At 37.0% G+C, this 72089-nt stretch overlaps 4 protein-coding genes across 7 annotated transcripts; 2 read left to right on the forward strand and 2 right to left on the reverse strand.

Moving 5' to 3' along the window:
- Nucleotides 1–12640: 12640 nt before the first annotated feature.
- On the forward strand, nucleotides 12641–15244 carry LOC107776761 (uncharacterized). Its single transcript, XM_016596677.2, has 3 exons — nucleotides 12641–12896; nucleotides 14541–14644; nucleotides 14765–15244. Exons 1-3 carry the CDS (start codon nucleotides 12845–12847, stop codon nucleotides 15038–15040), a joined length of 432 nt encoding a protein of 143 aa, XP_016452163.1. The 5' UTR covers nucleotides 12641–12844; the 3' UTR covers nucleotides 15041–15244.
- A 1063-nt stretch (nucleotides 15245–16307) lies between these two features.
- LOC107776762 (cysteine synthase 2) lies at nucleotides 16308–22155 on the reverse strand. Its single transcript, XM_075234713.1, has 6 exons — nucleotides 21831–22155; nucleotides 20651–20725; nucleotides 18570–18713; nucleotides 17396–17785; nucleotides 17083–17318; nucleotides 16308–16786 (listed from the first exon to the last, which is right to left on the reverse strand). Exons 1-6 carry the CDS (start codon nucleotides 22032–22034, stop codon nucleotides 16564–16566), a joined length of 1272 nt encoding a protein of 423 aa, XP_075090814.1. The 5' UTR covers nucleotides 22035–22155; the 3' UTR covers nucleotides 16308–16563.
- A 13295-nt stretch (nucleotides 22156–35450) lies between these two features.
- Nucleotides 35451–39636, reverse strand: LOC107776764 (two-pore potassium channel 1). 3 transcript variants are annotated; one of them, XM_016596680.2, is made up of 5 exons: nucleotides 39327–39636; nucleotides 39108–39222; nucleotides 38185–38325; nucleotides 36317–37245; nucleotides 35451–35967 (listed from the first exon to the last, which is right to left on the reverse strand). In XM_016596680.2, the coding sequence occupies exons 4-5, from the start codon at nucleotides 37213–37215 to the stop codon at nucleotides 35805–35807; spliced, it is 1062 nt and encodes a 353-aa protein (XP_016452166.2). In that variant the 5' UTR covers nucleotides 37216–37245; nucleotides 38185–38325; nucleotides 39108–39222; nucleotides 39327–39636; the 3' UTR covers nucleotides 35451–35804. The 3 variants fall into 3 exon arrangements, with proteins under 3 accessions (XP_016452166.2, XP_016452165.2, XP_016452168.2); XM_016596679.2 differs by lacking the exon at nucleotides 38185–38325; XM_016596682.2 differs by lacking the exon at nucleotides 38185–38325 and having other exon boundaries at nucleotides 36317–37261.
- Nucleotides 39637–56194: 16558 nt separating this feature from the next.
- LOC107776765 (meiotic recombination protein SPO11-1-like) lies at nucleotides 56195–66117 on the forward strand. 2 transcript variants are annotated; one of them, XM_016596683.2, is made up of 18 exons: nucleotides 56195–56361; nucleotides 56496–56595; nucleotides 58756–58829; nucleotides 59190–59291; nucleotides 59614–59687; nucleotides 60283–60299; nucleotides 60861–60930; nucleotides 61004–61040; nucleotides 61253–61300; nucleotides 61396–61454; nucleotides 61520–61551; nucleotides 61650–61755; nucleotides 62076–62196; nucleotides 62280–62343; nucleotides 62440–62556; nucleotides 64324–64399; nucleotides 65044–65443; nucleotides 65890–66117. In XM_016596683.2, exons 1-16 carry the CDS (start codon nucleotides 56307–56309, stop codon nucleotides 64334–64336), a joined length of 1089 nt encoding a protein of 362 aa, XP_016452169.1. In that variant the 5' UTR covers nucleotides 56195–56306; the 3' UTR covers nucleotides 64337–64399; nucleotides 65044–65443; nucleotides 65890–66117. The 2 variants fall into 2 exon arrangements, with proteins under 2 accessions (XP_016452169.1, XP_016452170.1); XM_016596684.2 differs by lacking the exons at nucleotides 64324–64399; nucleotides 65044–65443; nucleotides 65890–66117 and having other exon boundaries at nucleotides 56197–56361; nucleotides 62440–62869.
- Nucleotides 66118–72089: the final 5972 nt, after the last annotated feature.

Consider the following 72089-nt stretch of genomic DNA (forward strand, 5'->3'; position numbering starts at 1 on the left):
GTCATATATTCGTATTGAATTTTCGTTTTTTTTTTTAAAGATGAGTTTTAACTTTGAAAAAGAGTGGTAAATCCACTTTTTCAAGTAAAAAAAAAATCTATTTTACTCATAAAAACTGTAATATTTTTTCAAGTGAAATTCATATCCAAACAAAATTTCAAATTCTAAATATCTTTTTTCAGCCTAACTCCAAAAACTAAATTTTTCAAAAATTATATTTTTTTATCCAAGTGCCTACAAAGTATATGAACTCGAAGTTAGAAAAGAATTGTTGGAAGTTTTAAGTTGTGTGTTAACATGAACTTCACTAAGAGTTTTTAAGTTGTTTGTAAATATTTTTTCCTTTTTTTCAAAAAAATACTTTTCAAAGCAATATTTGGTTATACAATTAACTCAATTTTTGAATATGAGTTTCAAATTTGATTTTCAAATAAATAATGTTTCAATCTCATAAATTTATAATATTTTTTTAAGTGAAATGCATGTTCAAATACAATTTTAGTTTTTAAATATTCTTTTTAATTTAATTGCAAAAACTATTTTTTTCCAAATATGATACTTTTTTATGTCCAAACGCGTACTACTAATAAGTGGGGATTTTGACTATTTATTAGCACCTTTTAACTTTTGTTTTAGTCCAAAAGTATTGAATTGTGCTCTCGGAACTAATGAAATTATACAAAATTCAGGAATGCTGAAAGTTGGACTCCCAAGATGAAATCTGACTAAAAAAGGAGTCGTCTAAGCAAAAGGCAATAAAGGGACATGGAAGCATAAAATGTGCGGTCCGCAGAAGAAATTGCGGACCGCAGAATTCCATCTGCGGCCGCAACCAAAGAGGAAAAAATCTGTAGACAATTGTGCAAATTGCGGATCGCACATGAATTGTGAGGCCGCAAAAGCTGGGCTAGGATTCAAGATCAGAGAGTATGAAAATTTCCTAGTCCAGGACTTCAGTGAATTGCGGACCGCACAATATTTGTGCGGATGCAGAAGATTGCCTTGCGGCCACAACCCTAACATTGCGGACCGCAGAAGAATGTCTTGCGGACGCAGTTCTGAATCTGCGGACCGTAAAAAAGTTGTTTCGCGGCCGCAGAACTCCTGCTCCTGTCAGATGAAGAAATCTGCGGACCGCACATGGAATTGTGCGGCCGCAGAACCTCCCGAGGGATATTTTTGTCCGAGATTTTCAGGCTTGTATAAATAGACGAGTTTCACAAAATTAGGTCAGGTTTGAACATTAGCAATTACTATAGCCGTTTTTCTTTGTCATTTTTTGGAAGTTTACTTCGCTTTGGTGTATTTTACAATAGATTTAATCATTTTAAACTTTTATTATGAGTTTAATTAGTCTTTCTTCTTCATTTTCTTCAAACCAAAGTATGAGTAGCTACATTTTTACTAGGGTTGTAACCCAACCCTAGTGTGTAAACCTTATGGGTATTTAAATTAGTGCTTGTTTATGATTGAGCGTTTATTATTTAGCTTAGTTCATGCTTTAATTTGAGAAATTAATGGTTGCAAACATTAGTTCATGCCTATTTGACTTGGTCTCTTCTTAAGAAAGAAAGACCTAGTCTAAGATTACTTGGCTAACAAGGAATTGGGTCAATTGAGAGATTGTTTTACCCAATTAAAGGGTTCAACCTAGAGATAGTCATTACCCGACTTGAGCTTTTATCAATTATTTTGTGTGATACTCATTTGGTCTTGAGAAAGCCAGATTGGATAAAACCACTATCTGACCGGGAGGTATTGAGTGGATAATTTAGAGTTAATAGCTATAATACACCACAGTCAACAGAACAAGTATTAAAGTCTTTATCTCATTAGGCAAACACCTAAGTAATGGTCATAGCCCTAGGCTTTTTAACAATTTGAAAAAAAACCCCAAAACAGTTATCTCTAGTCTTATTCTTTATTTTGCAATCAATAGAGTAAAATTAGAAATAGAAACCCAATCTTTTTGTGAAAGTGCAATCTAGATAGTTCAATCACGCGCATTGAAATATATATCCTTAACTCCCATCTTAGCTCCCTGTGAATTCGACCCTGACTCTTAGTTGGGCTTCTATAATTGCAACCTACCATTTCATACTTCTTTTGAGGTGTGCATTTGGACGCGGTCAACTACAACTCAGGACATTGGGCTTTTAACTGAAACATATTCAAGTGGCAAATAAGGTAGCCGAATCCCTACCACATCCCAACTCCTTCCTTCTTTCCTAATCTTCTTCTTTCACTGATTACCCCAACACCGTGAATCCGTCACCTTTTCCCCCAATTTCAACACATTCCTCAGGACCTACCAGATTCTCTAGCTATGCAATTAGACTTACCACCCCACATTCCACAAAACTCCTCCTTTCTCCAAACACTCATCACCACTTCACCAAATGATTTACTTCCCCCACCCCCACACACTCAATCTACTCCACTTGATATTGATTTGGACAATGAATCGGACAATTCACATGACTCAGAAGATTTTATTCCACTCTCTGCAAATGAAAAGGCTCGACTTTATTCCCTTTGGAAATTTTCTATTATCATCAAATTTTTTGGCAAGGCCACTGGGCATCAACTTATAAAAACTAAACTACAATCCCTTTGGCAACCAACTAAACCACTACATCTCATTGATCTAGGTTCTGCTTTTTTACTTTTTTAAATTCACCCAGAAAAATAATATGTTACATACTCTACACAACGGACCATGGTTTATACTGGGCCACTTTCTATCTGTGCGTCGATGGGAGCCTAAATTTATCGCATCAATTGCCCAACTTACTTACTCTGTTATTTGGGCCAGACTACCGGAATTGCCAACTGAATATTATGATCTAACAATTCTACATAAAGTTGGAAACAAATTGGGACAATTATTGAAGATAGATACATGCACTTCCTCCTCTGCAAGAGGAAGATATATCCGCATTTGTATCGAAGCTCCACTCGAAAAACCTTTAAAACCCCATATCTATATTGGTAATCATAAGCAAACAATTCTCTACGAGGGCTTAAATCTTCTTTGTATTCGATGTGGGCATTTCGGCCACAATGCAAGAGTCTGTCCCTATCATGTTCCAGGTAATACTCCCACTATTCATTCTATACCATCCACTTCAAACACAACCATTTCTCCGCCCAAATCCACTAACCACCCATCACTAATTCTCCTTGGCATACAGTGAAATTCCCTCAAAAAAGTAAAAACTCGCACCAAACATTTCAGCACAACAACAACTTTTGATATACAAACCCAACAAAAATCGATTGAACAATGCACCACCGGCGAGCACACAACCTCTTTCAATGCAGTGGAGACACCCATACGCAGCCCGGGTACGTTCTCTAACCCTCCTCATCCAATCATTGTCTCATCTAAACCCCCGATTTTTTAATTCCGACACTCTCTCTATTCTTCAAATTAACGAGGACTCAAAAGAAATAAATCAACACCATTAGCTATCTCTTAATCCTCCGCCTACTACAATTCCTTCTTTAATTAATAATAAATCTATGGATTCTACAATCCACAACCCTATACATCAAGCCCAAAACCTAGTTGTGTCGGCCCAACTTCAACTACCAGCCACCCCATCCACAAACTCGGCCTCTCCCACAGCTAGCAAGCCACCCCCATCTTTGATTACTGAGAGCCCATATCGAATCCCACAACATATAAAAACATTCCCACATGCAGACCGTATACACAACCAACATCTCTTAGCCACGCCTCTCTCTGCAATTCCAAATGATTTCATAACACCAGTGAAACCTTTTTTTATTGACTCACCTCTAGTAAATTCCATGCACCATTTATCACCTTCCCCTCATTCTTCTAGTCACCAACACGTCAATAACTCTGATGACTCACCCAGCCCACCCCCTACAGAGCCTACCTACACTGCTGATACACACAGCCACTCATCGAATCTTCCTTCATCAAATAATAATAATATTCTCACTACTCATTCCCTTCATAAAACCAATTCCCATACAACGTCCACCATCACTACATTTACATAAACACAATTCAACCTCTACTCCCTTGATACTTCTGAGAATATCACAAGCCATCTCCTATCCAATACTATCTCCCATTGACAATCTCCCCCCACTTACCCGCCATTGTATGTAACCCAAACGACCTCAGACCTTCCTCCACGATCATGGCTAGAACAAGGTCTCCAAGACAAAGCTATCCTCTTCTGTCTCGCAATCAACGAACATGAGATAATAATAGTACTCCAAAATCCATATTACCTAGCACATATAGTTTTGGAGGGAATGTGACTGGGGATGGATGCATTTGGACGCTCCCATTGGGCAATGAACTCCCCCCCCCCCACCTCACACACTTCTTCCATTATTGGAAATCCCTTACTACCACCCCCCAATCTTCGGCAAACCTTCACACCCTGGACCTTTTATCAAAACCTCACCATTATAGTAGACTTCTTGATACCAACACCCAGCCCAATGACCCCACTGTTATACCCACCCAGTCCCTTGAATCCTTCTGCATCATTACCTCTAGAACTAGACGTCGCGACATAATAACAAGACCTAGCAACAACTTTGTTAGAATCGAGAAAAATGAGAACCACCCAAGCAATACTAGACACACTCCAAAGCTTTGTTCTAAAGGAGCCATACGCAAAAAATAATCGACTCAAATGTCCAACAAACATGACCAAATGTTCCCTCACCATACACCCCACTCTAAATCCAGCAATAGGAAAATACTCGATAGTTCTCATCCCCACTCTCCTGCATGAGAACACTTACCCGTATAACATGCAACTGGCACTAATTCCATGTGCGACAAGCCATGCTCTCCCTGAAACTTCAGAGAAAACCATCCCAACTCAACCAGAGATGAACTTTATGCTTTGGAATTGTCGTGGAGCCCATAATAATGAGTTTCGTCATAATTTTCATTTACTACTAGACTATCATGGTTCGGCTTTAGTTGTATTATTTGGAACTCATATGCATGATCATACTGTGTTATTGATTTTCATTTCATTTACTTTTATGAAATACCGGCTACTGGTCAAGAGGGTGGTACTGTTATACTCTGGCACGATAATTTACTAGCCGTTGAAAACATTGCTATGACTGAACAAGAGGTACATGTCATGATCCAGGTATTTTCCAACCCTTAAAAGTGGTTTTTTATGCTATTTATGCCAGTCCACACCACCATACACGATAATTATTGTGGCAAAATCTTATGTATTTAGCCGATACGTATAAAGGCCCTTGGCTCGTTGGGGGAGATTTTAATGAAATCTCATGCTCTACAGAAAATTTAGCGTCCGACCAATAAATAACCCTCCTTCAAATTTGTTTGCTGACTGTTTAAACTATTGCCATTTAGTTGATCTTGGTTTTATAGGTTGTAAATACACTTGGACAAATAAGCGTCAATATTGTTGCAATGTATTAGAAAGGCTTGACGGGATACTTGCTACATATGATTGGCTAAATTTATTTCCTGAAGCATCTGTTCGCCACTTGCCTAGAACACATCCTCATCATAATCCTTTACTTCTATCCTTCCACTCCCAGCACACCCCAACCAATAAACCCTTTCGATTTAAAACTATCTGAACTTCTCACCCTGAGTTTATCCATATTTTTTTCCACAACTGGCATCGTCCATCTAATTTATTAGAAACTATTGACTCTTTTACAAAATATGTTAGTGAATGGAATAAAACTACCTTTGGTAAATTATTTCATAGAAAAAAATACACGTTAGCCCGTTTGGATGGCATTCAATCCGGTCTTAACTACCCTACCAGTAGATTTTTACAGAACCTCGAAACTAATCTCTTACAAGATTATAATGCTATTCTACGCCAAGAAGAAGAATTCTAGAAATTTAAATCCCGTATCCATTGGTTAGAAGAAGGTGATGCTAATACAAAAAGTTTTCACCTTTCTACTCTCCAACGCCGTAGGCGAAATTACATATCTGCCCTAAAATATAAAACTGGTAACCGGTGTTTCGATGCTTAACAAATTCAAACTACTATTTTTCACTATTATGACAGTATTTTCACTATTGACTTACCTCACCCCTCATTGAGTCTTTTTAGTAACTTTCATACTTGTTTTGCCCCCGATAAATATTCTGAACTACTTCAACCTTTGACTGACAAAGAAGTCCTCATTACATTGAAGTCTTTCAAGTCGTTCAAAGCCCAGGTCCCGATGGTTTACACTTCTATTTCTACCAATATTTATGGGTTGACATCGATCCAAAAGTATTAGCTTTTTGCAATAATGTTTTTACTGACTTTGAAATACATGCAGATATAAATAAAACTTATCTTTGGCTTATTCCTAAGGTACGACATGCCTCCATGATCACTCAATATCGACCCATCGGTTTATGCTCCACTATTTATAAAATCATTACTAAAATCATAGTTCATCGTATTAAGCCTAAACTTGTTAATATTATAAGCCCCACACAATCTAGCTTTCAACAAAATCGTTATGCAACGGACAATGCAATTATTGTCCGAAAAATCATCTCATACTTTAAACGCAAAACTGGCAAGACGGGCTATATGCTTCTTAAACTTGACCTTAAAAAACATTTGACCGACTAGAATGGTCTTTTATTCGACAAGCACTTCACTATTTAAATTTTCCGCCAAATATCATAAAGCTTATAATGTCATGTGTTAGCACATCCTCCATTTATATTCTAATAAACGATACTCATACACCATTTTTTAGCCCCTCAAGAGGAATAAGGCAATGTGACTCTCTCTCCCCCTGTTTATTTATCTTATGCATGGAATTACTCACTAGAAAAATTGACATGTCCGTTGACTATCAACTCTAGAAATCAATTTGAATCGCTTGAAATGGCCCAGCCATCTCACATTTTGTAACGACCCGACCGGTCGTTTTGGGAATTTATGCTCCTTTCTACTATTTGAAGTCTTGAATACCTTCATACGGTATATTATGACTTGTGTGAATTGTCAGTTTTGGTTTTCAGGTATTTCGGAGTTAGTTTGGAAGAATAAAATTCAAGGCTTTAAAGCATAGGTTAAAATAGTGACCGGATATCGACTTATATATAAACGACCCCGAAATAGAGTTTTGATGATTCCGATAGCTCCGTATGATGATTTTGTACTTCGGAACATGTCCGAAAAATTATTTGGAAGATCATAGCTAAATTAGGCTTGAAATGGCTAAAATAGAAATTTAAGTTTGAAAGTTTGACCGGGGAGTTGACTTTTTGATATTGGGGTCGAAATACGATTCTGGAAATTAGAATAGGTCCGTTATGTTATTTATGACTTGTGTACAAAATTTGAGGTCAGTCGGACTTGATTCGATAGGTTTCAGCATCGAATATAGAAGTTAGAATTTCTTAGTTTTATTAAGCTTGAATTGGGGTATGATTCGTAGTTTTAGCATTGTTTGATATGATTTGAGGCTTTAACTAAGTTCGTATGATGTTTTAGGACTTGTTGGTATATTTGGTTGAGGTCCCGAGGGGCTCGGGTGAGTTTCGGGGTGGTTTCAGACCATTTCTAGGCCATTTTTAATTGTTGGTTTCTATCTACAGATGTGTGCATTGCGATCGCGAACATTTGGTCGCGTTCGCGAAGAGCAAATAGCAGTTTGGGGCCTTGTAAAATGCGATCGCGGAAGCTCTTTCGCCATCGCGTAGAACAAAATCTCTTCTGCACTGACTCGAAGTTTAAAGCTTATATCTCGCAATCTATAAGGAATTTGGAGATTCAAAAATAAAAGTTGTATCCGTTGATGTCTAGTTCTCAGAAAGTCAAACCATTTGTCATTTGGAGTTTCGTACAAAAAGTTATGACTATTATACTAGAGGCTGTTTAGAAGAGTTGGGGAGTTTGTTCTTCACGATCGCGAGTGGTTTTCCGCGATCGCGAAGGGCAAATTTTGGACTGGAAATTTTTGTGCTTCGCGATCGCGAAGAGTAAATGCCTGGACAAATGCTATATTTTGAGGTTTCGGCTATTTTAATACATTTGGAGCTATGAAGCTCGGATTGAAGCGATTTTTGAGGCGATTTTCACCATATGGATTGAGGTAAGTGATTCTAACTCGGTTTTGATTAAATTATATGAATCTATTATTGTTTTTATCAACATATTAGTGCTTTGGGTTAAAAATAGTAGAAAATTTCATAGACTTTAATTTAAAGATTTGAGGGTCGAGTTGATGTCGGGATTTGATAAAATTGGTATGGTTGGACTCGTGGTTGAATGAGCGTTCATATTTTGTAACTTTTGTCGGGTTCCGAGACGTGGTCCCCACATGCGATTTTTGAGTTGATTTCAGGTTTTTATTAGAAAAAATAGTATTTTCTTATGGAATTAATTACAATAATTGATATTGACTTAATCAAATTAATTGTGGCTTCGAGCCATTTAGAAGTTGATACGCGCAAAATAGAATTTCTAGAGCAGTGTTTAGCTTGCTTGACATTGGATTCATCTTGTTCGAGGTAAGTAACTTTTCTAATCTTGGAGTTGAGGGTATGAATCCTGAATATACGTATTATGTGAATTGTTTGGAGGTGACGCACATGCTAGGTGACGGGCGTGTGGGAGTGCACTATAGAAATTATGACGTAATTGGTTCCGTGAAATTTTGTAGTCAAATAATCTTGGCATTTTCTATGTAGTTTTATGTGTTAAAGAAATTGAGTTGAGAATCATATTAAAAATTATGCTGAGGCTATGTGCCAGTATATTAAGACCCACAGAGGTCATATTGCTATCGAATTATTTATTTAAAATAAAATTTCATACTCAGTCGTGTTCATTCTTTTCATATCATCTCTCAGTCTCTGTTGCTATTTATTGATTCATCATATCATTATTTTGGGCTAGTTTCATGATATTGTGAGCTCGAGAGACTGGAGAGATTGATGACTGAGTGAGGCCGAGGGCCTGATTGTGAAAATAATTATGGGATCGGGATGCACACCGCATCATACCATATTGGCTTTACATACTTTATTATTATATGGATCGGGGCTGCCCGCCTGCAGCAGGCCTTATAGGCTTTATTATGGCACGTGAGTTGTCCGTGCAGATACAGATATTAATACTATAGCACGTGAGTTGTCCGTGCAGATTATAGCGCTTGGGCTGAAGGAGCCCCTCCGGAGTCTGTACACACCCCTAGTGAGTGCAGGTACCTACTTAGTGCGAGTGCCGAGTGCCGAGCGATTGGGATGACTGAGTGACTGTGAGGACTGAGCGACTGTGAGGACTGAGTGATTGGGAGGACTGAGTAAAATGATACTCTGAGAGTATATATATAATTTTATCACTGAGTTGCATCGCATTGACATGCACATTTGATATACAGACATAGGGATGCATTTTTCTCATGCTATACGGTATCACGTCATTCATGACTTCTCACACATATTGGCATATGGTCATAGTGATGCATTTTTCACTGGTTACCTGGAAAGAAAATAAAACATCTTATCATTGTTGAAATGATTTTTGGGAAAAATTATTGTTTTCAAACTTAAATTATTGTTTTCAAACTTACTTATATTTTTGGTAAATAATTTAGATTTTTACTGACACACCAAAAATGCAGAATTATTTTCAGAAATCATGATTAAGCAGAGCATTTTATCTCTGAGTTAATTCTTTGTTACTTGCTTTATGTTATTATGAACTGTTATTGGTTATTAGTGGTGGACCCGACCTCGGTACAAGCTCGTCACTGCTTTCAACCTAATGTTAGATATTTGATGCTGATGTTGCTGTGATCGACGAGAGCTGGATTTGAAGACGTACCTGCGTTCTAGTTATAATTGCCTCCTATTCATGGTAGCCCTTGATTTATAAAAATTTGTTTATGTACATTTCGAACAGATGGTGTATTTATTTCATACCAGCTTTATAATTTCTAATTTTAGAAGCTCGTAATTTGTATTACCAGTCATTGGGGAGTGAATTAGAGTGAGTTAAATATTAATTGAATCGGATTATTATTATTGGACATACCTAGCGGGCGAGGTTAGGTGCCATTACGGCTAGTTGGATTTTGGGTCATGACACATTTGTGTTTGCATATGATATTATTCTTACCGCTACAATATCGACAAAAAGTTGTCATACGATTATTGATGTCCTTAATGATTTTAATACTGCCTCGTGTCGCAACTTTGAGAAATCAAAATTCTTCTTTACTAAAATTCGAATGAAGCACGATAAGAATTTTATCCTAACTTCCTTCAATATGCGTGAAGGCACTACTTTGGCAAGTATCTAGAGTTTTCCATCTTCACTACACACATCTCCAAATGGGATTTTCAATTCCTCATCAACAAATTTAAATCTCGAATGACGGGCTGGAAAACAAAGTTCCCTACGACAGCAGGTCGCACCACATTATTTAACTCTACCCTTAATAGCCTACCCAATCATCTTATGCAATACATTCAATTACCTAAATCAGTTGTTAAACAGTTAGAACGTGACCAACACAACTTCCTATGGGGAACCACTCCTATAAAGAAAAAAATGCACCTCCAAAAATGAAGTAAAGTCACTACCCCTAAAACTCAGGGTGGTCTGGGAATTCAGTCGATCCAACTTAAAAATAAATCTCTTTTTTGCTAGCCAAGCATGGCGACTTCTACAAAATCCCTCAGCCCTTTGGGCACACACTCTTATGTCTAAATATTTGTGCTCCCGGGCAAATCCCTATTCGCATATTATTTGAAAAGATCTAACTACTGATTGGCTCCTTTGTCAACATGGTCTCAAATGGATAATATGTGACAGTAAGCGTATTAATTTTTGGACGGACATCTGGCTTGCAGCAAATATGCCACTACGTAACCTCATTTCAGGCCCACTCCCACTCCAATCTCTTTCTACAACTGTTAGCATCTATCTCCCATATCACCAATGAGACTTCTCAATATTACCGTTTGAATTACCTATCAACATCAGAGAACGCATCCGCGCAATCTATATACCCACTTTTACTCAACCCAACGATTCGATCGTTTGGTCCCTTACACCTCACGGGAAATTCACCACCAAATCACTTTACCATACACTTCTCTCTCCACCTACTGAACCTTATTTTAAATGGCTTTGGAAATTACCTCTTCCCCCTAAGATAAAACACTTTCTATGGCTATGTTGTCATAATAGACTACCCATCAACGCCTACTACAATCACCTTGGAATCACTCCAAATGACACCTGCACCATTTGTTCATCATGCCCTGAAACTATCCCTCATTTGCTTTTCCACTGTACCGATGCTATCCGTCTTTGGTCGGAATTTTTCATGCACAGCCACATCTCTAACCTTAATTATCAATCCTCTTCACCCATATTTTGGTTACAACGCTTTATAAACCACGCTACTACGCAAAATACTTTCTAAATTATAAACCACGCTACTACTACGCAAAATACTTTCTAACTCCCTAATTTTATTGTTATACCTTTCTGCCTCTGGCATATCTGGCTAAACAGAAACGCCTCCCTTTTTCGATCTCACAAAACACCTTTAACCTCGGCATATGTTCTTAAAAAGGCAGCTGAATACTATCATGTTGCCTTACCACATAATCAACCTCCTACCCGAATTCCTATGCACATCAAATGGCACCCTCCCCTAACAAACTTTTATAAATTAAATTGTGATGGGGTTGCTAAGTTAATCTCACATCAAGGGGGCTTCGACGAAGTAATTAGGGACTCACAGGGATCTTGGATCATTGGATATGCGGGCTCATGTTTCACTTCTTCCAGTATATACATTAAGTTTCTTGGACTCCATGGGCTTAAAATACCCTTTCTTCATGAACTTAAGCCCGTGGAAGTTAACATAGATGCTCATGCAGTACTTTCTCTCTTACAAAACAACTCCCATCCTTTATTTGCTAATCTACTTATGGATTGCAGGTACCTTATGCGACATCTGGATGATCCCATCATACTACATACGTACAGGGAGCAAAACAGGGTGGCTGATATACTCGCCAATTTTGGTTGCACCATGGACAACTTTGAAGACTTTCTTACTTACACAACTTCGCCCTCTACAGTACAAACGACTTTGGAAGAAGATCACTTAGGAATGCTTTTTGTTAGACACATTGTACCTACTACTGACTGTGTCATGCGTCAACCCGTCGCCTCTTTTTGTACAACCCATCTTAGGGAACTAGTTAGTTCTAGCTCCACCCCCCTCCACACGTTTTGTAACGACCTACCACGAGGTCGTCCCCGTAGTTCTTCTACTCTTTGAAGGCCAGTGTTGTCATGTGCCTAGTCTAAACTTAGCTCCTTGTACTATGTCATCGTAAACTTAATATAAATAGTTTCTTTTGGACCAAAACAAAAAAGGACATTGGGCTTTTCTTTTTTGTCCTGAACAGTGAACTTAGTCTCTAAAAACATCAATTTTGTAGAGCAGGAAGAAACGTTACAAACCCAACTATGTTTTCAGTGAACTCCTTTTTCCTTTGGCTTTGGGTCGAAGTCAAACACTGGAGATAAGGCTAACATTGTCATTTCGAGTTGATACTTTCTTTTATTTTTGAGTCGCCACGTGTTAAGGATAGTGGTTTTTAGCAAACAGTATTAGGGTTTCGGATTCTCCGTTTTACTTCGCTGACACTATACCTTCTTTTTCAAATCGAGAAAGATTCGATTTTGATGTGAATGATAGATTATTAAAGCTGCGTCTTTGCTTCATTTCTGAGAGAGAATCGAATCGAGCTTCGTCGTTGCAGTGTGAAATCGATGGTCATCGTCTGCACCAATAAATGGACCTTTCTTCAGTGCAATCCACTCCTTCCATCCAAGATGACGAGTGGGGTAAATTAAATTATTCATCTTTTTTCATTTTAATTCTGAACTTTTTTTTTCCAAATGATGGATCAGTGTTAATTGGATATATGTTTTTCATTTTAATCAGATTATTTAATTGATGTTAAGGAGGGTTCTTATATGTTGCTGAATACAGCATAGAGATGTGATTAATTTTTTCCGGTTAATTTCTTTGAAAGCGTTTTTAAAATTATTGTTAAGGTGTTAATTATTCTGACAGTTTACTTGAAGGTGGGTTTAACTTGTTCGAATCAATGTTTTGTGGATAATGATATGCCTTTAGCTTTGATTTGATGAATTGGCTACATGGATTAGCAAGCCCAGAATAATTATCCCATTTGGTTGGAATAAAACACAACCTTTTGTGTGTGTGTAATTAACCTAACAGTTATATTTGCTGTTTCATCAGTCTGTTTTTATTTTTCTTGAAACAAGTTGACATTTGTCATGCTGATGTGGAAAATAAGATAGTAGTAGAATTTTTGCTTTAATGATGAGGTCATAGACCGGAAATGTCATTTTTTATATGCAAAATTACTGATATATGATGGTAATTGAATTAGAAAAAATGTCAAGAGGGTTCAAACCTTTGGTACTTTTTTTTTCTTCATACTGTATTCTGAAGGGTTCAATGTTTGGTACTTACGTCTGGCTGACTAGAGGAGTGACCTGATTAATTTTTATCCACAATTCCTCATCCTACTTCTGTTTATTCATTGTATAGTTCACTAAAAGGTATATTTTTTGTTTTTTGATTATATTGGGGATAGGGGAAGGGAAACGACAAGATGAAAGGTCAGGTAGCCAACCAACTGAGCTACTAAGATCCCCCTAGAAAGGTAGATTTAACTGATATGCGTCTTTAAGATGCTTAGGTGTGTATTGATCCTTTCAAGAGTTTGGAATTTTATACTTTGTTGTGTTTGCTGCCAATTTTAGAAGGAATGTGGAATATGACTGAGGGCATGAATCACAGGTTCGACACCTGATTGTTGCACAAAGCCTAATATTTAAGCGTAGAGCGGTAGAAGAGAGAGCCATTATTTACCAAGTTTCGAAGATGAAATAGTGGACTTCTAGGTGATGAAAAAAGATTATTAGATGAACAGAAAAAAACATAAATTCATTCTCAAAAAAAGAAAAAGATAGCATAAATGATCTGGAGCTATGGCTGTACTTACTGTGCTAAAGCTTTTGTTGTGCAGGAGAAAGATGTCTATCTTTTTCATTGTAGATTACAACTTTTTGATTCATAAAAATTTGGTTTACAGGATGTATAGACCTTTGTCCTGGATTTAGTGTTTTTTCCCTTTGTGTAAATGCTTGATTGCCATCCCGGATTGTTTTTAGTACCTGTTTCTCTTTTGGTAAGACATTTCCATCAGTTTGCTACTTTGTGTGCACTCCTGTTTGAATATGTACGTGTCTGTGCATGGTTAAAATTTGAAGTACTTATTCTCAGCCATTTCGTTTCTTTGCTAATATATCCGGCTCCACATCTGGATTTAAGATTTTGTTTAGTTAAAATGTGCTGGAAGTTACACTTTTAGCATGTTTTGACTTCATAATGTACATCGAAGCTTTTAGATGTAATGTGAACTAACATATTGATTTGACGTTTTTGACCACCAGACACTGAAGGATATGTAATTCCAAGCTTGGAACTTGAAGATCCTGGCCAAAATAGTACTAGTAATTTTGTTGAAGTTGAAGAGTCAAAGACATCTTCCGCTGAGGTTAGCTCTTAGGATTTTTCGCTGTCCACTCAGAAGCAATTTTTGTATGTCAAAACTTTTCCAAGCTTGCTATCTCTTTCAAGTTTGAATTGATCTCCTTGCTTAATTATTTTTTCGCAGTCCAAGAAAGAGGAGAATATATACCTTGGACCTCACGGTGCTCCTCCTTCACAATCAAAGCAACAAGAGCTCAATCCGGCTAATAATCGCAGGCAGAAGTTAAGACAGAAACTGAAGGAAGCTGACAGGAGATACAGTGGAAGTGGTCGCGAGAATAAGGTCGAACACCTGAGAGAGCTTGTGGGTGGAAAAATGCCGACAGGATCAAAGGGCTCCCAGAGAGAGTGGCTTGACCCTCATTGCGATGAGAATATGTTTGAAAGGAGGCATCTTTAGCGGATCTGTTGTATAAAATACATCCATAAGTTTTCACATACTGAGGAAAATCCCTCCCCCTTTCAACACCTTCAGTAAGTTTTCCTTTCAGAGGGGAAAGAAAGCTTTGACAGAAGATTTATGTATTTTGAAATAATTCCCCTGTTCAACCTATGTTGGGGGGCTAATATCACCAGTCTTGTGGCTGTGCTCTTGTTTGATCTCTCTATCCGTCTCTTTCATCATATTTGGTTTATGAATGCATGATGGTAAACTTGTCTACATTATGCTCCAAAGTTTGTTGGAATAGAAATATTATTGGAGCGAGCGGATGTTGTGTGACTGGGTAAAAGCTTCTGTTTCTTTGCTTTGGTTTTAAATCAACGTGAAGGGATAAAATGTAAAGATTTCACCTTGGAACCTTGCAAACCTTGAAACAGAATAATGTGGGAACTTCTTATGGTTTATTTTTTGCTGCCAAGGACAGATCCTTGGTGTTGGATAGTAGCTGTTGTATTTTAACTCTTTATGGAAAAAGATTTATTACGAAACCCCGTGTTTTCCCCATGATTTAGTTGCTTCATTACTGCAGTGTTTGATATGTTAACTGCCTTGTCCGTCCTCCATTAATTCTTACACCATTGGCGAGAATCTAAAGAAAAAAAATTAGAGGGACTTGATTCAAGATAAAATTCTTTAATTGGGTCCATAAAGCTCTTACCAAATTAAATTGTTCGAATCTATTCAACAGTCCAAAAGTACCATCTTTTGTGGTCTTTGCAACTGGAAACACATGAAATTAAAATCAGTTATATCCACTGTCTTGTGACCTCCTAATTACTTTGGGTTTGTATGAACCAGAGATACTAAATAAGAAGCTAAAAAGTAAAATATCTTTTACAAAAACATTGCAAAAATAGGTTAAAACGATTGCTTACACCAGTTCGTGCACTTAATCATTAATCATAGGCTAAATGATTCCAGGAGAGCAATGCACCCAAGGGTGTGGCGTGAAAACACTCGGTGATTTTTTCTCATCTGTCCAAGCCTTAGTGGATAGAGTTACCTAATACCTGTTGTGAGGTTCACGCAAGTGGTTCCGGCACTACTTTTGTTAAAAAAAAAAAAAAAACCAGTAGAGCAGTTTCATTTGTTCCTTCAATTTATGAATCCGAACTTCAGCCTTTAGAGGGGACAGATGAGAATAGCAAAACTATTGTGATTGCAACTGCCTTAACTTAATTTCTGGATCATCGAATATGATCCATGCAAGTACACACACAGGCCTGTCTTTACTTCTTTGTCATATACAAACGAAGGGTATAGAGTTAAATTGTCAAAAACAATTCTCTAGCAGAGTATATACAACATTAGCTCGGCTTCTAAATAGTACTATATCTGACTCAAGGTTGCTCCCACATTTGAAATGAAAAACTTCATCCCTGATATGAAACTAAGTGCTGTCATTAAATTAAATAATTTTAGTCCCCCAACTTGTTTGGAACTAAGACGTAATTGTTTTTTACTCATGAACCAACTATAAATCAACTGAGACCAAGGAACTCCAAACCAGTTGCTGACGGTGTCAACCCATGTTCAGATAGGTATTGAGCATTGTAGAATTTACTCAGATGTCTCATACCACTGTCACACAAGATTGTCACAATTGTATGCCCTGGACCTAGTGCCTTGGCCACTCGGACAGCTCCAACACAATTCATAGCTGAAGAACTTCCAACAAATAGGCCATCATTTTTCAACAGATACCTGATGAGTCATATGACCAGTTAACTTCAACACACGTTCATGTAGATAATTCTTTGCAGAAAAAACTAATCAAATACTGAAAGAGCTGTTATTTAAGGTAAGCAAAATGGTGCTAGATTTTGGTAGATTCGGGCAAAATCTTATCATTTCGTTTGACGTGTTCACCTTTATTTGTCAGAGAAGCCTAAAAAGGGTTAGGTAACACTTTTTAACACACTAATCTGCAAATTAACATCTGTATAACTAGAAAATACTATAATGAGTAGTTGACCAAACTCCAAAGAGCAAGAACGAACCTGGACATTTCAACAGTTTCCATGTCTGTGCCTCGGAAAGCTCCATCAAGTTTTGCCAGCTTAAAATTTTCAGTTATTCTATTTATTCCAATTCCTTCTGTTATTGTATCAAATGGGTTTTTCAGTCTCCGTCCTTCAGCCTCCTCTCGCGTGTACATCACTCCTCTTGTTACTTTGTTGAATAAACCAGAGCCAGGAGGATCAATAAGAAAGCACCTGACATTAGAGTTTTTTTCCTGTTGATCATACAGGAGTTAAATAATACATCTCATAGCAGTGGAAAATGAAGAAACTTTAGAACTTAAGAACCAACCTTCAAAAACTGGGAAACACCAGCAATAGTGCCACCTGTACCTGCAGCAGCAATAAAAGCATCCAACTTGCCACCTGTCTGTTCCCAAATCTCTGGCCCAGTGCCCTCATAATGTGACCTGAAATTTGCAAGGTTTTCAAACTGATCCGCGAAGAATCCACCCTTGTAGTCAGGCGAGAACTTCATATTCTGCTTTTCCTCACTGATTGAGTGACCATTGATTTGACTAGAATCATTGCCATTGATTTGGTTTTCTTTTCTGCAGATTGATGCTAATTCACTTGCTTCCAGTGCCCTTCTTCTTGCAATATTAACAAAATGGTCTCGGTGTGTGATAGAAACTGGTCTGACCCTTTCAACAGCAGCTCCTAGTGCTTCCAGTATTTGTGACTGAAGAGTAGAGTAGATAAAATTTCAATCAGTAGCAATAGTCTATTTTCTTTAGAAAAAGCAACTTATGCTGTAATTAATATTCTCTTTTATGACTATCCTTCCATCAGAAGTTCCATAGCGATAGAAGAAGGATGGGACGATGAGGAAACAGTTGGAATTATCATTAAGCACTGACATAGGCCAGCTGATGAAGATCGTTAGAGCTTGCAATCCAGAGTCTGAGGTCTCAACCCCTAACATTGTTCTAGTAGTTATCCCGCATGCTCAGGGAGTGCCAACACTAAGTCTTACGTAATTCAGTAAAATACAAATCTAGAGTGAAAACAAGAGCATTAAGCGGTGTGTTTGGTGTGAAGGAAAATGTTTTTCAGAAAAACATTTTCTTGGAAAATAAGTGATTTTCTTACTTATTTTTTGGTGTTTGGTTAGGTAGCAGAAAATATTTTTGAAAAAATATATACTTTAGGCAAACACTATGGAAGACGAATAGGTAAGGGCGAGGGAGGGTGGTAGGTCGGGAATAGGTAAGGGCGAGGGAGGGTGGTAGGTCGGGGTCTAGGGGCCGGAGTGGCGATGGTGAGGGTGGGGGGATGGGGTGGGGGTGGGAATAGGGTGTGGAAGGTTGAAAAAGAGTTATGAAAAATGTTTGTCCTCCTTTTGGTATGTAAATCATTTTCCTCCAATTTGAGGAAAATGAGTTCACGAGAAAAATGTTTTCCAAAACATTTAAGCCAAACAAACATGGAAAAATTGAAAACCAAACACACCCTAAATGTTTAACCTTTTCGAGAGCAGCATCATCTGGAATAACCACATGGCATCTGCACCCATAAGCAGGTGCTACTGTTGCAAGACTAATGGCTGTGCTTCCTGCACTTCCCTCTGTAACTACTCCACCTTCAGCTAATGCTCCTGATTCCAGGGCCTGTGATTGATATTCCACTGTTAACAGAAGAAAATGTATTTAAACATACCCAAGTTTATTGAACCTTGTTAATCGTAAAGAAGCAATTTAATTGTAAATACACTGAGCAAATTTACAGAAAAATAAACACATGAAGCAAATCCCTGAGTTTAGCTTTCATCTTCACTAAAACCTTCTCATCCCAATCACTACAAGAACTCTTAAACCTTAAACTGGCACGAGTGCTTTTCTTAACCTAATACCATGAATAAGCTGATGGATATTTAGGTTTAAACAAAGAAAAGGAATTGACTTGCTAATTTTAAATTTCTAAAACAAATGTATGTACTACATTTGACAACAAATTATCCGTATGAAAAATATTCTTGAAGTTTGGTCACTGTTAAAGGATAGGATGATAATTTCAGTCTGTAGCAACTAAGCCACCATTTCTTAATCACACAAAGCAATCTTGAATCAATACTTTCTCCACCCTTGCAAATTGTTCCTGAGGTAAAAACAGATATATGCACAAACAGAAAAAATAACTCTGTGATTCACCAACATTATACAACACAAACAGAAGAAAACAACTCTGCAATCCACCAACATTCTACAACTCCACCTTCTAGGCCCCCCCCCCCCAAGGAACCATTTCATATCGCTCCCACGCACAAAGCATGAATATCATTGGCAGATCAAGAATGCAAACTAAGGCAAGTTAACCAATGAACTTGAGGATTGTAAGAGTTTCAAAATAACCTAAATATGTTCTGCAAGTGAACAACTGTAGGTTTGATTGTTTCCTTTGATTTTTTGATTCTCTATTGTAGAAGTTCGGGCATTTTCCTACTTTCAGTCGGGCATTTTCCTACTTTCAGTAAAGCTTGATGTTAAATTGATATACTTTTGCGTAAATGAAGCTCGGCTGTTAAGAAGCTGACACATGCAGATTATACTGGTAGATGCTGATAAAAGAATTCCATTTCTTTCCAAAATGCAAATTATTTAGCCATTTCCCTTCCAAATTATGTCATAAATGTCTTTACCAGGGGTGTTAGCATGTGCAAGAACTGTTTGACTTCAACTCCTAGAATGGGAAGATCTTCTTTGACATTCCATACATATTGGAATGATGAAAGTAGCTTCCACAAAAGGATGCCTTCTATGGTATTAGACTTCCCCTAGATATTTCCCAGGCAAACATCTGGTTGTCGACATAGAGCACCCTTTTTTGCCTGCTCCGATACAGAAGAAAGACATGGCATTTAACAATCTTTTTTAGCTAGGTGCAAAGCATGGGGTCTAAATGGATTGCCAACAGCTCCAGATGAACTATTGACGAGTTTGAGGTAAGGAAGTGCCTTAACCTTAAGTAGGAAGCCAATAGAAGTAATCTTTTGCCTTTATTTAGGAGATATATGCATAACCACCTTAGTTGACTTAATAAGTAACAGATCTACCCCTGGTACTTCCATGGCAAATGTCTGGTTGTTGACATGACGTCACTCAATTTGCCCACTCCAATTGACCAGAAAAGCATGCCCATGTCAATCCGTCTTAGCTAGGTGTTAGATGTGGAGAGTACATATGCATTCATCCAAGGGCATAAACCACTTAGATCATCCTCTACCCCTACAACTGAACCAGTTCATAACTGGTCAGTAAAAGCTCGCTTTCTTTGCTGCCAACATTCAATTGAGGTTAAAAAAGAACAAAGATATCTTTAGAAAAATCACAAAGGAGTACTGGAATGTTATTGAAGCCATTAAAGACAATAAATCTCTTCAAAAATTGGACAAATTCTGAAAACTAGATCAAACTGTAAAAGATATTTTAGAACCAAAAGAATTTGAAAGATTGGTTAAAACCGTAAAAGATACAGTTTAAGCAGGTATTTAGCTATAACGAGCTAATACAATACTGGCTCAGAAAAAGGAATACGAACGGAATATCACCTCTTCAATAATCTTCACGGCTACCCTGTCTTTAACACTCCCTCCAGGATTCAAGAACTCTGCTTTCCCCAAAATCTAAACAGGAGTTGCTATCAATTAGCCATATTCATCTACATATGCAAATGTAATATATATCCAACTACAAATAACTCCTATATGAGCTTTGCAAAGCATAACCGATCCAAGCTCGAATAAAGGAGAGGGAATAGGTTAACGGTGAATATAAAAGTAAGTTAACTATTACACCTCCTCTTAAATACAAAATTCCTAAATAGAACCAACAATTACGCTCAGTCCGAAACAAGTTGTGGTCGGCTATATGAACTCCATTTAAACTCATTCATGCCATTATAATGCAAATAAAAATAAAAAGTAGTATTAAAGTCCCCTACATTTTCTACATGTATACGTATCTGAAAGGCCAAACCACTCCTAGAAAGCATAGAAGCCACAGTTCTACGAGCCAGTTTGGATTAGCTGATTGTAAATAGCTTATATGCTTGTAGTGTTGAAAAGCAACTGATTTTCTAAATAAGCATTTACGTGTTTGGATAGACGTGCTAAAACTGATAATAAGCAATTGATATGTTTGGTAGAAAAGTGCTTATAAGCTGTTCTTTTGTTCAAAAGACTAAAATACCCTTAAATTTTTTACAAAAGAATATGAATTAAAAAGTTTCTTCGTAGAGAAAATGATAAATAACGAATATGGAATGAAGAGAAAATTAAAAAATTTACTTTGGGAAAAATATTTTATAAATTAAAAATTATTATTAAGGAAAACTAGTAAAAGTTTTGGTCAAACTAAAAGTGCTTATAAGCTAAAAAGTCATAAGTTTGGGCGATGATTTTAGCTTATAAGCACTTGACTAAGCATTTGGATATTTACCAAATGCGTTGAAAAAGACAAAAAGTGCTTATAAGTTAGTTTGACCAGATTATGAGCTTAGCCAAACATACTCTTACATAAAAAAGTAATCTAACTATTATACCTCCTTAAAACAAAATTCCTGAATAGAACCAAGAAAAAATACTAATTATATAACCAAATCGAACTAATTTGGAATTCAGGATACCATTCATATCTAACAAAGTAACAACTAACAATTTTTTTTTACTCAAACATATAGCTAGCGATACACGCGTATGTATTATTGGAATTGATAGATAGAGAATATACTTCACAGCCAGTTGCGTCAGACAGGCTATTGATTCTGATTAATGGAGTATTGCCAATGGCGGCGATAAGTCCATTTCTACGTCTTTGAAGTTTCTTCTTTTGCGAAGACGTTTGTTGAGTGATTTTCGTTTTACAGAGGAAATAAGAAAGTATGGCTACGGAGAGCAGTGTGGCGACGGTGCCTGCAGTTCTCACCGGCGCCATCGCGGAGATTCTCCCACACAATCCGGTCTGACTGAACCGGAAGTATATGGGCGGTGAAAGGGCGAAGGAAGGTTATGAAATTTTTTATCAATTGCGCTGACACCACCTAAGTTTCTTTGTTCTTCTCTTTTTCCCAGTCAACTTTTTAGAAACGCTAGCAAAGGGGCTTTTTTTTTTTTTATTTATTTATTTATATATATATAAAAATATAAATTTGGTTTCTTATCGTTGTATGTTATTCCAAATGATAATCATTAAGGACCTGTTTGGTCATGGGTTTTGTCAAAATAAATTTGGGATTTATTTAGCAAACACATATTTGGCCATAGATTTTGCCCACATTTTGGCAAAATCTCAAATCCCAAATCCAAAATCCCAAAATCACCCCAATTGGTGATTTTGGGCCAAAACATGACCACTATATTTTTTAAAATTTTTAAATATTACCCTAAACTTTTATAGTTTGTAAAAGAGCCCATATTTATTACGACCAACTAAATATTTGATGAATATGCTCCCTTATCAGCTCAATCCTTTGTGCATCTTACTTTTGCTTCTGATTTGTAGGCTAAATGACTTTCTGAATACTCATATCAGTTAACTTTTTCTTTTTAATTAGGAGCCGTAATTCTCTAATGGGATTTCATTGTAATTAATGATTTATATAGTTCATTATAAAAATGATAATTTTATACCAAACTTATTTATGTTCAGGACTATGGTTTGTGATAATAGTACTATTGGGTATTTGTGATGGTTTTTAGAACTTGTGGGGCATAAGTCATGTTTCATGTTTTTTCAACTAAAAAGTGAAATATGTTTTGAAAAATCATGTCGAAACACATTTTCATCTTCAAACCAAACTTCACCAAAATCAGATTTTTCAAAACAAATTTGGGACTCTATGGCCTATTGAAGAGAAGAACAACGGACTCGTAGAATCAATAGGAATCAGAAATGGATTAGAAGAGAATTGATTCACGTAATCTCGATCTCCATCGCTTCTCTGATACCATGATGGAATTGAAAAGAAACCATTGAAGAGAAGATTCTAGAAAACTTGAACGAGAAGAAATGATTTCATTGATTTCCTTTTTTGTGCTACTATGTATCGTGTATATATATACAACTCAACTGAGAAATAAAAATGTCTAGTGCTAATGCTCCGTGTCAAACTCCTATTGGCCTATCTGCAACAAACTAAAACTAAAAAAGAGTCGTATAGCAAAATATAGACTAAAAGAGTCGTATAGCAAAATATAGACTAGTATAATTAAATACACATGTGATCCTGTACAACTGTTTGTGTGCATGCTCCTGCTTATCTAGAACCTTCCACATGCACCAGACTTCATCAAGTAGAATTAATCAAAATTAGTTGGCCAAGTTTAAATCACCTTTGCCTCTATCAAACACTTCCCCACGGCTGTGTATCGGCTCAAATTCATCACTGGCAATACCCCCCTCAAGTTGGAGGGCGGGGCACGAACTCCCAACTTGCAGAGAATAGAGCGGTGAAGAGGGCCGGCAAGAGCTTTGGTTAAAATATCAGCGAGCTGGCCGGAAGAGGGAACGAACGACAATGAAACCAAACCATCCAAGAGCTTTTGACGGACGAAATGACAATCAAGCTCGAAATGCTTTGTCTGCTCATGAAAAATGGGATTCTTCGCAATATGGATAGCCGTCTTATTATCACAGTGCACTGGAACAGGTAAAGAAGGAACAACAGAAATGTCACCAAGAAGACGAAATAGCCAACTGAGCTCCGCAACAAGGCGTCGAATAGAACGGTATTTAGCCTCTGCCGATGACAAAGATACAATTGCCTGCTTTTTGGATTTCCAATAAATTGGACAACCACTGAGGCTAATAAAGAACCCACTAACGGAACGTCGAGTATCAATACAAGATGCCCAATCAGAATCGCAATAGGCAACCAGCTGAAAAGAAGGATCTTTAGACATAAAATGCCTAAATCCGGATCGGCCTGAACATAGCGAAGTGTGTGAAGCGCAGCCTGAAAATGATCCTGGGTAGGAGATTGCATAAATTGACTCAAAGATTGCACAACAAAAGACAAATCTGGGCTAAAATGGGTTAGAAAGTTAAGCTTGCCCACCAAACACCGATATGTCGACGCATCAGAAAGAGGAACACCAGTAGCAGAGGTAAGTTTGAGGAATGAGTCCAGAGGAGCAGAGACTGGTCTGGAATGAAGACAGTTAAACTCTGACAATAACTCAATAGCAAATTTTCGCTGGAGACATTGAGGCCATCAGGCTCGCGAAATAATTCCATCCCAAGGAAATAGTGAGCAAATCCCAGATCCTTGATACGAAATTCAGAATCCAAAAACTGCTTAAGGTCAAGTATCTCAGTGGGATTGTTCCCTGTGAGAAGAATATCATCTACATAAGCAGCGATAAGCGTAGAAAAAGATCCCTGGTGCTTGTAAAACAGAGAGTAATCATTTAGCGACATAATAAAACCCCGAGACACAAGGGCAGTAGAGAGGCGAGCGTACCATTGGCGTGAAGCCTGCTTAAGGCCATATAAGGACTTGCGGAGTCGACAAACATGACGAGGAGAAGGAACAGACAGTCCAGGAGGTGTCCTTATGAACACCTCTTCATCCAAATCACCGTGAAGACAAATGTTATTGACATCCAACTGAAATAGAGGCCAATCGCGCTTAATAGCGACATTGAGAATGCACCGGATAGTAGTCATCTTAACTACAGGTGAGAACGTCTCTGTGTAGTCAATACCCTCTCTCTGAATGTCATCCCAAATTACCAATCGAGCTTTTAGATGCTCAACAGAACCATCAGACTTAGTCTTAACCTTGTAAATCCATTTGTAGGGCAAAGGCTTCTTTCCAGGAGGGAGCTCAACCAAATTCCAAGTTCTATTAGTCTCTAGAGCTTCGAATTCTTTGGCCATTGCATCCTGCCAACCTGGATGAAGAGCTGCCTGATGGTACGTGGAAGGTTCTTGGATATGGGTAAGGGTGCTGAGGATATTCTGATTTGTGGTGGATAAAGCAGTAAAAAAAAAGGAATGTAAACAAGAAACAACAAGAGAAGGAGATGGAGAAGCTATGTTGCACATATATTCACTTAAGTACTTAGGTGTATGCCTTACTCTGATGGACCTCCGTAGTGTTGGACTTGCGGCAACGTGAGCAGGAGAAGTAGTAGGTGGAGAAGGTATAGAAATAGACGATGATGAGGTGAGAGGTAATGCAGTAGATGTAGGAGAGGATGATACAATATATTCGAAAGAAATAGGAGTAGGTGAAACAGAAATAGAAGAGGAATTCAAAGGAGACGAGGTAAGAACTGGATGTGGAAAAGGAGAAACATTAGGACGAGTGTAAACAGAAGAAATGACAGATGAAATAGGAAGAGGAGAATGAAAAGGGAATATGTGTTCATGAAACTTAATATTTCTGGAAACAAAGAATTGCTTCGATTGTAAGCTCATGACTTTGTAGCCTTTCTTTCCAAAAGGATAACCAAGGAATACACAATGTGTGGCTATAGGATCTAATTTATTTCTCCCATGAGAGAGTGTAGAAGCAAAACACAAGCAACCAAACGATTTTAGGAAGGAGTAATCTGGTGGTTTATCAAATAATTTCTGGTAAGGAGAAACATTACCCAAAATTCTTGAAGGAAATCGGTTGATAAGGAATGTAGTTGTTAACAGACAGTCGCTCCAAAATTTGGGAGGTAAATTGGACTGAAATAATAAAACCCGACATGTTTCAAGTAGGTATTTATGCTTGCGTTCAACCACACTATTTTGTTGTGGTGTCGCCACACAAGAGGTTTCATGAAGAACACCAAGAGAGGAGAAAAATTGAGAATATGTAGTCCCTGACCCAAGCTCACATGCATTATCAGATCGGACTTTCTTGATTTTGGCATTAAATTGTCGCTCTACCATGGCAAAGAATGCTTTGAGGACAGGAAAAACATTTGACTTAGTGGATAACAAAAATGTCCAGGTACATCTTGTAAAATCATTAACAATTGTCAAGAAGTAACGATGACCATTATAAGTGGGCCTAAAATATGGGCCCCAAGTGTCTATGTGAATGAGGTCAAATTTTTGTTTAGAAGTTATAGAGCTAGATGGAAAAAGGAGTTTTGTTTGTCTGGCTTTTGGGCAAATTACACATACTTCATTTTGTTCATAATTCAATTTGTGAGGTATTCCAGTAATGTTAACCATAGCAGGGTATGGTAAATGACCCAAATGTTGAAGCCACAATTTACTCAAAGTACTACAATTCATAAAACAAACAATTTTATTCATGAAATTAGCTTTAGTCACCACGTCGCTAAAAAACCGTCCATCAAAAGGACTTACATTGAAAACATATGAAAGTAGAGATTGTAAGGAACTACATGGGAGACTAGGTATAGCAAAAGTAGTGGAAGTGACACTGACATTAGAAAGACTAGAACTAGAACTGGGAGCTGCATTGTCCAACACATAGAGTCCATCAGTGGTCTCACCAAACACCTGTAGCCTCTTCAGAGAAGGGGCCTGTACGTAATAACCAAATTTGCTAAAAATCAGTAAACAACCAAGTTGAGTGCACAATTGTTTTACAGAGATCAAGCTGTGTTTAAAACTTGATACATATAGAACATTTATTAAAATTAGATTAGGAGGAATAAGCAATTTTTCAATGCCAATAACTTTAACTTTGTATCCATTTGCTAGGTTAACATATACATGTCTAGACAATTCTTTGGTGTCATGAAGAAGTGAAATATCATAAGTCATATGTTGTGTGGCCCCTGTATCAAGTATCCAGGGATTATTAGGGAGTTTACTGAGGTGAGAGGAAAAGGCATACAAGGCAGCTATCATACCAGCCATGTTAGTAGTCACATTAGCCTCAAAATCCGAAGAAACTCCTTGACATGCATGAAGATTTTGAAGTAAATGAATTAGTTTATCACACTGCTCCTTTGAGAAGCCTTGCAACATACTCATGGGATTCACATTCAGGTTAGTCTCAGAAGAACCTCCTTCTTCAATTCCAAATGCTGCATTTGCACTCCCCTGTGCATTTCCATAAGTCCTCTTATGCTTAGTGAACTTGAAATAGGGAGAAAATTTGTGCAACTTAAAACACTTTTCAATCAAATATCCCGATTTCTTACAATAATTGCAAAACATTCCACCTTTACGATTCTCAAAATTGTCTTTCTGGACATTACCTCTATTTTTTCACTTTGCATTTTGAAACTTCGTACCTGCTGCATTGAATGAAGAGGTTTGTCCTAAAAAATGTATAGAAGCATGAACTTCACGTTGCTTTTTCTTCATGCAACAGAATAGAGTAAGCCTCATTTGGAGTAGGCAAAGGCTTCATCATAAGAATGTTTCTTCTAATAGATGTATAAGCCTCATTTAATCCCATCAACAACTAAATTAGCTTCTGATTTTCCGTCGCCTTCAAATTCCTTGTCTTAGCTCCACATTTATACTCACATCCACAAATTTCGAAAATGTTAAGAAACTTCAATTCGTCCCAAATTCATTTAATTCTAGTAAAGTAAGTTGCTATAGCATTAGTTCTTTGCGTAATACTACTAAGTTCCTTTTGCAATTGAAACAATTGAGTTCCGTTTGACTGTCCATACCTTGTCTCTAGTTCTTCCCAAATCTCCTTTGCTGTAAAGGAGTACAAAACAATGTCACTTATATCTTTGCTTAAGGAGTTAGGAAGCCATTGGATTACAACATCGTTGCACCGATTCCAGTTCTCAAACTGAGCTGATTTCTCATCTGGTATTTTGATACAACCGTTTATGAAACCTAATTTGTTCCTCATAGATAAAGCTATCAACACACTTTTCCTCTAAGCTCCATAGCGGGAACCAGTAAAAACTTGAGATACAATAGTCAAACCATGGTGATCAGTAGAACTCAGAAAATATGGATTAGAATAATCCATAGCACTAGCTGGAGAAGTCATGTTTGATGGGGAAGAAATCATTTATGTTGTGCTGCCCATTCTCAGTGAAAATTGAACGAAAGAGAATTTAAAAAAAAAATCGAACAAAGATTATTGAAGAGAAGAACAACGGACTCGTAGAATCAATAGGAATCAGAAATGGATTAGAAGAGAATTGATTCACGTAATCTCGATCTCCATCGCTGCTTTGATACCATGATGGAATTGAAAAGAAACCATTGAAGAGAAGATTCTAGAAAACTTGAACGAGAAGAAATGATTTCATTGATTTCCTTTTTTGTGCTACTATGTATCGTGTATATATATACAACTCAACTGAGAAATAAAAATGTCTAGTGCTAATGCTCCGTGTCAAACTCCTATTGGCCTATCTGCAACAAACTAAAACTAAAAAAGAGTCGTATAGCAAAATATAGACTAGTATAATTAAATACACATGTGATCCCGTATAGCTGTTTGTGTGCATGCTCCTGCTTATCTAGAACCTTTCACATGCACCAGACTTCATCAAGTAGAATTAATCAAAATTAGTTGGCCAAGTTTAAATCTCCTTTGCCTCTAACAAACACTTCCCCGCGGCTGTGTATCGGCTCAGATTCATCACTGGCAATAGAAATTTGATAAGCCAACAAATTAATTTTAGATTATGCAGCTAACTAAGGGTAGCTTTGATATTTTGTTAATCTTAGGTTTGTATATTAAAAATCTTACCATATTTTAAAAATATATTAAACAAAAATGTCTAATGATTTGATTGGAAGTGGAAGGGTAGAGTTAAATAATACAATGATCTTCTCTGCCCTTTTTTTTTGGCGAGTTGCTAGTAAAATGGTTGTAAAGATATTTTGAAGAGAAAAACTTGTACAAGTCTCTCTAATTCAAGTGAGAACTCAATGATCTTGTTTTTGTTTAATTGTATACTACAGATAAAACTATGAAGATCTTGCGATAATTATTGTACATAAAACCTTCTTGTAGTGTTATGAACGCATATAATTTTTTTTAGGACCTTATTTAAAATATATCCATAACTATTAAAGTTTAATCGCCTTAATATTTATTATAGTCTGAAGTTTTAAGCTTTGCCAAAATCTAACAATTCTAATCTAGGAAAAATGAAAAAAATAGAATATTTTGCGCTGATGTTGACTTTTTATCCCGGTAACAGAAGTTTCGAAAATAGTTCGGCGCCCGGTTTAGAGACAAAATCCTGATGATCACCAGAATTTTCAGTCTTAATACTGAAAAATTCTGGTAATCCTTATGATTTTGCCACAAATCCTAACGGATCACCAGATTTTTTAACATTATGGCTAAATTCCTGATGCTTCAAAATTTTGGCAATTACCAAAATCGCTTTCCAAAATTTTGAACAGTATGTTTTAAAATCCTGGCCGAAGATTATTTTTCCAAAAAACAAAAATATTTGGTACAAAATTTAAATGGCGGTCCTAAAAAGATTCATCCAACGTAATTATCTAACTAATCTACTGCGTGACGGTTGTCAAAGATCTAGATATGTACTGGAGATAAGCCCAACCTAGAGCCAATCTGGGCTTTAACAACAATGAGTCTCGAAAGAAGTTAGGATGGACCCAAGAAAAGTTTTGATTATTTTTCACTACGTAGCATAACGGAGCATTTTCATATATGCCCGTTTTGGTGTCACTATTGAAGTTATACTTGCATTGCACAAAAATTTACAAAGTGTATCCCCTCAGGTATAAAATAGTTCAATCTTTTCAATGCAACTTCAGAAATCAAATCTAAAGTTATTCTATCTTTCAAATGCAACTTCAAAAATTCGAATGTGGAGTAGTTCAATCTCTTTAATGCTTACTTCAGAAATCAAATATGAAATTCTTTTATCTTTCAAATGCAACTTTAGAAATTCGAATCTTAAGTAGTTCAATGTATTGAATGCAATTTCAGACTTCAAATTTTAAGTTCTGAAACATAAATTTGTTTTTCGAATTTCAATAATTCGATATACGATTCAATGCCCAAATCTACTCCAAATGAGCTCAAATTCGAAACATAACTTTCAAATATTATAAATAAATATCTCAACCATAAAATTATCACAACAACAACAAATTTAACAAACACATCTTGCAACAAAGAAGAAAAAAAAATATAAGCATAAAAAAGAAGAAACAACAATAACAAAGAAGTGAAAAATGTATGTATGAAGTTATACAAAAATTGGGTATGAGTCAAACTTTTCCTAAAAAGTGGATACAAATTCAATGAGTGACGCAAAATTGGACGCCATATAATATTTTTGCAACGTAACATGCTAAAATTCATCATTTGACGTAATATATCAAAATTACATTAAAAATATTAAATGATGAAAAACTTATCATATAAAAGTATTTATAATGGATTGAATATTGTCAACCATATATGAGTGCATTTTAACTTTTCATAGAGCAAAAGCTACACAACTTTTGGTAGGGAAATAATTTCACGAAACGAAAAGAAAAAAGTGAGGAAACATTTTTTTTTACGTTCGTATATAACTATATATAAAAGAAGATTCGTAATAAGATACAAATTGTTCTCTTTACGCTGAGTCGTAGTGACGCTTTTTTTAATGAATAATTGAAGATTTTCTTTTTATCAATTTTTGGCAATGTCATATATATATAAACAAAGAGAACTTTTAGGCTTTTGCACAAAAAATTTATTCTTGAATTTGTAAAAAATATTTATACAATTAAGTTGAGTTGGATCAAACATTCAACGTGTAAAATCATTGCTGATAAAACTAAAAATTCTAAATGAAGATGCAAGAGTGTTTAACTCATAAAGCCAAAGGGGGAAAAGAAGAGATGCTTTGCATACTCCGAAATCAAGAGGAATATGGTGGGGCTAGTGGTTTACCCAGATACAAACAACAAAGTGACTGAAAAAAGGAGATTGGAATAAGATTATTCCCATAAGGAATATAACTTTATAGGCAATAGATTATGAATCAGGTCCAGCTCCATCTGATTACATAAATAAAATAAAACATTAATCAGTTCTACCAGACATTTAAGTAGGCCGACAAACCTGTAAATCTGCTGATGCCTGAAACAAATCAAATACCCCTTTCAGTTACCATTTTACCCTTGCGTTACCTAATATTTCAATAGCATTTGAGAATTGATTTAAAGTATTTCTCCTTCGTTAAAATCTTGACCATAACTACTGAAAGCTGCATCTTTAAAAATTACTTTTGGGGACAAATTTTGAAAACAAATAAAGTATAACTAACGGGCGTAGTTAAAAGTATAAGCAATTATATTGTATCATCAAATTTAATGTTATTCCGTAAAAAAAGTGAATGTTATTTACGAACTGTGGATGCAACAAAGAGTCATGATAATTTTTATGACATTAAGTGATATTGTTAAATAAAATTCTAAATAAGTCTTTTTCAAAACTAAGAACACTCCCGAGTAATCACCTACGGTCAACTTAAGGTAACCAAAGTTGCTTTTCTTTATGCTTCATCCATCTAATTTCATATGACATACTGTACCTTACATTTGAAAAGGTACACAATTTTAAACCTACTTTTTGAAAAAACAATTTCATAACTATAATTTTTTTATGAATCCTAGCAAATTCTATATACGAATTATACATCTAAATTTTTTAAAAAAGATTTAAATTTTGAGATATATATTACAGCAAATTACTAGATCAAAATGGTCTTGATATGCTTAACGTCAATACCTTTTTACTAACTAGTATGTCACCAAGTTAGAAGCTAGATATCAAAGGGTTGTGGTGACGAATATGATCTCTTCACTCGGTAACTAAAGATATCAGTTGGGAGACATGCAATAAAAAGATTTTGATAAAAAATACTTTCCTCCTCTAAGTATTATGCGGCACGAATATGAATTAGTTGGGACCTAAAACAATTATCGCACACTTGGTGGAAATAAAAAAAGAAACGAAAAGTTGGAAGAATAAAATGGGTAATTTGGGAAAAAGAATTATGACATCATAAAATAAAACTATGACACTGTAAAAAAAAATATTGTCCTCAAGATATAGTCCTCATAAAAAACTTTTTACGGCGGAGAATCTTTGCAGAGAGAGAGAAACACATAAACCACTCTATTATTCCACTCCTTTTTACCCCAATCCCCTCTTCCTCCTATTTCTTTTTCTCTACAAAAAGGTCTCATACAACTCATCATCACTAGAAACGTTACTACAATGGAAATCCAACAACTTGTTCTCAAGTTCAAATTTCACATCTTATTCGCATCCATTTTTTCTATTTTCATCATTATTCTCATTTATCTTGCACCTCGTTTTATCGATGTTATCAAGTACTTTTGGCCTCTCTTACTCTCCACTGCTCTTTTCCTCGTCGCCGTCGTCCTCTTTGGCCGGATTTCTCCGCCGGTAGCTGAGGCTGAGAAACCGGGTGAAGATATATTGGATTTCGTGGCGGGTCAACCCGATGAATTACAACCTCATCTACATGAATTACATGAACATGGAGAAGAAGAAGAAGGTGAAAGCAGTACTAGTAAAGTAGAGTGAAGGGAATTTAATTACTGGTTATTTCTGCAATTTTTATTATTTTAGACACTTTTTTGGATCTGTTTTTCTTCTTCTTTATCCTCGATCTCCATAACTCCATTTTCTAATCAGTTTGTAGCTAATGAAATTGACAGGTGGTGAATTGTGTATATTCTTCAGTATATTGTTACAACTTGCATTATTGGCCTGCACCTTTGGAGCTTCCCCCCCCCCCCCCCCCCCTTCTTTTTTTTTCTTTCACAAAACCAACAATAAAAAGAGAGGATACATTTAAAGTATCATTTTGTATTGAAAGTATAGCGGTTGGGACTCCATGATAGTGCAACTCTCCTATAGTAGTACTTCTATTCTAATTCACCTCTGGTTTACATTGAAAAAAGAATTTAGGAGGTAAAATTTGGATTATATTAACCCTTTCGTGAGCCAAAATATGGGAAGATGAATGAGAGAAAAGGAGAATGAAACTGTCCCGTTAATTAGGTAAGGCTTTTCAATATTCTTTATGTATTTTATTCGCATCCAATTTGAATCCGAATTAGTCAAATCAATGAATTTTGAGTATCGGATAATTAAAGAAAAATTTGTGATTGAAGTTTGCTTCTCCAAACTTAGAATTGAGGAGATTTACTGACTATCCCTCAAACTATCCAAAGCAATTTCAGAGTAGTAAGATTGGACGTCTTATCTATCTCACGAGTCACGACTTTACAACCTGTTAAACAAAAAATAATTTTTGTGGTCAAAGCAAATTATAGCATAAGTTAGCTTTCTAATAATCAATTTTATTTCATTTTTTCTAATATAGATGAATAAGAAATAATGGAAATAAAATATTGAGAGAATAAGGAAAGAGAAATCTTATTGATCCTTTCTGAAGAGGGGAGAACAAGATTCTTCAATTAGCGAAAAATAAAGTATCTTCGTGAATTTCTTGATGATTATATAAAAAATGGTAAGTGGGGTTTGTATATGTAACTACTTTGACCTGCTTAATTCTTCCCCGTTACTAATATTTATTACATTGATTGCTTTGTTACTTGGGTAATATGTAACGATTATGGTAATAACAGTCAATTGCGCACAATCAAGGATTATGTCAATTTCTTTCTATATTCGTGGCTATTAATGAGTCTTCTTTCCTTGCAATCTTTAATTATTCATCCCGCGCCTATTTCTTTTTCCCAGTTGTCAAGTGCGGTATCCTTGTAAGTAATCCCTCGGGTGTTTTACCCATACTTCTCCGAAGTCCGAATATTCATTCCTCTTTATTGTTCCAACTCTCATGACACCTGTCAGCACATCATTAGCCCTGGTGGCGAATCTATTTTTCTACCAATACACAACCCTCGTACCCGAAAAGAGAAATTGTAAAAACGAAACAAATCGTTTTCATTAGCTTGTTCAATCTCGAAAATGTTACTGCTTTACATTGAATTGTGCGGCTTACCGTAGAATGCACTACAGGCAAATCAGGAAAAAGAAAAGCGAGAAAGTCATAACCTAATTTCCATAATGAGATAAAAGCATTTGTGACACATTTTAGTGAACAAAAACTCTGTTTTTTAAAACTATTTCACCAGCTAAATAGATTATGATTAAATTATTATTGTTATTAAATTGCCCAGTGACTGGACAATACCATCGGTAAACTCCCTTCTCTTTATCTTTGAATAATTAATACTGGTAGACTAGTAGTACCCTTTAGATTGAATATTGTTTTGCGTGTTATGGTAGTACTTCATTTTATAACATGTGACTTTCCTAACTGCAGATTCACAGTCGGTAACTTTAGTTAGTTAACCCAGTGAACTAGTTAATGCAACAAATTTACCTCAAAAAGCAAGACTGGATTGCTTATTTTTTAGATATCCGCATCCGTAAATTATAACGAGGGGGCCGCATATCTGTTGCGGTTTGTTTCTTTCTTTTTCAAATTGATCTTTGCGTGAAATTAACTTCAGAACAGTAGTAAGAATTATTATCCCGTAATCAAAGTTCTAAGTCACAAAAATAATCTCTGGTGGTTTGACCCTTTTCTAAACTTCACGAGTTAATAAATTGAGCTATCTTTTGATTGGTCCTATGTAACTACCATCAATCTTAGAAAAAACGAAAAGAATTAGGAAAACAACAATATTAGGCATTTTGGTTGGATTCCTAAAGTGAATTACTGACCACCGACCAATACCATTTTCGTTTTTCTTCTCAAAGACAAATACTAGTGGGTTCACCTAATTTGTCTCGATACTAAACACCTACGCAGTACTAAAGGATTCCATTTAAAATGGGCTGGGTCCACCATCACACTTATTAAAGAGATGGACCTTCAAACCTTAGTACGATTGACACTGCTTAAAACTTCTGTTAGCCATCATAATCTCTTTCAACCTCTGTCCGACTAGGGTCCACAATGACATACTTTCGGCCTCCCTAAAAATTCCCGATCTCAATGATAATGAAATTTGATTGAGAATTTGAGAGAAACAAAGTTCAAGATTAATCAGTTGCAAATGATGGAACGCTTAAACTCGGAGGGATGGTGAGATCCTACAACTCAACTCTGATATGTGGCGGGATAGGTGAGATCCTACCACTCTGATAATGGTGAAATTTTTAGTATGGACCACTTTCCACTTAAATGGATCCAACGCAACACGAATCTATATTAATCGAGCTAATTTTGGATTCTAGATGGTTTTAAAAAATAAAATTAAAAGGAATACTTACATCTCGAATAGGAAAATTCGTCATCAATAATTGTGCAGTAGAAATCAGATGGCTTTCACGTTACACGAGAGGGGAAAAAAAAGTTAACAAACTTTAAGGAGAAATTACAGCAAACATTTTACAAACCATAAGGAGGAATTATAGCTAACTTTTTACAAACTATGAGGAGGAACTATCTTTGGCATACAGTAACCAACTAAATTGTGTAAAGTACAAGGCATTTACATGTGTACAGAGGGAATTGAGAAGATTACATGGAGATTCCGGGAAGTGTGAATTTCACTCTAGTACTAAACTGAGTGGGATTTACTGCATCACTTTTGTCAGACATTCTAGAAATATGATTTAACCGGTTCAAGTAGTATCTGAATTTTATGTAATACAGTGGAAGTTTCAAAAGAAAAGACTCATCCCAGAAATCTCACTGAAGCTCATAGACATTGGCGGAAAGGTTGCTTAATACACTAATTTAGGTCGTGGAGCGATCACCTTCCTGTCCAAGACGATTGGGCAAGTATCAGATCTGCAGTTGATAAAGTTCCAGATTGATCAACATCAAGACTTTCGAACTCCTTCAATACAGCTGCAATGTCATGTTGGTTGATCTTCCCCATCTCCTTGAGTTTATAGATAACAAATTCAGCAGCCCTTGGGAATTGACAAACAAAAGGAAGATTAGAACTATTTGAATTTTGAAATACACTTCGAGACTACAATGAGAAAAAAGAAAAATACATGCTAGGATCGAGAGCTCGGACAATGTGAAATTAAACCAAAAAAATGTTCAATGACAAAAACAACAAGGAGTCAAAAGAATTAAGAGCTTCGATCAACTTGACCTACGTCCATAGACAAGAAGTACAAGAAGTACAATTTACCACACCCAAAGTGCCCAAGGAGAGAGTACAAAATTAGAGTAAATACTCTAATCAAGTGAATCAAGAAGGGTCTTTGCAAGCTAGTTATAGGAACAGGCTTTAAAGTTAAATGAACTTACCCTACAACCCCATCATCATCAAGATCAGCTTCCTCCAAATCAACATTTGTCGTCCTTCTTGAAAGAACACACTTCACAAGCTCCTTCTGTCTCTTTTCCGTGTTAAATTCAGCAACATAAAGGAAGAACTGACCCAAACAAATGGTGCTTGACAAAATCCAAAATATAGCAAAAACGCGCCCTGCTTTGGTTGAAAAGCTTTTGTCTCCATATCCTAATGTTGTAATGGTAGAACAGACACAATAAAAGGCATCTAAGGTATCTAACCGTTCAACTCTAGCCAGGAACACTGTCCCAGCAACTACGAGCACTATAAGGAAGCCCGCTACCATGAAGCACTTGTACCTTACTTTGTTTGTTTCAATCTCCTCCAGTATTTCACTTGGACCAACTTTATGACGCATATGCAGTGCTTTGATTAATAGTGTTTCTTGCTTCTCCACTAAGTAGTCTGCTCCTTTGCTTAGAATCATTCCAACAAGTGCCATTCCAGAGAACACAAAGACACAAGCGAGCAGTTTAGTAGTTGCACTGTCAGGCACAATATCCCCATATCCAACCGTGGTCATTGTCACAACACAAAAGTAAACAGAATCAAGAATCCCATCTATTTTCTTTCCCTTGATCTTGTTTCTAACCAAATAAAAGCAAATGGTACCAATACCCAAGTATATAACCAAGTAAATAATAACTTTCTTAATACTAGGGTGGAGTTTATCCAAAAGCGATTTAGAACGTGGAAGTGATTGGTCATTTTTTATTTCATTCATTTCTACAGGAGCAAATTCGCCCAGAGGAGCACTTTTACATCGGCGAAATCTTTTTTTCTTAGGATCAACCGTATGATGCGTCTGATGCAGTTGATCCAACAAGGGCTGGATTTTGTCTCTGTTAGTCATTCCAGCAAGCCTGTAGTGATTTAAGTAATCCTGCAAGAAATTGTGGCTGCTTAAGAGTGTAGAAGTCCTTTAATTTCGTAAATCATAACTGATATGTTAATTCTTTTTCTTAGACTCGTCTTCAAATACCAAAACACTAACACAGACAGTTTTCTCATGTTTTTCAAATGCAAACAGTACCTTGCCTGTCAATTATTAGAGTAGTTCTTATTCTATGATGCATCTAGAATCTAAATGCATGCCACAAGCCAAGTAAAGAATTTGCTAGCATCACATTTTCTGCAAAAGATTGGTTCTTGTATTGACTCGCAAACTACCATATTGCAAGTTTGCAACTTATACTTGGCATCCTGAGGCCTATGATAATAGCAGGTGCAAGATTCTCGTGGATGCTCTGGATACATTGGATTTATAAGTTGGGTCTTCCTAGTTGCCACATCATATATAAGCTCAGGACACCTTATCGTTAAACTAGGTAGTGGAGGCAGATTGTTCTAGTTGAAGGAAACATTGATCAGATAAACAAAGTTAAGCATTTTCTTAATGGTCACATGTTTCTTTTTGCCCCCAACATATGAAGTCTCAACTACAACTGAAAGAACTCCACGTGATTTTCCTGATCTAGCTGGTTCAGCCAAGGGGTTCCTGATCATATGGAACTCACCTGTCAAACATTTGGGAGTTATCACCTAAATTAGGTTCTCATTGTTCAGATTTAAGTGATCAATTTAACCTAGTAGCTGAAAAATAATGAAGCTAATTCGTGCTGCAAGGCTTTTCCTTATAAGCTACTTTCCTTTACATCCCCCGTACCAGTAAATCATCATATAGAAACAGATTCTGAAGCAAATTAGTGTTTGAAGAACTTCAAGTACCATACAATTTTGGCCAAAGTTAAGCACTCCTCTTGCTCAAATTCCAACAGGTGGGGTTAACAATTATAGGAACATTTTGGACATGGGTTCATACTCATCGGTGAATAGAGTTAGGATTCAGAGACGACAAAATTTTGGGTTGTGGCTGCTGAGAAAATCCTCTTAACCTAGGTTGCTAGTCACATAGAGCGAAGATGCATGATACCGCTGATTTCTCTTTATTATTGACAAAGTTCTGCACAGTAAGAACACAAGCATGGACTTGATTAGTCTCTCTTATACTTCACCTAGACACAAATAATGAAATGCATTTAGATACCTAATCTAAATGCATATGTAGTCAAGTTTCGCATTGACGAAAAACATTATACATATAATCCAAGTGGCCACTGTATTAAGTTGGACTCATCTTGTCTGTAGCAGAGACATACACGATGCATTTCATTCTGTTATTAGCACGTCAGTAGAACTAAAATCAAGGGGTTCCTTCGGCAATATTCGTTTTTTCTCTCGGATGCAAGAGATTGAGTTTGATTTCTTTATATCTCTCATCCCTTCTACTATATTGTGTTGGACACGTGCTAATCATATCTGCAAAATGATTTGTCGCTTGCAGAATCAAGAGCTCTTGCTTCCAACGCCAGAGTAAGAGAAATAACCTATATGTCCTGGATTGACAAACTTGTTCTTGCAACTACAACATAAAATTGGAAACCACAACGAATCTAAAATACTTTCAAAAGCAAGTAACCTTTCAGGACCTCTTGAAGTTGGACCAATTCTCTACGTGAGACTTAAATAGATAAGCATTAATTCCAGTAAAATCCTACAGTCACAACTCATTGTTTTCCTCCATATTCTTACTATAATTAGTGAAAGAAAATTACATCCAGCCAACAACAAATAGTAATTAAAGATAAAAGTAGCTTTCCTTGGCCAAATTGGTAATTCAGCCACCAAAATTGCTAAATAAATACTAAAATTCAAACTCTATAGAGGCTGAATAAACTAGCTTACCAAACAGGACAAAAATTCACTCTAACTCCCCCAGCTGGTCCAGCCCACCACTGCTGCCGCTAAATCGCAAATTGCCATGTTTTCGATATTTTGTATGAGTATTTATGTTGCCTTCCTACAAATTTATACAGTATAACAAGAGGAAAAAAAAACATACATTCAAAGCTATTTATATAACGAAAGACTGAGCTTAGACATATTTAATTGTAATCGAATTACCAAAAAAAGAAAGTTGTTTCGGTCCTCTCTGTGGCTCGAATCTTTTTTGACAACGTAATTACTTCTGCTACAAGTGAGCTACTTGGCATGGAGGCGTGAAGACAGGTCTTACACTTGTTACCATCAATTGGAGTTTTAAATTCCAGGCTTTCTTCCTATCAAATTGCTATCACTTTCAGCTTCTTATAGGAGATGTCGTCATTTGGCGTTTACATGTTTTTTCCTACCAGGGAGGTAACAGTTTTAATCCAGAAGATCCTTAAGTTTGGGGTAAGGCTATAATTTACAAACCAATTGACTACTCTAGAATTGCTCATTTGGCACTAACAAAAATATACTACTATGTTTTCCACGTGTCCAATCTAAATAACAATCGCCACTTGAGTTTTCTTCCCCGATTTCTTTTTGCTTAATGATACTTTTTACTTTTTAAATTTTGCATTGATTCTCTTTGTTTGCCCGATAATTGGTACAGTTGAATTTATACGTGGTTTCTAGACAAGTGAATTAATTTGATCCTGAAATAATATAACAATTTGAAAAATATATAATACTTAGCCTTAAAATATAGATAAAGCAGCAGAGATGATAGTTCCTAGAGCGAAGCTTCCGGACACAGCAATGATGAGATCAAAAGTTAAGTAAATAAAATTGCATTGAGCTTTGTATAGAATGCAGAGTAGGTTTTGCCAGAAAATTCGTGCCCTTCCAAAGATTACTGAGCTTATTATTTATAGCTATGGAGAAGGTACTAGGATTGTGCGCTTCTTTAATGTCAATTATGAGGAGCATTAATGAAGACGAAACAGTGAACATAAATGCCAAATTCTCTGTAACGGGCCGTTGCTGTCAATAATGTGAAATATTCCTTATTAAATACTACCGGGCGCAGAGCATTTAATGCCTTTATGAACGTTATCTCTTCCGGTAACACACGGGATAGCTGCGTCCGATTTTTGGTTATCCCCGTCTTGAGTTCCACGCGTCCCCTTCTTGGGTGGCTACATGCCATAACATATTTTAACTAATACAGATAGTCCCTCTGCTTTCCGGTGACATAACTTTGTGTTACCGGAAAGTTGGTAGAAACACTCTTTTGGCAGGAATTACTATAATTCCTTTCGAAAGCCACTGACGGTTGATTAAATGCCTGTCACTCCGCATTTAATACCCCGAACACGCGTCTTCCCATAATTTAGCGTGTCTTTTCCCGGTTATCGAGGTAATCCTGGCCAAGGATTTAGCCGCCAAAACTTTACTTATACGTATCAACTTCCCCCCTTTATTCCAACTTTCTTCATCTAATTTCGCCTATTGTGTCTTCATCTTCTTCAAACAAAAAACACTTTCTCTGTTTTGATGGCTTCTTCCTCAAAACGTACTGGTTCTTCAAAAGACAAAAACAAAACCGACGACTTTGTCGCTCCAACCGTGGACTCCATCATACCAAAAAGACTCAATATCGCAAAGGATTTTGAGGAGAAATTCCCTTCTGCTAACCCTCGTACATGGGCCGTTAGTAGGTACCCTTCTTCCATCCGTCCTTCCAGTATTCCCGCTGTGAAAAAAGATTGTCGTTGCCATGAATTGGATATCATTGCTCCTGATCTATCAGAGCGAGTGACCCTTCCCAAGGAAGGTTTTACATACTTTTACATGTATCCCTTTACTTTGGGTGCGTTTTCTTTGAGTGGAGAGCTCGATTCCATGATTGTGGAATTTTGCCTCCGCTAACAGGTGTGTTTGGCACAGGTAAGCCCTTCTGTGTGGAGGACGGTTGCCTGTCTTCGACGTTTGCGCCAAGAAACTGGAGAAGAGCTAACATTAGCTCACATGATGAATCTCTACTCCCCCAAGATTTTCCGGGGGATGAGGGAGGGTATGATAAATCTCTGCAAACGAGGTCACCATGCTTTGTTGACTAGCATGGATGATGACAGTGACCGTGGGTGGACGGAACGGTTTGCTGCAGTTGACACTAACAATATTATTCCAGCAACAGCTTCATCCTTTCTGGCCTCTTGGAACCGCACTCGTAATATCTCTAATATATCTTCTTTCATTAAGTACTCTTCTATGGCCGTATTTTCATTCTTCGTATGTTTCAGCAACTCGATGGGTCCCACCGGTGGTAAAAGGCTTAGACCGGTGGGTTCAAAAATTTTGGACGTCACGACACCCGAAACTTGCTTGTGGAAATAACTAGCCTCAAAATATGGGCGGAAGGCAAAAAATCATGGTAATTTGAACTGACCTCGATTCCTTCTTTCTTTGCCTTGTATATGGAGAACTTGATTGAACCTTTCTGACTTGTTTATGAAATTAGGTCTATCTGCAGGCTCTATTATTGTCCCCAAGGAGGACGTTCTGGCTGATCCTGCTGATGCAGCGAGACTACTTCAGGAAGCTCTTACTCGAACAGGTATCTCCAGGCCTGTTTCGGGCGCAAACATATCTTCATGGAGTCCACGTCCAAAAGATAAGCAATCGAAGAGAAGGCGTTCTTCTGCGACCGGGGAGAAGAACAAGCAGGCAAAGACTGCTGTCCCCGAGCTATCTCCGGTGGCGATGACGACTGGTCCTCCTTCCGAGCCGGTCATAAACACTGTGATGATTGATAATGAAGAAGAAGCTAGTGATGAGGGTGCTTCTCTTCATAGAAGGCGACGATCCTTATCATCTCAACAGATGCTCAACCTGTTGAGATAGTTACACCAACCGAGGATGATGTCTCGGTACTTTGGGGAGAATTTGATATGGTGGATAATGCTAACTCCCATTCTCGGGCCCCAATTGTTGTGTCCGGTACTACGAGGAAGAGTATCGGGTCCTTGTCGTCTTCGGTTGGAGAGCACCCAACTTCCAGTCTTTCTTTTGACGCAATTGTTTCCCATTCTTCAACCCCATCAGCTTCATCTCCACCTTCTCCAACACAAGCAACTGCTACATCAATTCCATCTTCATCAACTCTTCCACTAGCGGTAGCTACATCATTTCCATCTTCATCCACTTTTCCACCAGCGGTGGATACATCATCTCCATCGGCTGCACCTGACTATGAAGAAGGTGTTCATCTTCCTTAGTCCATAGTTTATGGAAATTTTGGGCAAAATTATGCTGCCCCCTCCGAAGATCCATAGAGGAGGAGGAATGTTACTCTTTCGGTTCTACCGGGTGCAATCTGCTCTGCCGGCCGGTGGAGCTTGCTAACTATCTGAAGCCCTTGGCTTCAGAGAAGGATTGGGAGAAGATTCAGACACTCTCGGGAGAGTGTTTGTTGAACAACGCTATGCACAAAGCCGCAGCGGTACGTTTCTTTCTTCCTCTGTTATTTCTTCTACCTTCGAACAAATGTATTCTAAGTTTTACCTCTTCTTGTTTTGTAGGCCAACTTTCTTGCTTCTGAGGGCCTTCAGAGGTTGATTCGTGAGAAGGAAGAACTTACTTCTGCACGGGATCAGCTTTTGGTGGAGCGGAACCAAACCATTCTCCGCCTTTCGAAATTGGAAACCAGAGCCACAGAGGCCGTTGTTTTGGAAGCTCATTTGCAGCAAAGCGAGCAAGAAGTGGTAACCCTCAGTTAAGAAATTACCCCGCTAAGGGTTAGATTTGATGAGGCCAAGGCTAAATAGGCTGAGGTCCAGGACGTCATTCTTGCTGCAACCGAGTGCGAGGCTGCTACTGCGAAAAAGGTAACTAACTTGGAAGCAGGCTTGAACTCCAAAGTCGAAGAGCTTGCTGCCGTGGGGGCGAAACATGACCAGCTAGAAGAGAAGTACAGGAAAACTATCAAGCATAACATGCTCTTTAGTTCAACTATCTATGGGCTTGATGTCAGCCTTAAATCTGCTAGGTCTGCCCGGGAAAATCTTTCTGCCGAGATAGCCCAACTCAAAGAAGAACTCAAGTGCCGAGAGGCTTCTTTCGTTATTGAAAAAAGTTATGCCCTGTAAAACATGAGGAGAAAAACCTTGGAAGAAGCCAAAGCTGGTGTCATTGATATTGATGCTGAAATTGCTAAGGCACGCGAGCTTGAGTTAGCCGCTAAGATTGGACTTCCATCGAGGTCCGATGTATCTTCCCATCTAGTTCTGGTTCAAAATTTTTGGGAACTGAAGAAAAATCGGGGGGCGACGATGTTGAAGATCAGACTGGGGAAAATCTCGAGCCATCAATGGAACCATCTATCACTCTCGGGGGGTGCGGACACTTCTCTTCCTCCTGGACCCGGAGGCATTGCAGTTTAGCTTTACTTATATTTTCCTATTTTGTATTTCGTTTGGTACGTTCTTGTAAATGAAGACATATTTTGCTCAAAAATACACCCGAAGCCGAAATCACGGTACTGTTTGGCATTGTTCACAGCATATTTGCATGCTTTTCATATGCGGCTTCATGTGTATTTTTTTCCGATGGCATTTTTTATTCCGGGCATATATTCTTCCGGAACCAACCCTTTAACGTGAGGGTTTTTATAAGAGAAGGCCCTCTTATGTTTACGATTCTCTTGAAGAGGACGTCTCATGTTCATTATGACACTAACATTTGAAGTACTTGTTTAGCTTTCAAATGACAAAGTTAGTTCATCGTTCAAACAAGAAACAAGCTAAAAGCAAAAAGATTTCATTTTATTCTTTTTATTTCAAAAAATACATAAGCATCTTGCTATACAGAAAAGAAATTGCCATTACTTGTGGATATCTTGTACAACTTATTTCTGTAGGGCTGGCCGTGCAGTCTCCGGTCCCGATGAAGTATTTTGTTTCCGAATTTTTGCTCCCGGTTGATGTGGCAGTCATTATTTCCGTATCCTCATATCATTCCCCCCAGTGTTCGAATGCGGAGAATGCGAATTGGAACACTGGAAGTCTTGTATCTTCGAAGGCTCCACCAATGAATTGCTAGGTAATCCTCCGCTTGGCAACATACTTTGCTTCCCCTTAGGAATCCATGCTATCAAGCGAAAGAATACCTAACAGTCTTCTAGTGGTTTGTGCTCGTGAACGGTCGGGTAACCTCTTTTCGGTAGCAAACTTAACTTCCCGGTGGGAATTTTCTATCAAAGTAAAGATTATCTAATCGTCCCCGAGTGAAAACTTATTTGTCTACCTTGTTATCAAAGGTCTTGTTGCTGCTGACTTTGTATTATGCTTTCTGTCACAGCCTCGTTAAAAACCTTACCAGAAAAACCTAATCGGGACAAAAACCGAACGAAGAAAAAAAGAGTGCAGCACATACTTTCCGTTTGATTGTTGTTCGTCAGTAGTAGTATCTTTTAAGGTGAGCTACGTTCCAGTTATTAGGCAACTTGTCTCCATTCTGGTTCTCCAACTCGTATGAATCTTTCCCAGTGATAGCTGAAACCCGGTAAGGGCCTTCCCATCTTGAGCCTAACTTGCCCGTGTTGAGTTCCCGGGTGTTTTGAGTTACTTTCCTCAGGACCAAGTCTCCTACTTTGAAATAACGGAGGTTGGCTCTTCGATTATAATATCGCTTCATTCTATGCTTTTGAGCTGCCATTCTTACATGCGCCAAGTCCCTGCGTTCCTCGAGTAATTCCAAGTTGATTAACATCGCTTCATTGTTCGATTCTTCATCTGCCTGAAAATATCTCAAAGTGAGCTCGCCACTTCCACCGGGATTTGGGTTTCAGCACCATATACAAGGGAAAAAAGGGTTTATGTTGTGCTTGACTTGGCCATTGTTCGGTAGGCCCACAGAACTCCGGGCAATTCTTCGGGCCATTTGCCTTTTGCTGCTTCCAACCTTTTCTTGAGGTTTTGAATAATTACTTTATTTATTGACTCTGTTTGACCGTTTGTGCTTGGATAATAAGGCGAATATGTGATCCTCTTTATTTTCAAATCTTTGAGGAATTTTGTAACTTTTGCACCGACAAACTGTGGCCCGTTGTCACATGCTATTTCTTTTGGTATTCCGAATCTGCAAATTATATTTTCCCATAAGAAATCGACCACTTCGCATTCTCCGATCTTCTGATAAGAAACTGCTTCCACCCATTTAGAAAAATAATCAGTCAAAATTAAAAAAACTTTACCTTTCTGGGAGCCGGTGGTAGTGGTCCGACGATGTCCATCCCCATTTCATGAACGACCGTGGGGACATAACCGAATGTAAGGGTTATGTCGGTTGATGTACTAGTGATGCGTAGCGTTGGCACTTATCACATTTTCGTACGAAGTCTTTGGCATCTTGTTCCATGCGAGGCCAGTAATATCCTGCTCGTACCAACTTTAGCACTAAAGAATCTGCGCCCGAGTGATTGCCACATATCCCTTCGTGGATGTCACTCATGACATAATTAGCTTCTGATGCTCCTAAGCACCGGGCCAGCGAGCCTTGAAAGGATTTTCTATACAATTGGCCTCTTCTAAAAGTATAGCGTGAAACTTTGGTGCATAACGCTGGCGATGCTTTCGGGTCTTCGGGCAACTTCCTGTGTTCGAGATAGTTGATTATCTCGTTTCTCTAGTCCCAGACCATAATAGTTAAATTTACCTTATAGTAACCATCTGTATCCATGGTCGAGTTCATCAATTGCACTATCGTCCCGAATTCTTGATCCCTTCTTTTCTGTTGATGATCCTAAGTTTGCTAGTGCATCCGCTTCCGCGTTGTCCTCCCTCCGGACATGAGTAATTGATCACTCCCGGAATCATTCCAAAAGAGCCCAGACTTTTACCACGTATTGTTGCATACATTCTTATTTGGTATCAAAGATTCCGTAGACTTGATTTACCACCAGCTCTGAGTCAAATTTGATTTCGATAACCTCGGAATCAAGTCCCCGGGCCAATTCGAGTCCTGCAATCAAAGCTTCATACTCTACTCATTGTTAGTTAAAGGGATTGTTCTGATGGCTTCCCTTAAGGTCTCTCCCGAATGCGTGATTAAGACTATTTCTAGACCAGACCCTTTTACGTTCGAAGCTCCGTTCGTAAATAAGGTCCAAACCCCCGATGTCGATTCCGACTCCATTACTGACTCCTTGGTCGCCAGAGGTAGAAATCCTGGACAGAAATCGGTCACGAAGTCAGCCAAGACTTGCGACTTAATTACATTCTTCGATTTATATTCTATGTTGAATTCACTCATTTCGACGGCCCATTTGGCCAATCTACCCGAGAGCTCGGGTTTGTGGAGGATGTTTCGCAAAGGGAATATAGTCACCACAGCTATCGGCTGACATTGGAAGTAGGGCCTCATCGTCCAAGCGGTGACTACGAGAGCTAAGGACAATTTTTCCAAATGTGGGTTGCGGGTTTCTGCTCCCATTAAAATTTTGGTAACGTAATAAATGAAAAATTACGTACCTTCTGTTGATACCCAATTTTGCCCTCATATTTTCCAAAATATATATACATGCCTTCAAAATAACATTTTACGCATCATTATTTAGTTTACAAATCTATACAAGCAGTCCCTATAAATTTCCATATTTTTAGAGCTCTTAAATTAATTTTCTTGCATTTAAATTATATAAATATCTAGTAATTATCCCTTTAAATTATTTTGTGTTGACTTAGTTACCTAAAATTATTATTTTGTACCTATAATATATGTTTTAAATATTTTATTTCATTCCATATAATTATATTAGCATTTTTAAGCTATTTATCTAATTTTGCAATAATGACCTATATTCATACACAATTGCTCTTTATTTTATATTAGTTGTGTCAAAATAGTATATTTATATATTTTATAATACTAAGTTATTATTTTAAGCATTTTAGTGCATAAATAATATTTGTTTTATTTATTCAGCATTTTTTATAAATCAGTTTGATAAAAGTTTGGGTATTTAAATAATAACTCATTCTAACCAATTGTGGACCACATTAGTGGCCCAAAACTACCCAAACCTTAGCCTAGTCCATCCCAGCCAAAAGCCAAACAATCCTTAGTCTCAAACTCGGTCGGTACCCGTCTCAAATAACCCGCCACGTATCCCTTGTGATCCTGGCCGTTGATCTCAAATGATTAACGACCCATAATTATCCTACCCGTTTTATATTACCCCTCACCCTAAACCCTAAAGACCCATTTTCGCCCGTCCACCGCCCCCACATCCTCTCGAACCTTCTCCTCTCTCCACGGAAACCCTAGCCGCCCCCTCAAACCTCTCCAAATCCGTCTTAACCATGGATTCTCTACATGATTTTCTTACCTTTTGTGTGTTATCTCGTTATTTTCTACAAAACTATGGTATCACCTAGTACTTGCCTAAACATTGCAAGTACTATCTCTCAGAATCTGGTCATTCAACTTCAATGGCTTGAATCTGGACAGTATTTAGTCCATATACATCATGACCATGGCTATATGGGTCCGATTAGCCAATATTTTCGGCCAATCTTTGATTTCTGTCAATTAGGGTTTACCTATTTTTTCCCTAATCCGATTTTTAATGATTCTGCATGTTAATACTTCCTTATTTATGTTTGATTTTACAGTTTTTCTTGTTTACTGGTTATATTTCTGTCACTATATAAACCCCTCCCCATTCCCCTTTGAAGCAGAGACTAAATCGATATACTTTCACTAAAAATTAGAGCTTTGTTCTGTGATTCCCTCATTCTCTTGTTCTGTACTTCATTTTGGCCGGCTGAAAGCCAAGGCTACTGAGATTCTGTTATTCGAACTTTCTCTTGGTGTGAGCATTACCCGGAGTTCTTCTGAAGCTCTTGGGAACTTTGACACATTGAGATTTTGGGTTTTTGTGGAATTTTTGTTCTTTGTTGTTGTCCGTTTAACTGGTAAGTCGCTTAATTTTTTGCAATTTCATTTTTTTATGTCTCCGATTTTCATGTACTCTCGCTTATGAAATCTATGGCTTAATATGTTTCTGGGCTACTTTTATGCACAACTCTATTAGCTTTACACTCATTTTAAATATCTCTAGCATTTAACTCCTCCTAATGCTGCTAGTTCTGAGATTGTCTATGTCTAACTTGGATAATCTGAACCCTCCTAAGCTCGTTTAGCTAGTGTATTGGTGTCTGAATGTTCATGAATATGCTTACATGTTTCGTCCTGAATCTCTGTAATGAATGCCTCACATCTGTAATAACCAGTGTTAAGACCTTCACTGTTAACTATGACTTGTTTCTCTGCTATTGTGTCACTCATCATACTCACTTGATCTCATACCCCTTTAATGATGGCTTTCAATTATAGAACAATTATCTCAACTTGTTTTCCCTACCATGTTTGAACTGTTTTGATATTAAGATGAATCCCTGATATAACTTAGACCTTCCCTAGTTAATTAGTCTATTGGTCAATACTTGAATGCATGCGTTTGCCATTTGACATGAGTTTATTTTCACTCTGTTCTGAATCTCTACAATGATTATCTTGCATATGTAATGTGTTCTAATATGTGTTAAGATTTTTCTATCAACCATGACCTTGCTTCCCTGCTAATATGTCCCCCAGCATGTCTTTGGCTCACTTAATTCCTTGTTTCTTCAGTGATTACTTGATTTGTCACAATATGTGTTCCCCTATAATGTCTAAATGTTGTCTTGTTCCCTGATGAGAGTTAACATGTCTGTTTCATATCATCAAGACCTATACTTAGCACAATTTGGACCTTCTTTAGGTAAATAGTCTATTGTGTCGATGCTAGAATACCTACATGTGCTATTTAACACGAGCTTACTCTTCACTCTGTACTGAATCTCTATGATGCTTATCTTGCATACATAATGTGTTTTAATGCTATAAGACCTTTTCCCTCAGCTGTGATCTTGCTTCCCTGCTAATATACCCCCAGTATGTCTTAATCCCCTGTTCCTTCAGTATTTGCTTGGACTGTTATAATGTGTGCTCCCTATCATGTTTCAATACAATCTTGCCTCCTAATAAGAATTAATATGTTTGTCTTATGATACAAAGATGCATGCTTAGCTTAATCCGAACCTCTTAGGTCCCAATTGGTTTAATGTCATGAATGATAATGTATATCTTGCAAACTTGTTTCTTCCCCAATTTCTTTCAATATGAGACTATCTATGTGGTGCTTTGCTGTCTTGCTGAACCTGCTGGCCTGCTTGATTAGTTGCTTTGTATGCTTAATTTGGTGTAGTACCTAATTTTTGTCCCTCTATCACTATCCACTCTCCTTATTTTCTACTCATGCTATTCTGAATTCTCATTCTTAGCCAGTTGAAAGCCAAGGCTATCTAGGTTCTATTATCGACCTCCCTAGTGTGAGCACTGCTCGGGGTCCAATTGAGACCCTTGTGAACTCTGACACACTAGGGCTTGGTCCTTGTCATTCTCTCAACCTCCAAAACTGTCCCTAATACTCTATTTCCCTGTCATGTACTGCATGTCTATATTGGTTGTTCCAAGTAGTGCAACACTTGGTGTTGTGGCTCATTTGAATGGGTATTGGGCTATTCTATGGACCCATGATCGTGTATTAAACGTGGCTCTTTGTTGAAGGCCCAGTAAGTCTGGGTATTTAGTTATTTTATTTGGGCCTACTGTGGGCCTGTTCACTGTTATGTAATATTTTTACTCATTGTTGGGCCTGTAGTAATCTTTGTATAAACAATTGAGGTTGTTAGTAAAAGGGAATGGGGGTAGATCTTAATATTTACATGCGATGGGTAGATGACATGCCTATAGGAATTGATAATGTGTTCGCTATATGTGTTGTTCAATTACATGAGCATTGTAGAGATCATGACATTAGGAGAAGTACACACACACTGCTTGTTTACTATTAATCATGAGTTCAAATGCTATGTCTACTACTACGTGTTTATAGACAACACACTTATAGGGAGTAAGCACCCCTTCAACTTGCATGATTACTTTCGAATATACTAGAAACCTGCCTATAGGAACAAATGAATTTTCCTTCAATTCGCTTCAGTTATTCACTAGAAATTATGCTTATAGGATTTTTGATCACTTCATTTGCTATTGTACCACATTGATCACTAGAAATCTTGTTCATAGGACTAAGTATAAATAAAACAAGCTCTAAAGTACTATGTGTTAGAGATCCTGCCTATAGAAAATAATTGCTCGCTATAATTGGTTAATGCTAGACCATTCAAACACTGCTTCATGCCCGTCGTATGAATAATTCTGGGACTCTTTCCCTAGCAGATTTTGTTGTACCCAACTGCGTAAATCACTTAGGCATCACACATATATGATTGGTAACTTAAAACTCCCAACAATTAGCTTATGATACCCGTATAATTCTGTCTATAAGCTATATCCTGCATCTAAAATCACTTGCATACTTTGATCGCCTAGAAAGCATGTCTATAGGATTCTGCAGATTCCTGATCGGTATATGTGTTTGCGTGCATTTGCTGCTTAAGTGTGGAGGCAAACTTGAGCCTTGACTGCCTATATGTGAAGTCCAATGTATTTTGTATGTCGCCTAGTTTTGACATTTCTGAGCAGCCTAAGTTAGGTCTAAAACCATCCAAAGTAAAGTTCCAATACCTCCTGGGCCATAGGTACGAGACGGGTAGTGCACGCATAGGGTACGACCTATAATTGAATTAAAATGCTTTTAGGTAACAACTTTAACATAGTAATCGGGTAGCAGGAGATGATAGTCTGTGCCCGCTAAATAATATGAGTAACACCCCATCTTGAGGGAGTTATGAAGTATTATTTATGTTGCACGAGGTGATCCTTTAGGCTAAAAAAACTTAGGACCCCTCTTTCTCTTTGTATGTCGTTATTAGATCTAAATAGTTGTATCCATATATTCGCACTAAGATTTGTGTCAATCATGTTGTAATAAAGTTCTGTGACTTCTGAACTCCTTTATTTATTTGATCACCTAGCTTAATCACAACCCACATAATCTTAAGTTCGGTCGGGACCCACAATTGTGGACCTCGAGGAGTGCCTAACACCTTCTTTTTGAGGTAACTTGAGCTCTTACCCGATCTTTGGTGGCATTGACTAGTCAAACAGAGTCATTTGCATAATAAGTGCCCTAACGCACCTTAAACCGTTAGGTGACGAATCTCCTCTTTTAATACCTCCTAAAAAAAGAGTGGTCACATGTCGAAGCCCGATTTCGCGAGAAAAAGGTGGCGCGACACCTTCGTCCTCCCAGACTAAATCTGCACTTACTGCAACTTCTGAAACCGCGAGGTAGACTAGCAATGTTTCGCCTTCTTTTGGTTTTGAAAGCAAGGAATGGCTTGATAAGTACTTCTTAAGGTCCCTCAAAGCCTGATGGCACTCCGGTGTCCATTTGAAATTCTTCTTCTTCTTGAGTAATGAAGCGATGACATTTTTCCGACGACCGGGAAATGAACCTGCTCAAAGCTGCTAATTTTCCTGTGAGTCTCAGGACCTCTTTTACGTTCGTCAATTGATCCAGGATATCCTCTATGGAATTGATTTTGTCGGGGTTTACCTCAATCCCCCTTTGTGAGACCAGAAATCCCAGAAACTTACCAGAACTGACCTTGAACGCACATTTCTCGGGCTTAAGTTTCATGTTATGCTTCCTCAGGATGTCGAATGTTTCTTGCAGATGCTTAAGATGGTCACTTGCATTCAAAGACTTAACGAGCATATCGTCTATATAAACCTCTATAGTTTTTCCTATTTGTTTTTCAAGCATCTTATTTACGAGCCGCTAATAAGTGGCTTCGGTATTTTTCAACCCGAAGGGCATTACATTGTAGCAATATGTACCGAAATTTGTTATAAATGAAGTTTTTTCCTGATTTGGTTGTAGCCGAAATAAGCATCGAGAAAACTCATTAACTCGTGCTCGGCCATGACATCAATCATCTGATCGATATTTGGCAGTGGGAGCGAGTCTTTCGGGCACGCCTTATTAAGGTCTTTATAGTCTACACACATGCAAAATTTATTGTTCTTCTTAGGAACTAATACTAAATTGGTAAGCCAATCCTGATATCTTACCTCTCGGACCGAACCGATTTTAAGTAAGCGAGTTACCTCTTCTTTGACGAATTTATTCCTGGCCTCAGCAATAGGGCGTTTCTTCTGTCTTACCGGAGCTATGCTGGGGTCCAAACTCAGCTTGTACACAGCTATTCCGTTAGGATACCTGTCATATCCTCGTGCGACCATGCAAAACAATCAACATTAATTTTAAGGAATTCAATAAAACCAAATCTGAGCTCTGGATGCAGTCCTGTCCCCAAATGGAACTTCCTCTCTAGGAATTCCTCGAACAATGCCACATGCACCAGTTCTTCTGCCGTATACTTCATTTCGTCCGTCTCTTCTGGAACCTGGAAATATCTCGGCACCTGATATTATTCTAATGACTTTGCTTCCTGGATAATTCCTTCTAGCTCGGGAGTAGGTACCGGTTCCTATAATTTCTATGCTGCGCATTCCTTTCCTATGCTACTGGAAACTAAGATTGCATTTATCTCTCTTATAGCCGGTTGATCGCCTCTTATTTGTCTGATTCCTTCGGGCGTTGGAAACTTCAGCAATTGGTGATATGTCGATGGTATAACTTTCATTTCGTGTAATCATGGTCTTCCCAGGATGATGTTGTATCCCATATCACCATTTACTATTTCGAAGAGAGTTGTTTTCATTACCCCTTCAACGTTCATGAGCAGCAAGATCTCTCCCCGGGTCGTCACACTTGCAATATTAAATCCAACGAGGAGCTTTGTTGTCGGGATGATGCTTCCGGTGAGTTTAGCTTGCTCCAATACTCTCAATTGTATGATATTAGCCGAACTTCCTGGATCAACTAGAACACATTTAATCTTAAAATCTAACACATTTAAAGAAATTGCCAGTGCGTCATTTTATGATAACAACAATCCGTCAGCGTCTTCCTCCGGTAAAGTGATATCATCTTCCCGGAGTCTTTTACTTTGAGTTATTGATACTTTGGTCTTCTTTGTCGTCGAAAAGGTGACCCCGTTAATCTCGTTCCCCCCGAAGATCATATTGATCTTTTGGCGTGGGGGTTCTTCTCCTGCTTTCGGGGGTTCTATGTTATCTCTGTTACGACCATAATTGTTCTTAGCTCGGTCGCTCAAGAATTCTCTGAGATGACCATTCTTCAACAGTGTTGCCACTTCTTCCCGAAGATGTCGGCAGTCCCCTGTTCGGTGACCGTTTGTCCCATGGTATTCACACTATAAGTTGGGATCCCTCTGGTCGGGGTCGGATCTCATTGGTATTAGGAACCGCACTTCTTTAATGTTTCTCATGGCTGACACTAGTTCCACTATACTGACGTTGAAGTTGTATTCCGATAAATTGGGATAAGAAAGATCCCGAGACCCCGACGTCTCTTTATATTGAAGCGATCTATTGTTTTGACCACGATCGGTCCCTCTGTCAACGGTGAACTTGTTTGCTGCTCGGAAGTTTCTGTCACGGCCTTATGTCCGCTCGTACGGCAAAAATCGGTCCCTCAAAGTTCGTTTGTCTGCGTCGTAGTCATCTTTTGCTTTATCTTTGATCTTCTCCCGTCCTTTGGCCGATGTTGTGGACCCAACCTGGTCATCTTCGATCCTTATCTTCGACTCGTAACGGTTATGGACGTCTGTCCAAGTTGTTGCTTGGAACTCAAGCAGGCTCTCCTTCGGCTTCCGGTAAGTGTCTAAGCTTCTTGGGTTCAATCCTTTGGTGAATGCTTTGGCTGCCTATTCATCCGGGACGGACGGGAGCGACATCCTTTATTTCTGGAATCATGTAATAAACTCTCGCAATAATTCAGATTCTCTCTGTGCGATCCTGAATATGTCTGCCTTATGGGCTTGAACTTTCCTGGCCCCGACATGAGCCTTGATGAAGGAATCTGCGAGCACCTCGAAGGAATCTATGGAATGCTCGGGGTAATAATGAATACCATGTTAGAGCTCCCATCGTGAGAGTTTCTCCGAATTTCTTTAGCCGCACTGATTCAATTTCGTGAAGAGCTAAATCATTTCCCTTTACCGCCATTGTATATATGGTAATATGCTCCCGTGGGTCTGAAGTTCCATCATATTTTGGAATTTCAGGCATTTTAAATCGCTTCGGGATTAGTTCTGGTGCCGCACTCGGCTTGTACAGTAATTAGATATACTTTTTCGAGTTCGGGCCTTTCAATACTAGCGGCGCGCCTGGGATTTGATCCATGTGGGCGTTTACTTCCTTCATGAACCGCAAAAGTTCATCATTGAACGGATCATTCTCGTTGTTGTGGCCGAATTTACTTCCCCCGGCCCCGTCAGAGCCAACTTCGCCCATGGGAGTGTTATTGTCGACTCTCTGCATCGTTTGGTTTGCGGGAACGTCGGGAGGAATTGGATCTCGTCTGTTTGCATTATTTGAAGCACCTGATAGTGCCTGCTTTAGTTCAGTCATAACCTGATCCTGCCGCGTGAGATGGCATAGAATGATTGCATGTTGCTCTTGCATGACCCTCACTGCATCCGCTACATGCTCCTCATCAGCATCATCAGGAGTCGTCTCCCGAACCTGTCAAGGGTACCGCCTGTCATACACCGGTGTGTCATTCCCCTCATTGCGAGTATCACTGATTGAATCCTCGAAACGAAGCTGTTCCCCTTGAATTTCAGGGTTGCGTGTGCTGTTAACAGTGTTATCTGCCATTCTTTTTTGTGATTTTTGCTAAGACAAAGTAATCAAAACACGTTAGTAAAAAAAGCAAGATTCAATTTAATTGCACGACTGTCTAGACCCTACGGTGGGCGCCAAATTATTTACCTGATAATTGATACAGTTGAATTTATACGTGGTTTCTAGACAAGTAAATTAATTTGATCCTAAAATAATATAACAATTTGAAGAAATGTATAATACTTAGCCTTAAAATATAGATGAAACAACGTAGATGATAGTTCCGGGAGCGAAGCTTTCGGTCACAGCAATGATGAGATCAAAAAGTAAGTAAATAAAATTGTATTGAGCTTTGTATAGAATAAAGAGTAGGTTTTGCCAGAAAATTCGTGCCCTTCCAAAGATCACTGAGCTTATTATTTATAGCTATGAAGAAGGTACTAGGATTGTGCCCTTCTTTAATGTCAATTATGAGGAGCATTGATGAAGACGTAACGGTGAACATATATGCCAAATTCTCTGTAACGGGCCGTTGCTGTCAATACTGTGGAATATTCCTCATTAAATACTACCGGATGCAGGGCATTTAATGCCTTTATGAACGTTATCTCTTCCGGTGACACACGGGATAGCTGCGTCCGGTTTTTGGTCCTCCCCGTCTTATGTTCCACGTGTCCCCTTCTTGGGTGGCCACGTGCCATAACATATTTTACCTAATACACTTTTTTTGGTGTGTCCCGTGTAACTAGTGTTTAATGAACCATATGACATTACGTCATTCAGAACAAAAATGCTTAATTTCGGAGGCGGATTCAAGATTTGAGCTATATGAGTTTAACATTTAAATGTTTTAGGATTGAACTTATTATATTTGTATAAGTATGAGTTTATAGTTACTATTTATTATAATTTTTATAAATCTTTACACATAAATTTTGTGCTCCGCATTGAAAGTCCTAGATTCAAATGAACCGATAATATAAAGGTGCATTCACAACCTGAAAAGACCATATATGCTTAAAATAGAACTCTTTTTTTTGTATCTTAATTTGACTAATTAAGAAATTAAGACATAAAGAAAGCTTTTGAATCTTATTGTCCTAAACTAAATACCTGTATAACATCCCAAAAAATATTTACTGAATTTTATAATTTTAAAAATGCAATGTCATTCCTGTAAGAAAGTGTCATGAATAAATTGAAATGGAGTGAGTCATTTCTTAAATAGGACTTTTATTTGGGATTTGATATTTGAATACTCGCTTATTTGGGGGAAAAAGTGTTATTTGCTCAAAAGCTTAAAAGCGACCCGACCCGGAGCTTCACAGTTATAAAAGCTCAGCTTTACCAGCTTCAAACAACGTGAACTTGCAGAGCGAAGAGAAAATGGAGGGAAAGCGTTCGAACACGCAACCACTAACACTACTAAGAAAAATCAAAGGTAATGATCAATGCGCTTCCATAAACCTCAAATTTTCCTGAAAATTCATTGGAAAATTCTCGCGATTCAACACATTGTTTCTGAACGAATCGTCTTCACGTTTGTGTCATATATACTTTGATATTGTTTTGCAGGATTTACTGGTTCCATTGTCGAGGATCTCGCTCGAGGTAGAGCGCCGACAATCTACATCGATCGGTTCAGAAATTACTGTACTGACACTTCTGGAAATTGGTATATATTCTTCATTATTTCTGATTTAGCAATTGTTTTCTTGAATATATGAAATTAACAATTAAGTTAAGCTTAGCGAAGTGTTTTTTTATTTCTTTTTAAGGCGACGTAGTTGAGAACAGTGAATATTTGCTGCTGTTTGAAAATTTTAGTCGACTTGGCATTTTAGAATTCCAACACGAAAAGTTACACTGAATTGAACTGTTGATCGGTATAGGAACGATCTACCTATTTATGCAGTTGATCCTGCGAATGCGAGTGGATACTGTGAAAAACTCTATAATTGTCTTTCTCAGAAGAAGAACAAGGATAGTCTATACTGGGAGTTTTTCACAAAGAAGCCATATCCATATTTTGAGACACTAAGTAGTGACCAGTGTTATTAAAAGGCTTTGTCGCGTAAAGCGATGAAACAAAGCAAAGCAAGGGGTTATCGCTTGGGTGAAGCTATGCGCTTCATAGAAGTGTGAACTTCAATCAATGACATGCATAGTGATCCTAGCGAGAAGCCATTGGTTATTTGAATGTCAAGTTTGAGGACTTGGATTAATATAATATTTGCATTATTGTATATCAGATACTGAAATTAATTATTTCAATTGCAATTTGATCATATAGAACTATATTCATTTATTTAAGGTATTTTTAATCTCAGGAATTAGGCAATTTGAAGCGTGAGCTTCACTTCATGCTTCTCGTTTCAAGACATTTTTCCTTTTTTTTTTGGATTGCTCGCTTTTAAGAACACGTTTAGGTATTCTGTCTATTTGATCTATGTGGCACTCTTTCTTATTTAGTATGTTCCAATATTAATGACATATTTTTGTAGTTGGAAATTCTTTACAACAACAACAACAACAACAACGACTAAGTAAAATCCGACAAGTGGGTATGGGGAGGATAGTGTGTACGCAGACCTTACCCCTACCCCGAAGGAGTAGAGAGGCTATTTCCGAAAGACGTTCAAGAAGACGGAAAAGACGAGAAGAGAAGGGAAAGGACAATATATTAGTACCATCAAACAGAAACCAAAGAAACAATATTAGCATCATAAGAACTAGAAAATAGTTGAAATGCAATAACAAAATCAGAAAATAAGCCTAATGCTATGAAAACGTAAGGATAGGGAGAACACAACATAAACCCCTAACAGTCTAAGACCACCCCTATCGAACTAGCCTCACCCTTGGACTCGACTACGTCCTAATCTACAACCCTAATGCTCGACCTCCACACCCTACTATCAAGGGGCATGTCCTCAAAAATCTCCAACAACGCCATGTCCTGTCTAATCACCTCTCCCCAATACTTCTTAGGCCGCCCTCTACCTCTTCTCGTCCCTGCCAGGGCCAAACTCTCGCACTTCCTCACCGGAGCATCAGGGCTCCTCCTCCGCACATGCCCGAACCATCTGAGCCTCGCTTCCTGCATCTTGTCATCCATTGGAGCCACACTTCATTATAATCTTATCCATCCTAGTATGCCCGCACATCCACCTCAACATCCTCATCTCTGCCACTTTCATCTTCTGGATATGATAGTTCTTAACCGGCCAAACTCTACCCCATACAACATGGCCGGTCTAACCACAACTCTATAGAACTTACCTTTGATTAACGTTGGCACTCTCTTGTCAAACAAGACTTCTGATGCTAACCTCCATTTTATTCACCCCACCCCTATACAGAGTGTGACGTGCTCATCAATCTCTCCGTCCCCCTGGATAATCGACCCCAGGTACTTAAAACTACTTCTCTTGGGATGGCCTGTGCTCCAAGCCTCACGTTCATGCCCACATCCCCCGACTCGGCGCTGAACTTGCATTCCAGATATTCTGTCTTAGTCCTGCTCAACTAGTTGGAAATTCTTTAATCTTAAACTTTTCATTTTACCCTTAATGACATACTCTTACTGTTAGAGAAATATCATGGCATGTTTAAGACCACAAATTCTAAGAGTACTTTTGGGTATGCGCCAAAAATCTCTTTTTATTTCTTTCTTAACTTTGTGCCTACTAAAATACTGTTACATGAAATGAAAAGGAGGAAGTAATTGTTATGTTGAATGAAGTCCAAAAAACAAGGCAATTTACTGAAGTTGGAGATTGAATTGCCAATTAATAGCATCCAAATGTTCTGATAGTAGTCTTTGTTTATGTAGCTCTTGCAGCTCCGATGGATCGACTGGCAAAGAAGCTATATCATTGAAGAGGGAATGCCATGCACATAGGCTTGGTGAGTCTAGGGAGACTAAATCGTACTCTTATATTTCATCTGACTAGTCATCATGAAATAGTTGGAAAAGAAATAATTGACTGAGAAAGGGGCAGGAATGATAATTGAATTTTTTTTATCCTCTTTGGGAAATGATAAATTACCAGGAGGAGCTGTTTCCTCCTTTTGTTGACTTCTTTCCAAATTTCCGTTTATGGCCTGTCCCTTCCTTGATGTTAATAGGATGTGCAATGGGATGTAGTCTGAGGTTTCTCGCTCAATTTTCTCTTCTGTTTGGTCGAACAATCTTGAATGCCTTATTACCCTCCAATTTCCTTAACATCCTAGGGGTTACTTACCTCTATATGGTTCTCATTGCAGATGTCTTGTTGAGAGTCCTTCTGATAATTCAGCAACTTCTGCAAGAAAGCAGGCATGGATCAAAGAGAGACATATATTACATGCATCCTACTGTTTTTAAAGGTAATCTGGATTGACTGTTGATATCTCAGTCACTAATGTTTTCAAAAGACAAATCTGGACTGGTTCTTGGTGTTCAAGTGTAGTTACTGCCAATTAATATCACAGACAATGGTGAGACATTATTTATTTGTAGAATTTATTTTGAAATATTCTTGTGATTGGTTACAAAGTTTTTCTTCCAAGGAAAATGCTCTTATGTACTATGGTAGTTCTGCTTTCTCAGTTGCTAACGTGCCATGGTTTAGAACTCTAGTTCAAACTATATATTAGTCAAAAGGCATCCTTATATGCTCATCATTCTCTTTTGCACTCTTTAATGCAGAACCATCTGTTGTTGATCGGGCAATTAATGACATTTGCATCCTCTTGCAGTGCAGTCGGCATAACCTTAATGTGGTATATCAATTTACTTTCCTTTCTGTATCAAAACAAACTCAATATCGATATATATCCATATATACTTATGCAGACATATAGTATATATAGGTTTTTAGGTCGTCCACTGTTTTAAGTTGGGAAACTATCCATAGGGTGTGTTCACTGTCACTTCTGTTTGTTTTTATTTATATGCTCATTTTTCACTGTGGAGGATTCAATAAGGGTTCCGAATTTTGATTAATAGTGGAAATGGTCGTTCTGATTTACTTTTTAGAAACTTTTGACATGCGAAATGGTAGATCCTCAAGTACCTCAGCGACCATGCAAGCACATAACATTTTTTGCTTTGGGAGGAAAATTTTATTTGTTTTTTCTATCACATGACCCTGCCTTCTCCATAACATGGGGAGTGGGGGAGGGGTTCAATAATGTAGTTGATTAGAAGGATGTGGCTACTGTTTGTCGTGAAGAGCTCGAATATTGACTTCAGAGAATGATGGATATAGCTTGACTAGGGTAAACCCAATATTCAAATGATTGTCTTTTTCTCTTTGTATTGCTAATTCATGTACGAAACTTGACCATATACTCTTTTGATCCTTGCCTTCTGCAGGTATCTGTTGGAAACGGGTGCGTACCTCTATACAGTTAATCTTTCCATGAAGCAGCGTGCTTCCAGACACGTACAGTTGGGGTTCATTATATGCAATGCTCTTTTTTCATACTCGACATATCACGTTTGCAATCTAACATATCAAATTTTTCCTCTTCAGTTGATTATGCTTATAGCTCCTGCATTTGTTTGACTGCCGCCTCATATGTGTCTAAATTCCTCTTCGAGGAGCAAAATTATTTCATGATTGAGATATTTAGCATAGTCTATCATGTTAGAATATGCTTTTGTACTATAGCAAGGTAAAATATAATCATCGTGGAGAAAGCATCTCAAGGAGTATTATTGCTTCATCATTTTTGGCCTACTTGTGAAGATTGTAGTAGCATGTTTAGATCTAGTTTCAACTGTTCGCCAGTGAAGTTCTCGATAAATCTGCTGCTGTTGCATTTTGCTTGAGACTAGATTTTGTCTTCCTTAAGACTGATATATGGTTGGTTTTCTTCTTTGTTTATATCTTAATAGTTCCTTGCAATTTTTGGTCATAAAGTTCTTTATTCCTACTATTTATGGTCTAGATTGGTGATGGGCTGGCTGCGGTATGTGGAATCTGGGAGGAAAATTGACTGCATTAGCAATCCTAACACTGTAAGAATGATAATTAGAAGTTAAGATGGGTTTCTGTAGTTATGTAACAATCTAATTATGATGCTTCCTGCAGGCATACCCGATTCCAGTCCATGTGGAAGAGGTTGATGGTATCCTTACAAGTATAAGTGTTTGAATTATGAATGCAACATGGTTAAATATGATCTACGAGTTTGTGGACTCCATACATGCGCAAGTCCAGTTATGGGTAAACGTAAAGTTGAATGGATGTTTGTTATTGAGTATCTCCTGTTATTTTACTTTGTGGATTGCTTGCTCAGACTATGGCTGTCGATTGTTACTCCCTTAATGCTTGAACAAGATATTATTAGTGTTGCTCAATACGTTTTAGTTGTGGAAAAGGAATCAGGTATAACTTTCCATAAGCGGGTCAAGGATATAACAGAGTCATGAAAGGTATTCCTAGCTCATAAATGAGGCAACTATTTGCTGTTCATCATGCAGTATTCCAGCGACTAGCAAATGATCAGTTTGGAAAGAGGAACCGTTGCATTGTGATAACAGTATGCGTCTTTTGTTTTGTGAATTTCCACGCATATTTGGATCCATAATCTCTTTTTTAAACCAGGGAAGGGGTTATCCTGATGTTCCTACAAGGAGGTTAGACCCATGTTGCTCACTTTGTCAGACTTGTTGCAGTTGTTATCCTACTTCAGTTAACCATATATCTGCCTTTTCATGTCGCTTGCCTGTGGTAGGTTTCTGCGTCTCCTCGTTGACAAGCTGCATTTGCCTGTGTATTGCCTGGTAGATTGTGATCCATATGGCTTTGACATCTTAACTACATACAAATTCGGTTCTTTGGTGAGGATTATTCATTGTGGTGTTATTATGATGTGAACAAGTTGCTATATTTTCCTCCTTTTAACTTTTATACTGCTGCACTTTCATTTTGTTAATTAGTCCAAATTTTCACTTTTCTAAAAGAAAAATCTGGTACATTCTTCACTGTTTCTTTTCAGTGTTATCCTATCAGAGGCTATCAAGCATTCATTCTTACCTTGATAACTTATACCTAATCTATGCAAGACACCTAATTTGAAGTGGATAGAGTATTTAGATAAGATGGATCATTAGAAGGATGTTTACTTTGGTAACTTCTGTCTTTTCTATGCTTTTTGAAGCAAATGGCTTATGATGCAAAGTTTTTACGAGTCTGTGAGATACAATGGCTTGGAGTATTTATCCAGGATTGCGACAATTATAGCATTCCACAGCAATGTCTCCTGCCTTTGACTGCAGAAGGTAAAATTCACGCATTTATTGTTTCATTTCACTGTACCTTTTTTTTAAGCAATTCACAAACGACTGATATAAAATCTGGCCAGATAAGAGGAAAGTTGAAGCGATGTTACTTAGGTGTTATTTGCAAAGAGAAGTACCAAAATGGAGGTAGAATTTCATACTGAGTAATGTTAATGCCAACACTTATGGTCGGGTTCTGAAAATACTCCACCTCCCTCCCCCTCTTTTACCCTCAAACTGAAGGTTTGAACTGGAGCTGCTGTTGCACAAAGGAGTTAAGTTTGAGATTGAAGCATTGTCTGTGCATTCACTCACTTTCTTGTCCCATGAGTATCTACCGTCGAAAATCCACAGTGGAGGGTATATCTGAATCTTTTCTATTTTTGTTCGGTTCTTTGGCATGAAAAGTTCAGAGTAATTTTCGTGTGCTTGAGTAAATCACTTGAAAGAACAAAGCTTTACGGTTGCCAAATTCATCATGTCCGTTCGTTTTGACCATTAAGTTTTTTCATGATGTGGTTCTGGATATAGAGCTACGAATGGGCATTGATGTTAAGCAGTTGGATAGAGTGAAATTTGTCACTGTTTGTCATCCACAAAATGGTACTTTGGCATTATTTGGAGAACCCAAGCCTTAGTGTATAAATTTTAAATGAAGTTAAAAATAGTCGCTTTAGCTTGTTATGACAGTACATGTTGATCCCTGCTTTGCACGGGAAAGTAAAATTTATGAGTAAGTGTAGACATAAACATGGACAATAAGGAATAGAAATTATGAGAGTGTAAAGATACCTACATAGAGAGCAAGGGATTTTTTTTATTTTTATTTTTAGAAATGATTAAAATGATATACATAGAGTTTTTACCTGAATTTTCATCTATGATAGCATGTTAGTAACTATTTATACCAATTTGCAGATCAATGTTTATCATGAGATTTATTTGTAATTACTTTATAAGTGATATGGTTGTGTATTTTTTATTTTATTTATATAGCTAATGTATTGAATTTGAGCTCAGAAAGTTTTTGAGTTATCCACGTCGAAAACCAAACACCCAGCAGGTTGAGATTGAGCAATGATTAAATTTCTTCTTCATGCAAAAAGAAAAGGTTAAACTATTGTCTCACAGAAACCAATACATACTCAACCTATACGATTGAATTGCTAAAAGTTATTTATTTTTCAGAATCTAAAATTACATATCATTTTGAAAAACAATTGTTTGTCTTTGATCTGATTTTTATAAAACTTGTTTGAGGGTTGATTTGCGCTAGTCACATAACATAAGTTGATTCAACTTATGGAAAGAATTAAGTTTGGGTTGCAACTATTTATCCCCTGTTCTAATAAAACAGATCCTAATGCATCTAAATATGGGCAAGTTAGACAATTTGCGCATTTATGGATCAAACTGGACACCGCATGCAAGATGTGATAAATGATTGAATTGAAAATAAAACAAAGACCAAACAGAATAGAATGAGAGTATTCTACTGAAAGTTTGAAACTTTCGACTTCTTGTTTGCTAATAGAGAAAATTTTAAAAACAACAATTTTGAAAGTCTACGATGATAAAAGGTGGGGGTGTCTAATGACATAAACATAAATAAGTGGGAAGAAAATTAAAGAGATCTAAATAAGGAAGTATCCACCGGCATGTGTTAAAAAATAAAATCTTAGAATTGATATTTTCCACAAAGAAATGGAGCTGAAAACCCCACAAAATATTATAAAATCTTGGTAAAGATTCGATTTAAATTACTCAAAACGAAGAGAACGTAGTACTTACCATGAAATGACAATATAACAGCAGACTCATCGTCCTTGGTTCTGTTATATGAAAATGGTAAGAAAATCTTTGATATGATTATCCGATTTCTTTCTCATTAATTGGTCACGACGAACGTCTTCTTTTCTTCATAAACAAAAAACAAATTAATTCACCCTCTACAACTTGTTTCCTCTAGTTAATTTGTCCTCCCTTTTTCTCATCAAATCTATCAGTTCATTTGATTCAATGGAGCCCTTTGCTGAATTGGTATGTTTCACTTTCATTTAAAAAACAATTTACTGCTTTAGCTAGTTTAAAGCTGAAAGTTGTTTTTGCTTTAATTATTTCTTGAAGGGTTGTATTTTGAAAGTGGACGTGTGCTGCGATGCATGCAAGATGGAGACGGTGAATATTTTGAGTTCTATATGCGGTAATATATTTGCTTTGATTTCTATTGATCAAACTCTGCATCTCTTACATGGATTGAAAGTATGATTTTGATGAAAATAAAAATGATTAAGTTATCTGTCTGTATTAATATGACTTGATTTTTCTTCTTGTTTTAGGATTCTGGGGGATAAATTAAAGGCCATGGTTATGGCTCTTTGAACTTGTAGAATTATAGAAGCAAAATATGATTAAGCCCGCTTTCTTCTGTTCACGTGAGCTTAGTATGGCTCATTGATTTGATATTGTTAAGAAAATAGCGTTAGGCTTAATACTAGAACTAAAATGTGCCTATCATAGGGAGAAATTCTAGTAAGAGGATACAAAACATGCAAAAACACCACACCTCGGATATGAATGCAGTTTTTAGGTTACCATTGCCACTAAACTAAAAGCTTCGCTTATGTAAAAAGATTTTTTAAAAAGTTTTCTATTACAATAGCGATCATGGAAGGGGGATAGTGAGAATTGAACCCACGTCTATTGTGTGGAAGGCTCCTAGTGTTACCCCTTCATCAAGAAAATTCAACTATATATTCATATATGTATACACGCGCGCGCACTCATGATAAGGGTCTTCAAGAAGAGAAGATAGCTATGATTTATATGTTTTAATTTATCTTGTAGGAGTTTATTCTGTCACAATAGAATCTGACGAAGCCAGAATTTATGGTGAAGTCGATCCAAACCTCCTCTTGAGGGCACTATCAAAATCAGGCCGTGGGAACCATGCAGAGGTGAAATGGGTGACACTTAAGCACCCATTATTGAGCAATAGTCGTATGGCTGATGGATATGGCTCTTATAATCATAGATATGGCTCTAATAGTCATGGCTATGGTTATAATAGTTATAGCCATGGCCATGGCTATAGTTCTATTGGTGGTCCCTTTAGGCACAGAAGGTCGTTGCCCGAATATACTTATGGCTACGAGGGACACCACAATCACCAATATCCATTCAGGAGCATTGCACCAGATTACTCGTACGCGTCCAACTATTATTCCGGTGCTTTGCCACCACCTAGGTATGTCTCAGCATATGAAGATGACAGCTTCAACTTTTGCACTACAATATGATCTTTTTAAGTAGTTATTGTGGATGGTTTCTTATTGTTTATGTTAGAATTTGTAGACAGCTTAGATAGTTCGCGCTTACACCTTTTGTTTCAGTGCAGAACAACTAAAGCTTCTGTATCTAATATGGAAGCAGTTATTAATCAGAACTGGTTTGAAAAAGTTCTAACCTTTTTGAAATTATAATAAGAAGGTTCTTTTGTTTTCGATGTTTTTATATGTTCTTCTTTCTTTTTCTGTCAATTTAAAGCATAAGCATATCACATCAAGTGTAGCTCTGCTTCCTAGACTCTTTTCCATTCTGCTTTTGGACTGAACAAACTTTTAAATGGTTTATATTTTATTTATGAAATTGGTTGAGTTTTTGCTTGACTACTTAAAGATGTTGTCATTGTAGGCCTCACCACTATTATAGGTAGAGAAGTGGAGAGATTCTTAAAGGCTCGTCGTTGGCTTTCCACCATGACAACAACAAGTGTTTTTGCGTGATTGTTTCTTCTTATTAGGGACAATTTATTTAAACAGTAGCTAGCGCCTATAGTTGAATAGTACGTTCTTTTGATGAGGATTCAATGCACTCAAGTAAATTTTGTCAAGGTCTCCGCGCGACACTTCACTTTGATAAGTTTTTGTTGCTCAAGTGGTATGCCATATGTATCTTTTCAATATATAAAGGAAATAAATAAAAATAAACAGGCTCTAGCACTATATAGACAACCTAAGCTCTTGACAAATCGCTGTTAGAAAACTATTACACATCCAATGAGGTACAAGAGTAATATTCTCTAACAGTTGCCATAGTGATGTTCTCTTAGAAATTAAATATTGTTCATTCACGTTTAGCATATTTATGTGTTTCACGTTTTTGCATATTTATATATGTGTATGTATGCATTGTATATATAAAAATTTAGTTATCAAAAAGTTTAAGGCCTTTTATTAAAATTTGGTTTTATACCACTAACTTTATATTTGCACCTATAAGAAATGATGTTTTAGTTAGTGTTCCACATTCCTCTCTTTTAAACAATTTTATTCGAAAAAAATAATTGGAATGCGTATTCTTAATGCATGGCCCAACAACAAAATGAATAATGCTGCTTGTCTGCATTTGTCCTCTTTGATTGCTATTGAATGATCGAACAATAATAGGTGGTAGTATGTAACTGTTGTGTGCATGTGTCCTTTTTGATTGCTTGACCATATCTCATGAAAGAGTTTTCTTCTTCAATATATCCTATCTAGGGGTGTCAAATAAGCAGGCTTGGATCGATTTTGGGCTGATCAAAACGGGTTGAGTGAATAATTGGGCGGGTCAAATAACCCGTCCAAAAGTTATTTGAGTTAAGATGGGTTGGGTCAAGATGAGCTAAAATTTGGGTCAAGATGGGCTGGTTAATATATGTTGTTTTCTTATGAACTGTATAATTATTAAATAAGATTTTTTTTCTTTTGTTATGGTCATATATAACATATCAAACAAATATTTTTTTATTTATTTCTTAGATATTTTTGCAAAGTTACTCATGGATCAATTTGGGCTAAAAATCAACCCAACTTTAAATGGGTTGAGATGAGTTGAGTTAGGATGGGTTGAGCTCAATAAATGGGCGGATCAATAACCAGCCTAACCTTGAACGGGTTGGACGGGTTATTTGGGCTTGGGCCAAATTTGGCAGCCCTAATCCTATCCCTACAAATCCTCTCAAAGTTTATGCATTAGTTTCTCTAATTTGAACGTTACGTGCTATTATCTACATAAGATTTTAGCATGATATCTCGATCAATTAGATGGTCCAGATATAGCGAATTAATCAATAGTTAGGATTTATATACTATCCCCAACTAATTGGGATTTTAGAAGTGAGAAAATCAATAAAAAGATGTAAAATATTCCCTCCTTTCGTGGATGTGGAAGACAAGCTGAGAAATATCAACAATAGAAAATTGGAGTCTGTTGTTTGACATTACTTGGAGGTCCTAGTGCTGGGTATTTAAACCGAATCGAAAACTGCACTAAATCGAAAAGTCAAACCAAATCGATTAAAAAATCCGATTAGATTTGGTTTGGTTTTGAATAAAAAAATCCGAATCAACCCGACATATAAATATATAATTTTTATATATACGTTTAAGATTTTATATATATAGAATTTTCTTTAGAAAATGCCTTGAAATATTTGGGATTCTCTCGTGGGATGTAATATTTAATAGAACTATGACGTGTATCCATATTTTTTTATTTTAAATAATGAGTGGTATCATCACTTTATTATCAAGTGTTATTGAAATGCGTCAATCTCTTTGTTCTTTCATATTCATATGTCAAAATCTGTTAAATTCTTATACCTTTTTCGAATTTGAAATGGTAGTTCGATAATTTTAAAATTAAATTGAACATACCATTATTTAGGTTTCATATTGATTTTATGCTTAGTTATTAAATTCGGTTAACCTTGAAAGCGTACATCAACAACTAAGAAAATAACTATCATGTGTTACTAAAAAAATTCTCCCATAAGAATATTTTAATAGATCATATGTTTGTTAGTTTTTTTTTTTTTTAATTTTTACTAAACATATATTCACTTATCAAAGCTTTATCTATAACAATAATATTCATATAACAAAAAAACCCGAAAAATCCGAAAAGACTGACAAAATCGAACCAATCCAAATCGATATAGTTGGTTTGGTTCGGTTTTGATAAAAATCGAACCAACCCGATCCATATACACCCTTACCTAGTGCCATTTCCATAAAGACAGTAGCATACTTTTGTAAACCTCAACTATAAATGCCTTAAATGCTTGGCATTAAGGATTAAGGGTGTGTTTGGTATGAAGGAAAATATTTTCCTTTTCCAGAAAAATGAGTAGTTTTATCACTTATTTTTCAATGTTTGGTTGGTGAGTGAAATTTATTTTTTGAAAAATATTTTTTAATGTTAGGTTAGAGAGTAGAAAATATTTTTTAAGAAAATAATTTTCTATGCTACTCTGTTCAACCCCTCCTCCCCCCCAAATTCCCATGTTTCCTGTGCTCCTCCCCTCCCCCCACCCAAATACCCAGCGTTTTCAGGACTCAAATTTCTTCAAAAATTCAATTATTCTTTTAAAAATTCACACAAAACGAAAGTAACAAATGTGATGCTTTACTTTTTCATACAAGAATAATGTTGAATTTGAGCTTACAACAACAACAACATCCTAGTAAAATTCCACTACTGGGGTCTGGGGAGGGTAGTGTGTACGCAGACCTTACCCCTACCCTGAAGGAGTAGAGAGGCTGAATTTGAGCTTCATAATTGAAAAGAAAATACATTTTTTCTTATTGAAACAAAATAAAAATATTCTTTCTACAACATGAAAATAAAGTACTCATTTTTTGAAATGTAAGAAAATACTCATTTTATTAAAATGGAAAAGAAAGTACTCTATATAATATTTTTATTTAGTGCGGGGTTGGGTAATGGGTGGGTGAGGGTGAGGGTGGGGGTGGGCAAGGTGTGGTGAGGGTGGGCGTGTGGTGTGGTATGGTGGGGGTGGGGAGATGGTGTGGTGAGGGTTGGTGGGGATGGAGAATAAATAGGGTGGGGAATGTAGAAAAAAAATTTTGAAAAATATTTTCCTTTCTGTTAATAAGAAAAATATTTAAGCCAATCAAACATTTAAAAATTGAAAAACATTTTCGTTCGTACAAAACACACCCTAAGAAAGGTAACTAGCTTATGAATTGATTTTTTTAAGCTTCTTGAATTGTATGCGGATGAGAAGCTGGTATACGATATAAGTTGTAATGCAAATGTTCCCCTGTCATTAGTTTTTGTTCACATAACCAAATTGCAAAAAAAAAATCACTGGATTTGCAAGTGTGTGTATGTATTCGTGGTCTGAAGATGGGGAAGGGAAATTTAGCACGTATTCGATCGATGCTATTTAGGTATATGATCACTAATATAATGTTAATTTAACATTTCCATTGCGACGAAAAGGTCGCCACTACAACTATCACTACTTGTGACTCTTTTGAGTCGCCGAAAGCCCTAACTTTTTATGGTGACTCATGTAAGATCGTCACAAAAACACATCATTTGTTTTAGTGACGGCAGTTCTTTAGGGTTAGTTCCACGTTGTAGTTATATGCATTTCCTACTTCTTTCCTATCTTCCTATGCTTGTGAATTGTGATGTGTATCTGAATTACAATTATGCATGTCATTCTCTTTGTCTTGTTTGGTGGATTGTAATGTGGCCTAATTTGTTTGTAACAAAGCGCCATACACATAGCATACCAATAATGGAAACTTTGACAAAATCTGCTTAAAGGAGTGATTTTAGTTGAAGTCTTGATTAGCCATTTCGTGTAACATACTTATCTTTTAAGGGTTGTTTGGTATGTGGGAGAAGAGATAATAATCTCGGGATTAAATGCGAAATTATTTTAACCCCCGTTTGGTTGAATTTTTGAATCTGAGATTAGCAATATCAGGATTAACTAATTCTACAATTGAGTATTATTCCATCTCACATTGAGGATGGAATAATAGTCTCAGGATTAACTAATCCCAGGATAAATATTAATATGATAAAGATATTCTTCTCCAAGGCTCTTCTCCCAAAGTCTTTTAAACAATCCGATGTTAAAATTGAAAATAAAAGTTTATCTAGTATACACTAAACACATGTTTATATTATATTCCGCATATCTCATTTTTAGGCTATTGAATCAAACATCTTCCAATAAAAATATATTCACAAAATAATCCCGTTATTATTTAATCCATGTATTGTAATCCCACTATAATTTATTCCCCTACCAAACGACCCCTTAAGGTTTATGCTACTCGATCAAAATAGATCATGATTCTTGTGCCATTCTAGACTCAATCAGTTAAGCCAATTGTTTCACTATCTAAGGAGGACTACCAATGCTAGTGAATGAATGTCGAGGAGCTTTTCTTCGTTATTTGTCTACTTTTTGTTGCTGTTATAAGCTTCCAAATTCATGAAAAAGGACACTACATAAGGTCATAATCTAGGCCTTAACCAAGTAGTTTGCCAATATCATGAAAGGTCGTTTTCAATAGAGACCCCATTAATTTGGAGATCCTCAGGTCCTTTCTAGAACTTGCCCTCCTCTAATTGAATATTATGTGCTTATTTGTTGTAGATCTGCAACTGTTAATTCAAAAAGGAGTTTTCATATAAGTTAATTATTAATATCCCAAGATTATAGAACAGATTTAGTGCGGAAGAATTTCAACCGAAATTGGATAGACCTATAATATATATATATATATATATATATATATATATATATAGCGGGAACTTTAGAAGAATAATATCAGGAGTAAGCCATTCTTATTCCAGACTCATAGATCTATAATAAGGCATACATTAGTGTTTATTAATAACAAAGTGATTCAATCCATACACAAAATCCAATAGATAAATTACTCTTATCATGTCCATCAAAACGTTCTACGGAACCAAATGTTGAAATTAATTTTAAGTCCACTTATATGATAATTTCCAACAATTCATTAATTATGAGATTGACCAAACTTGATTGAAAGAGGTCCCATTAAATGGATATGATTAAAAAGAACCCTTCCATGATACAAATCCACACAGGGTGGAGTGGGCTGTTCTTTGAAAATGAAAGGTAAAAGTCTAAAAGATTAGAGCCACAAATGTGCTAAGATTTAAAGAAGTAAAATTAAATTTTCAGGCCACCTGTATAGCTAAAACACTATAAGATGACAATATAGTCACATCCAATCACAAGAATAATTTTCTTTAATTTCATCCATTAATGTATCGTAGTGTCTTTTGTTGTAATAAAGTTGAAGCAGGGGTTCTTTTCTGGGGGCTTTACGTACACTTCAATGTCTTTTTCTATATGGAGTTTAGGAAAGGACATTAGCAAGATTTTCATTTTGCTGTCCCTTCAATTCAATGTGTAATGCTTCATTTGTGCCTATTTTCTTCCATATATGATAGAGCCCTCACGCAAACGAATTAGCTCAAGTAATTTGTTAACTTTAATAAGATGTGTATAGACAATGTTTTAGGTATTGTGAATAGTGTTATAAGAAAAATCAAATTATGGTGGATGTCTACTCTTCTTCCATGATCTTTTCAAATGCTTAATGACATATTCAATGACATATTTCTATGCTTAATGACATATTCAATGACATATTTTTCTTCACTTTTCATGCCTATATAAAGGCCTTGTAATAGATAAGAAAACACACACAATTGAAGAAGAAAATCTCTTCCTTCTCTCTATCTCCATTTCTTGTTCATGTTTTACTAAATTGCTTTTATTTCATAACAACATGTCTTGTTCATGTTTTACTAAATTGCTTTTATTTTATAACACGTTATCAGTACGAATTGCTCATTTCATTTCATGATCTTCTACGTCAAGACTATGTAAATTATAAGTAGACAATGAGATCAAGTGCAATGAAAAATATCTTGGATGATAATACAAAGATAAGTTTTACATCCATCTAAACCCATTCATACTTTCATATCTTTACATTAACTTTATGTGCAGTGTTTATTTAAAATATTTTTTTCAATTG

This window comes from Nicotiana tabacum, chromosome 2 (genome assembly GCF_000715075.1).
Source record: "Nicotiana tabacum cultivar K326 chromosome 2, ASM71507v2, whole genome shotgun sequence".
Lineage (NCBI taxonomy): Eukaryota > Viridiplantae > Streptophyta > Magnoliopsida > Solanales > Solanaceae > Nicotiana > Nicotiana tabacum.

Excerpts from the sequence above, each read along its gene's own strand:
- LOC107776765 (XM_016596683.2), top strand. The coding sequence starts at position 56,307 with ATGGAGGGAAAGCGTTCGAACACGCAACCACTAACACTACTAAGAAAA. Across the intron at positions 61,455-61,519 it reads ACCGTTGCATTGTGATAACA|GGAAGGGGTTATCCTGATGT; the intron begins GTATGCGTCTTT and ends TTTTTAAACCAG. Across the intron at positions 61,756-62,075 it reads CATACAAATTCGGTTCTTTG|CAAATGGCTTATGATGCAAA; the intron begins GTGAGGATTATT and ends TGCTTTTTGAAG.
- LOC107776762 (XM_075234713.1), bottom strand. The coding sequence starts at position 22,034 with ATGGCGCCGGTGAGAACTGCAGGCACCGTCGCCACACTGCTCTCCGTA. Across the intron at positions 20,726-21,830 it reads CTGACGCAACTGGCTGTGAA|ATTTTGGGGAAAGCAGAGTT; the intron begins GTATATTCTCTA and ends ACTCCTGTTTAG. Across the intron at positions 16,787-17,082 it reads GAAACTGTTGAAATGTCCAG|GTATCTGTTGAAAAATGATG; the intron begins GTTCGTTCTTGC and ends ATGACTCATCAG.
- LOC107776764 (XM_016596679.2), bottom strand. The coding sequence starts at position 37,215 with ATGACTAACAGAGACAAAATCCAGCCCTTGTTGGATCAACTGCATCAG. Across the intron at positions 35,968-36,316 it reads GATGATGATGGGGTTGTAGG|GGCTGCTGAATTTGTTATCT; the intron begins GTAAGTTCATTT and ends TCAATTCCCAAG.
- LOC107776761 (XM_016596677.2), top strand. The coding sequence starts at position 12,845 with ATGGACCTTTCTTCAGTGCAATCCACTCCTTCCATCCAAGATGACGAG. Across the intron at positions 12,897-14,540 it reads CATCCAAGATGACGAGTGGG|ACACTGAAGGATATGTAATT; the intron begins GTAAATTAAATT and ends TTTGACCACCAG. Across the intron at positions 14,645-14,764 it reads CAAAGACATCTTCCGCTGAG|TCCAAGAAAGAGGAGAATAT; the intron begins GTTAGCTCTTAG and ends ATTTTTTCGCAG.